This window comes from Lytechinus variegatus, chromosome 15 (genome assembly GCF_018143015.1).
Source record: "Lytechinus variegatus isolate NC3 chromosome 15, Lvar_3.0, whole genome shotgun sequence".
NCBI lineage: Eukaryota > Metazoa > Echinodermata > Echinoidea > Temnopleuroida > Toxopneustidae > Lytechinus > Lytechinus variegatus.
The window spans coordinates 15,564,702-15,619,701 of NC_054754.1; the positions used below are offsets into that span (position 1 = coordinate 15,564,702).

The 55,000-nt window shown below is 36.2% G+C and overlaps 2 protein-coding genes across 2 annotated transcripts in view; one reads left to right on the top strand and one right to left on the bottom strand.

Moving 5' to 3' along the window:
• Positions 1-1,559, bottom strand: part of LOC121429213 (paired mesoderm homeobox protein 1-like) — a 34,666-nt gene extending 33,107 nt beyond the window's left edge. The window contains exon 1 of the mRNA XM_041626173.1: positions 253-1,559. Coding sequence (XP_041482107.1) covers positions 253-673 — 421 coding nt within the window. The 5' untranslated portion in view covers positions 674-1,559. The remainder of the gene's footprint in view (positions 1-252) is intronic.
• A 5,460-nt stretch (positions 1,560-7,019) lies between these two features.
• On the top strand, positions 7,020-44,731 carry LOC121428721 (sulfhydryl oxidase 2-like). Its single transcript, XM_041625530.1, has 11 exons — positions 7,020-7,375; positions 15,746-15,846; positions 16,867-16,921; positions 28,387-28,492; positions 31,114-31,207; positions 32,762-32,907; positions 34,022-34,645; positions 35,627-35,756; positions 37,610-37,729; positions 40,005-40,143; positions 42,838-44,731. The coding sequence occupies exons 1-11, from the start codon at positions 7,108-7,110 to the stop codon at positions 43,482-43,484; spliced, it is 2,430 nt and encodes an 809-aa protein (XP_041481464.1). The 5' UTR covers positions 7,020-7,107; the 3' UTR covers positions 43,485-44,731.
• The last annotated feature ends 10,269 nt before the right edge of the window (positions 44,732-55,000 follow it).

A 55,000-nucleotide genomic window follows, 5' to 3' on the forward strand; every position in this document is an offset into this window, starting at 1 on the left:
AATCGACATTTTATATTACAAAAATCAAATTTTTGTGATAGATTTTAACATACCATTCAGAAACTAAAACATTTCACCCTCTCTCTTTTCTTTTTCTTTCTTTTCTCTTTTCCCTTCTTGGTCGTGAAAAGCCACCCAATCTGTAAGCCTAGTATCCTCACTCGTATAAAATTTTGATTAAATATTGATAAAATACGGTATAATTATGACTTTGGAAAGTGATTAATGTTTAAAAAAAAATGGTAAACATACCATCACCGCACATGATCCCGCTGGGCGAGCCGTCTCTCACCGGCATGCCTCCCGTTCCATCCCCGAGACCGTGATCGCCGAACCCGCTCACATCCTGGAGGTTAAGGAGATGCGACACGGAAAACCCTCGACCACCGTTATGATGAGGGTGATGATGGTGATGATGACCTCCGGCCAGGCCGGTCGCTCCGAGAGCCGCGGCGGCAACGGCATCGGAGTTGGCGAGTCCACTGACGTCCACGCCGCCGGCGTCGGCATGTAAAGAGGCATCGGTCCGCTGGTGGAGCCCGAGCTGCTGATGCGGGTGTATACTGTGATGGTGTGGGTTGTGTTGTGTTACTGCGGACTGATGCGGCTGCGACTGAGAGGTTGAAACCCCGAAACTCTCGGCGCCGCCGTGCATAGTGGTATCCATCATCATTTCGAGTGATGTAATAATTGTCCTTATTAAGTTTTCAAATAATCTATTCAGATGCTGCCAAAAGAGCAGGTTATTTCTCTGATATTATTAAAGTTGGATGGCAATTTTGTGTCAATACAGCATATTTGTCATCATTGATTCTTTTGTTATATTCTTATTAAACATGTTTGGTAGGCTTAGTATTTCTTGTAGCAACAGCGATATACTCTCTACGTATCAATCATCTACTAGCTTTAAAACTTCGATTTTCTACTGACGAGAATTACATTACCAAGAAAGAATTGTTAAACATCATTGAAGTAATTCTTTGTCCTCATTTTCTTTTTCGAGATAAAGAAATCTTGTGAAAATCAACGAGAGCTTAAGTTTGTCTTCCTCTATTCCTGACGCAGTTCACAAACCAAAAAAATCCTGGATGACAGATAAAATATAAACAAAAGTTACATAATTATCACGCAAAGATGTTGTACCGGCGTGCGAATGTCATTTCCTTTGAGACAAAAACCCGGTGATGAACTTGCATTTGTTGATGTCCCCGATCGCTGACCCCGAAAATCAGATGAATATCGTTTTGATTAAATTTGTGCAAATCTGATAAAAGCTATGATCAAATTTCGCCTGGATTGGGATCCGTTCCTTCCGCGACCTCGCGGGGAGAGCAGACCGAATAGACAGACTATAAATGACGAAGCGGAGAATCCGAGGGGGAGACAGAAAGGGAGGTCTCGGCGAAACTTTATGGAAATCAAAATTGCTCCCGAAAAAAAGTATTATGCGTTTAGCCTTAGACGCTTAGCGAAGAATTAAGATGGATCTTCGAACGCAAGCTTTCGTGTCCAACCGGAGATGGTGATGAAGATTTTGACGTGGAAGACGACTAGTCGGCTCTGCCAGCATGAAAAAAGGGACACCTTCATTTGTTTTTGTTTTTTCTCTCTTTTTTTTTCTTGAAGGCTCTTCGTGCGAGACTATCTCGACAGCGCGCGAGCGAGATGAAAGCGGAGTCGCTATCAATCGCCTTGCCCCCGCGAGCGCGCACACACACCATCACATCCAGGCACGGGTGTTAAATTCAAAGTTAAAAAAGTGAAAATATGATTCATGGAAAAATTATAGTGAATAAAATAATGGAGATAACAATGGCACGTAAAAAGTCTTTATTTTTAATTGAATGTAAGCAAATAATTAAAGGTAATTTATAGTGCAGAGTTAGTAACGTACCAATCAAGGCAATATTGCTTGCGAGGTACATTTTTTATTCATCATCTTTAAAGGGCCTGGGTTGTGAGTGCGCATTGGACCGGGATGGGGAGGGGGCGAAGGATGGGGGGCATATTAATATCTCTTTACAATTTTGAATTCAATTTTTTTCCAACGGAAGAAATATAGAGAGTCAAAACATAATTCATTCAATAGCACAACTGATAAATGTACAAGCATATATTTTTTCCATAGAATATTCCATTTCAAAGGAATATTCCATTTCAAATAGAGAACTTTGAATAAAATTATAATTGAGGAAATTACTGATAATACAAACACTGAAGTAGAAAGGGAATGTACTGTTCCTTTTTCATTGCTTCAATGTTTGATCGTGGACCCACTGGGTCCATGGTTTGATATAGTACAAGGAGAACATTCCCTTGAAGATAGTAAACGTCATATTTTAATTCGGCTTCTGGCGATCAGCTATAGCTGTCATTAACACGTCCAGCGCTTCATATCCCCACACCACCCCACCCCCTTTCATCGCAGGGAAAGCGTAATTATCATTGGTTCCCATTTCGATGACGTTACATGACGTCGGGCGATATTCGACCAATCACACGACATTTTTTTTTATTCGCCGATGCACTCGCTGAGCGAGAGGGGGCGGAAGAGCGAGCCAGGACACAGGGAATTGTGGTTTGTGTAAGTATAGCAGAACCATCATGACTGAACTCACTTGGTGCGTTTAAAGGAAACCCAAACCCAAGAAGAAAAGCAATCTTATTGGAAAGAGTAAAATGAGAGGAACAATTAAAAAAAAGTTTCATCAAAATCGGTTACGAAATAAGCAAGTTATGGACGTTTAAAAGGTCTCGTTGTACTTTCTATGGGGATCTTCAAATTCGAACACACGACCCTCTGATTACAAGGCGAGAGTCAGAACCGCTACACCACGGCGCTTCCATAACCATGGCAACACGATTTCCGACACACAAAAACATGTCATGCACATCTTTACATCAATACCCATGTGCAGATCCAGGGGGGGGGGGTACTGCCGGTCCACGCCTCCCCCCATCTTAAGAGGCACAATTAAAATTTGTAAAAATGGCGTTAAAACAGAAATGCGTTCCCCACCCCATTTGAAAGTGAAGACCTTTTATTTTTTTTGGGGGGGGGGTGGCTTGTCAAAATTTTCCTCGGGAAAATGTGCCCCCTCACCTTTCGAAAAATTCAGGATCCACCCCTGCGAGTGTGTGTGCCAAATACCATGGGAATTTGTTAAAAACTGATAAAGTAGTTTAAAGTTTGAGCTGCAAGATTTTTACCTGTTTTTGGCCAAAATATATAATTACCACGACAACACAAATTCCGACACATGCGAAAAATGTGTCTTGCACATCTTCACCCCAACGCCAGTATGATTGTGTTCCAAGTTTCATGACAATTGGTTTTAAACTGAGGAAGTATAGTTCGATGCGCAAGATTTGCAACGGACCGACCGTACGCTGCTTCCATTCAGACCATGATATATTTATTATTTAAATAATTAGATAATATTTCACACTTTTACGAATATCGTCAAGAATTTGGCGAGTTTATGTACAGGTTTATCAGGCTTGAAATCAAATATCATGATTACGGAAGATTAGATAATTGCTACTCGGGGAAGTCTTGGCGAAATCGGAAAGTAAATACCGTTCAGGCAGGCATAATTATAGTGAAATTAAATCAATGCATTTAGAAGAGGATGTAAGTGATTCGTGTGGATTTCGTAACAATTTGTGCGAGAGCCAAATGATAACATAATCATACTTGATTTGGGTATTCATAATTTAGTTCCCAATTAAGAATAATGATTTTCTATCTTCTGATTCCAGAAGAGATCATACAATTCAGAATAAGACTCGATTGGGACTTTAATTTTAGGGACTAAGCTTCTTATAGCGTTGATGTGTGCATGTAAAGGTTTTGAACATTAAAAAATCATTTATTTGATTTGGGAAGCAGAAACTTTGTGTACATTTTACAGTCACGAGTCTCTGAGTCATTTGTACTCGTTCAAGATCGCTACGACGTGTCTTTCAGGGGTCACCAATGGCGATACCCCGGGGGCACTTACATTGACGAGTGGATACCATGCGTGACCAAAAAAAAAAAAAAAAAAAAAACACGTAAAAAGGAGGTCTTTTTCAAGATAGGTCACGTTACGTAAGTACGTAAGGTAATAAGGGTGTCAAAAACACAAAAATAATTAAAAAAGGAATATCTATTTCGATAGGACTAGCTACGTGTTAAGGGTCAAATTTGCGATAAAATAATAAAACTATAAATTATTTTAAGGATGTACTTTTTGCCCCCACAGTCAAAGTGTTTGGAGTCCGATTTGGGCGAGGTGTCTGTATAAACCCAATGATGAAGGTAAAGCCGACGTCCATGACATAATAACAGTTAAAATATCGCTGTTCAGGGGGTTCAATTCAGGTGGAATACTTGCCAAGGGTAAAGCTTTGTTTCCAATACTTGTTAAGGGGTGCATTTTCAGAATATGGAAAACACTAGCTTATATAGGGTGCTTTTCGAGACCCCATGGTCGCGCAGGGTATCCACTCGTCAATGGAAGTCCCCCCCCCGATATATATCTATGTTTGACATCATAATAAGCTCCGTCGATCGTAAAAATGGAATTGAATATGAACGTTACCGCCGAGATGGCGCTATACAAGTGTTGTGTTGTCGCCGGTTCGATATTTGCACTTAACTTTCAACCAGCCTTAAAGGACAAGTCCACCCCAACAAAAACTTGATTTGAATAAAAAGAGAAAAAATCAACAAGCATATCACTGAAAATTTCATCAAAATCAGATGTAAAATAAGAAAGTTATGGCATTTTAAATTTTCGCTTCATTTCACAAAACAGTTATATGCACATCTCGGTCGGTATGCAAATGAGAAACTGATGACATCACTCACTCACTATTTCTTTTGTATTTTATTATATGAAATATGAAATATTTTTATTTTCTCGTCATTGTCATGTGAAATGAAGTTTCATTCTTCCCTGAACACATGGAATTCCATTATTTTAACATTTTGTGCTTCAGGCAAGGAGGTCCTAATCGTCAAATTCGTAAAAATTGAAATATTGTATAATTCAAACAATAAACAAAAGAAATAGTGAGTGAGTGACATCATCGACTCTCTCATTTGGATGTAACTGGCTCGTTCATATAACTATTTTGTTAAAAATAAGCGAAACTTTGAAATGTCATAACTTTCTTATTTTACATCCGATTTTGATGAAATTTTCGGCATTGTGCTTGTCTGATTTTTCTCTATTGATTCAAATCAACATTTTTCTGAGGTGGACTTGACCTTTAAATGAGATGAATCAATGCAAGATGTAAAGTTCATATATATTTATTAAAGATGCCTTAGTAGGTCCAATGGTGACTATACTCTGAAAATGAAGATAATATACATGTATATGCTGCAAACTGATGTAGTCACTGGCGTACCTAGCATTTTCCAAAAGGGAGGCAAAATTTTTGGAGGATATTTTGACAATTAAGCAAAAAAAGGTCTTCAACCACAAATAAAGGATTTCTTACCCCCAAAAAGGCCTTCAGGTTCAAAAGAGGGGCACACATTTGTTTTCATTGCATTTTTACATTATGAATTATTTATTTTGCTTCTCAAAAGAGGGGGGGCACGTCCCCTGGATCCGTTGTGACTCGTCAGGGGGAGGGCAGTCTCCCCCCCCCCAGGTACGCTAGTGGATGTATATTTTTTGTAGCTCTAAACTCCAATCTCTATTCTGCAATCTGATTTGGGTTCAGAAGTGAAGCCCCTTTTATATCGGTCTGCTCAAGACTCTCTACAACCAAACATGTGTTGGTCAACCTTGTGCGCTTGACTCAAACAATCAGATTCTGTACGTCATAACTTTACTCTGAATTGGGGGAGTTGACCTTTTAGGGACAGGGACCGCGGAACGGTTTTCAAAGTGGGGGGGGGGGCTGACCATGCAAAAAACCACAATCATATGGTCATTTTTACGTTTTTTACACGGTTTTTGAAAAAGGTCCCCCCCCCCCCGCTTCCGCGGCTCCTGAGGGAGAACATAGTGAACAAGAAACCCATAAAATGTGCGTGCGTCAGAAGTTTAGCTGGAAGAAGAATGAGTAATACTTTCCTAAAGAAAGTTAAAATTGGTATACTTCCTGTAGAAGTATTGATTTTTATTTGATTATGTATTGATATATTATTAAATATGTGAGATAGGTCTTATCATCACATAACACAGATTTCCACCCACTTTGGTTAAAGCAATTACCTTTTTGAGTGGTGCATATATCAAAACGCTGAAAATTTCTAAATTGTCATATTTGTGCATTTTTGTGTGAATAAGTCATTTAAACGTCAATAAAACCATAAATCTACATATTGATTGGTATCCCAGCAACACAATGGTAGACACTTTAGTGTATAATATTTGTATGGTTACCATGGTAACCAATTAAGTGCATGTGAATAATACGCACAAAAATGGTTTTTGATATACAATGGAAGACAAATGTTTTGGTTCATGAGTGGTGAAGATCCAGCTCATAAGATAGTAAACATTGTTGAGTTTTTTTTGAAAATCACTTTCCCAGTTATCATGGTAACAATTAATTAATCGGATTTCAGGTGCCAGTTAATTAAAAGTAAATCACCATCTATTATTCTACATGTACACATTTTTATCATAATATTTTATGTATTACATAACATGAGTTTCATTTTACAAACAGATTGATATATAGAATATCGACTATTAACGATGTTAACTTATATACTTGCAGATATTTCTTTTGTTCAAGTAAATGAATGATGAAATAACTGTTTTTAATATATACATGTTTATTGAAAAAAAGGGGGGAGCTGAAGTCGCCACCCAGCCCCTCCCTCAGTTGGTCCCTGAGATTGAGAGGAGTCCATGCAAATCACCAAGGCTGCAAGGCCGGGGGAGGGGGCTTTTATATTAACTCCCACTTTCTTAATAATCGTGCATTAATACAAGAAAATTACCATTAAACGGTGAATTCATCTTTTTAGATAATTTTATTGCAATTTCACCCCCCCCCCTTCCCAATTTTGCTGACTTTTCACTTCTCATATTTACATAGCTTTCCATAAAATTTAAATGGCAATGAATATTAATTTTCAGCTTTCCATACATTATGATTGACACGGTGACAAAAATGGCATCATCCGGAGCGAAAATGGGCTCCTCGGCGGCTAAGTTACTGCTGATTTTCAGTCTTTTTCTTGAAGTTAAAGCCAAACTGTATGATCCACCTGGTGATGTTGTTGTGCTCAATCATCAGAATTTTGTCAATAATGTTTTCAACTCGGATAAAATGTGGTTTGTTGAGTTTTTCTCGAGCTGGTGCGGGCATTGTATCCATTTTGAGCCTACGTGGAAGTCTTTTGCGGGGAATCTGCGGGGTGAGTAATTCATTTTGACCGTAGCCATCGGCGCGACCCTGGGCCGCTTTTGCGCATCCAGCCTGAGTCCCTGAATAATGAATTTGGCTGAAACTTGAAGGTTATTTTTTTTTTAATGTTGGAATTTTGTATCTTTTAAAAAATGGCACTGTACATACACCACATCAGACCTGCGAAATATAGTCACAAATTCACACTCACACAGTCCATAGCCTAGACAGGAATAACCGTCGTTTCTGGGGATTTATTCAACAATTTCTGACATGTAATCCCCATTCACCATATGTATGGTGAGTGGAGCCAACGTAGTTCAGCGGAACAACCAAAATACAGAGACTGAAGCTTTTGGTCTATCCATAGCCATGATAGCCATAAGCCTAAATTAGTCAAATTTAAAAAGTAGACTTTTTTTCTTGATAATTTGCCAGTTCCTGACAAGACATGCCAAGATATGATGTGCATGTGTGTGTTAATTAATCTTGTTCTTTCTCTTGAAAATTCTTTCTGTTTCAGCGATGATGAGTTTTATATGGGATGCCATAATTTTATGGCATTCAATTCAATTTTAATTTATTTACACTCTCAATAAAAACATGAAAAAAATATACATAAGGTAAAATACAAAAGTAAAACATTGTGACAACATACAAAAAACATATTTATGAGAATGAGGGGCCAACAAAACAGAGAGCAGATAGCCTTATCGAGCGTTGACCCAACAACTATAGGACAAAATCAATAAATATTACAAAAAAAAAGATGAAATAAATGAATATATTAACACATACATTAAAAAATATAGCGCAGTTATACATGCAAATTAAGAATACAAACTTAAAAGATGTAATTTGTAATAACGTTTAAAAGAATTGAGGGTTCGGCATGTTTTAATAGAATGCAGTAAATTATTCCAAAGAATAGGTCCTTGAAAATAGATTGAGTTATGGGAAACTGAGGTACGTACTTGTGGTAAATGATAATCAAATAAACTGCGGGTATTGTGTTGATGAATCGAAAAATTAAGGCAAAATTTAGACATAATGGAATCGGGAATAAGTGATTTGGAACAAAGATACATAAATATTGCGATGTTAAACTTATTTAAATCAGACAAAGTAAGTAAATGAAGATCATGAAAAAGTGGCAAGGTATGGGCATTATAAGGGCTATTACATTAACACCTTCCTAGATGCGTTTAGCTAGATCACAGACAATTTGATCAGTACATTCGTTGGGAGTTTCCTTCGCTCTAAGGATACGAAGGTCATTCCTACACGAGTACTGTTCAAGATTATCTAATCTTTGCGACACCGATGGGACCTCGTTACTGACCTCTGATGACGCTTTCACAGATTCAAGCTCGCGCATTTTCAAGACTAGAGAAACCTCCAAGTCGTGAAGTATGCTTAGTTTCTGTTCAATCATATCAGATAGCTTGCTTTGCTTTTTTCCAAATTAAGTACCAATTTTATCATTTCCTTTTCAATGACTTTCTCCACTGCAGCTTGGACAACTTGATCAATCCGCTTTAGAAAAGCTGTGCTCTGCAAAATGGCATCGGTCGCATCAGAAGAAGTGGGTGTGGCAGCTGAATCAGCTGATCGGGTTGCCGAAGCGTCCTTTGCTTGTCTTGTACGTAGATCAGGCATCGCGTCGCGATTACGTAATAACCCAGATTGAACAATAAAGTGTTTTAATAGCAAGAATGTAGGCCGATGCGTCTGATTAATAGGAACTGCTTCAACATTTATCCATGTAAACGACTTCATATATGTATACAAACCGTCTCAAAAGATCAGTAAATGGGACTATGTTGAATCAGAATGACAAAATGAGAAATGCTGTCAGTTAGAAAAAAAAGCATATGAAATTACATTTCCTGAGTAGTTTTAGCAAAAGGTACCTCCGGTGGCAAGCTATATGTAGAAATGAATCACATCATATCAAATTGCACAGAGGAAAAAACAGGATCAACCAAGAATTGCGAGCAAAAAATCATCCAAACAGCTATCCTTATTATTATTATTATTATTATAAAGTCTTATTCATCAAGGGTAGCCTCATCAGTGACGTACACTGTTCTCCCAGAGGGCCCTGCTACATTTAAACACATACAAAAGGAAAAAACAAAGGACAACAAATTAGAATGATACAAACAGAATAAAGTTTAGCGAATTGTGTCTTAAAACCAGGAATAAGATCTTCGGTTTCTCCAATAAGATGAAATAAATGATTGCAAGGTTTCCGCCCTTCTTACTGTAGATGGAATATTATTCCACAGAATTGAACCGTGTACTGAAATCCTTTTCTTTCCCTTCTCTGTTTTACACTTTTGTATTATGATCCCATTACTATCAGCATTTCTGGTACGATATGAGTGGGTGTTTGATAATTGGATAAACAAATTTGAAATATATTGTGGGCAACTACCATTTAGGGCATTGTAAACAAGTTTAATTATTTGGAATTTCCATCTCTCTATTGAAACCCAGCCTAACTTCTGCAGCACCTCTACTAGTATCCCGTAATTAGACCCCAAAGTAACCAATCTGGAATAAAATTATTGGAAATGGTTTTTTGACTGATTTGAGTAGGTATGGGTGTCAACATTTACCAAAAAAAAGTTAGGAGGAATACGGGTTGGGGAAAGTGCTTTTTTCAAGGTCAAAGGTCAATGACCTTTTCATATATACTGTATAATGGTATCTCTGAGATGGAAAGGCGCAGGTTGGTGATAATGGTGTCAAAATGCACAAATTCTTACCACAATATCAAATAAAATGAAATTAAGTACCCAGAATGCACATTAAACGAAAACTCTCAAGGTCAAAGCCTTTCAAAGGTCATTGACCTTTTTTACATTCTATACCATATACGATATAATGGTATCTCTGGGATGAAAAGGCGCAGGTTGATGATCTTGGTGTCAAAATGCACGGATTCTTACAAGAAGATCAAATAAAATCTAATCAAGTACATTTAGTGCTCATTCACCAATGAAATTCAAGGTCAAAACCTTTCAAAGGTCAATGACCTTTTTTACATTATATACCATATACGGTATAATGGTATCTCTGAGATGAAAAGGCGCAGGTTAGTGATCTAATGCAGACTTTCTTACAGGAAGATCAAATAAAATGAAAATAAGTACCCAGAGTGCATATTAATCCATAAAGTTCAAGGTCAAAGGTCAATGACCTTTTTTACATAGGTTATATATATCGTATAATGGTATCTCTGAGATAAAACGCTGCATGTTGGTGATTTTGGTGTCAAAAAGCAATTTTTGCAAGAAGATAACAAGGCACAAAATAATATTAAAGAATTATCCTTCACCTTTGATATCCAATGTCAAAGGTCAAAAGTTAATAAATATGATATATTCATTCATGATTCCCCCCAAAAAGAAATTAATCCATTATATTCACATTTTTTGTGAATAATAGAAAGAAAGATAGCTATTTGTAATGAGAACTTGGATGTTTAATAATTTCACTTTGAAATAAGGATAAATAATGGCCATGAAAAATATATTTAGGGGTTAGAGGTCAATGAACTATGTCAAAAACGGCTGGAAATTTAAGTAAATAGGTCGATAACTTGATTGGGGCATGTAAATGTAGGTATATAGTGATTCTGATTGGAAAAAGACTCACCTGTGTGGAAAATGAACAGAAATTTAATAGTTCATTCCTGGACCAATGATGATGTCAAAATACAAGTTCGAGGTGAAATTTAAATCAAATAGCACTCTTTAATATATACTGTAGTAATGCATTCCCAAAAGTGTAAAAAAAATCATGTATGATATAATTTGGATTGGTGAAGTTGTCTAAAGTAGCAGCATTTAGATCTAAATCAAGGTACTAATTTCTCTGTAGCAATATTTCACTAACCTCAAATGCTACAATCAATACTATAACTTAAGCTGTAAATGGAAAAGATAGGCATCATCCAAGAACATTTTCATATAGCCAGGGACAATGATGAAGAATTGAAATTAGGCAATCATTGGAGCTGCAGCTTTTGTCATAGTAAATGCAGTTAAGTGTCTCAATTTTAGCAAAGAGTAATCAAACTCTTGGAAACCTTCTGACATTTTCAGGACTTTGATCTGGCCCATTTAATGAAAGCCTTATGTTCTGTCAAGGGATAACATACCAGGATGTATATTATTATTGATATGTTGCACAGCTTGATCCTCAAGAACCGGAAGTGGTGCTGTAGGAGTGTTGATAGGTCAATGGATGTGTACTTGTAAGCTATTATCGACTTTTGAATTTCATTACTATGCATGATAACAATCAGTTGTTCTGGACCAAATACATGATCCTTGTACAAACTGATACCTAGTAGAAATAGCATCATGGGTGACCTACGGCAGCTAGAGAGCAGATATGAAGTTTTGTCATGCAGCATTAGCATCTCAAGAGATTCTGGCAGCTCGCAATGAGAGGGAATTAATAATAATACGGGAATTCATCTTTGTTAAAGTTGAGATACATGCCCATTTACTATGACAAAAACTGCAGCTCTAATGATGGCCTTCATTTCATGTTCATCGTCATCCCTCTGCTATTTGGAAATGCTCTCAGATGATGCCAGCTGTGACATGAGATTTAGACCTATCCTATCCATTTTCAGAAGATTAAGCTAATGAGATGAATGGACTATCGCTGGAGAGAAAAAGACACGACAACCTTGATTTAGATATTATGATGCATCAAATTTCAAATTGCATAATCCATTTCATTTTTGTTTCATTGTTTTTGGAAATGCATCGCAGTACATGAAGAAGTGTTATTTGGTTATCACCTTTTTTAAACTTAATTTCCACTGATATTTTGGAAAGAGTTCATTGACCACTGACCCCTAAATACATTCTCCATGACCTTACTTCTGACTGAAATTATGAAACCTCCATGTTTTCATTACAAATTGGCCATCTTTATTTACATTATCACAAATATGAACACATAGGATAAATGTTTTATTTTTTATGTCATACAGATTATACACACACACATATATATGTATGTATGTATATATATATATATATATATATATATATATATAGATATATAAAACATTTCATCTGAACTTGGAATTCAAGGGTGAAACAATATTCTGTATACTGATTTTGGTGTTGTTTAATCTACTGGTACAAATCTTTGCATTTTGGCACCAAGATTACGAACCTGTGATGTTTTATCTCAGAGATACCAATATCATTATCTTATGTTAAAAAGGACATTGACCTTTGTCATTGAATTTTAAAGGTGAATGTAAATTATTGATGCTTAATTTTATCTTATTTAATCTTCCTGTAAGAATCTGTGTATTTTGACACCAAGAACACCAACCTCCGCCGTTTTATCTTAGAGATACCATTATATAATATGGTATATAATGTATAAAAGGTCATTGACCTTTGGCATTAAATTGTATGGGTGAATGTGCATTCTAGGCACTTAATTTTATTTCATTTGGTCTTCTGGTCAGAATCTGTGCATTTTGACACCATGATCACCAACCTGTGCCTTTTCATCTCATAGATACCATTATACAGTATGGTAAATATAGTGTAAAAAGGTCATTGACCTTTTAAAACCTTTGACCTTAAATTTCATTGGTGAATGTCAATGCTAAGTACTTGAATTCATTATATTTTATCTTCTTGTAAGAATCTGTACATTTTGACACCATGATCGCCAACCTGTACCTTATTATCTCGGAGATACCATTATGCAGTATGGTATATAATGTAAAAAAGGTCATTGACCTTTGAAAGGCTTTGACCTTGAATTTTATCGGTGAATGTGCATTCTAGGTACTTAATTTAATTTTATTTGATATTCTGGTAAGAATTTGTGCATTTTGACACCATTATCACCAACCTGCACCTTTCCATTTCAGAGATACAATTATACAGTATATATGAAAAGGTCATTGACCTTTGACCTTGAAAAAAAGCACTTTCCCCAACCCGTATTCATCCTAACTTTTTTTTGGTAAATGTTGAGACCTATACCTACTCAAATCAGTCAAAAAACCATTTCCAATAATTTTATTCCAGATTGGCTACTTTGGGGTCTAATTTAGGGATACTAGTAGGATACAGTTGGGGTCCTAGTATCAACTTGTAAGATAATTCGAGCCATTCTTTTTTGTTGTTTGACAATTGCGTCTTTTACATTCAAATTACAATTGGACCAAGCCGGACTATAGTAATCAAAATGTGGCATAATTATTGCATTGGCAAGTACTTTAGAGTAGTAATTAGAGCATGTTTGAGTAAGGAAAGGCCGAAGCCTTCAGAGAAGTGATATTTTAGATCCTATCTTCTTGTTAATGTAATCTAAATGATTATTCCATATGAGGGATTGATCGAGGAATGTACCAAGATATTTATAGGAAGTTACTCTTTCCAGTATAGTGTTTTCTACACTCAGTTCAAAAGATTCGTGAACATTACCCAACTTCTGAGGTGTTCCCATTATCATATATTTAGTTTTAGTTGTGTTCAAAACAAGTCTATTCTCTTTCAACCAGAGATTAACGTGATACAAGTCTTCATTGAGGCATGCTTGGATTTCCATTGCTGATGAACCACTGTAAAGAATCATTGTATCATCAGCATACATCATTACTTTCCCATTCTTTATCGAACTTGGTAAGGTATTCACATAGAGTGAGAACAATTGGGGCCCAAGGATTGAACCCTGTTGTAATCCTAATCGTATATTTCTTGGCTGTGACAATGCATTTCCCAAAGTCGTGCATTGACTACGATCTTGTAAGTAATCGATGAACCATTCCCTTTCAATATCTCTGATTCCATAGCTGGAATCAAGGAGTTGGCTTCAAGGAGTTGTTGTATCCCATTTAGACAGCTGGCAGCCGTCTGTTTCAAGGAGCTTTTTAAAGTTTTTAAATTTTATTTCTCCTAAGTACGGTACTTGGTATGGTGTTCCTCTGAAATGCTCCAAGAAGAGTTTTAACTGGAGGTGTACACAGACGGCTCACAATCATGAGCCAACATTAGTCTTGAGGACTCCATGATGATTTTTGATAAAATATTTTGACATGTATTTCTTCCATCATTGAGTCTTGAACCCCATCCATAAATGTATAAAAGAAACATGTACACAAAGATGGATTTCCCTAGGAAATCCATAGTTAGAGGGTGAAATTGGTTTGTAGGGTCGAATTTTATTTGTCTATGAACCTTCAGGCGCCTAATGTGTATAAAGGGATAAAAATGATTTCACTATATACACTGTAAATGGTAAAAATGAGACATTTCTTACCAGACCCGATCTCCCGTAGATCCCTTGATCCGTTTGTCAACAAAGCAAAGACAATAGACCTGACCCTTGAACCGCTTTGTGATGACGTACATCCGACTAGCGATGCCGTTTTTAAGAACAATTTAGAGATAAAAATTATTATTTCACAAATTAAATACTAAAATTTAATACGTGATTATAATTAATTAGTATATACTACTAATTATTTATAATCATGTATCAAATTTTCTTGCAAAAATATCACAACAAGCTCTAGTTGTATTCAGATTGAAAACTATGATGCTCGATGTCTGCTTCCTCTTGTTTTTCTTCCTCCATTAGCTTTGGAGATCAGCAAAAAAAAAATCCTGCATATTCATACCTATTCACTTAACACATGAATCAGGAATTTGATGAAGAGTTAATGAATTTTTAAGTCATTTTGACTCTGATATATTGTGAATTCATATCTTTCTATGATGTATGTACATGTAGGACAGTTTGTGGTTGCTGTGTGACTTCTTTTTCTTAGAATCATGCAGATTAATCTTGAGACTTTTTGTTGAGTATTTTGATTTAAAAACCTAATTGATTTTTTCAATTTGAAGATGGAAATCTATAAAATGATTGCACACCTTTGAATTCATATGAAAATTCTCAAGTTACATGTTATTTGTACCATGGATAGGTCATGATATACGGATCAATGTTTTTTTTAAATTAGAGTATGTATATAAAATACTGACATTTGATTTGTTATGCAAATTAGGTGTATTTTATTCATTTTTTAAAATTAAGTCAGTGCTTATTAAAATGATGATAACTAGAGCTGCCATCTTTTGATGGAATTATCATCGTTTAGCTTTAATACCAAACTCTTTACACTAGATTTAACTTCTGTTTTTATTACAATCCATTTGACCTTTATACGTAGTGCATATCTTATCTTCAAATCTAGATTTTAGGAGTAACAGTTGCCTACTTGTATATCATATTTTAATCCTAATTTTTTATATGCTGTTGTAGGATTTCGTATTTCAAAAATCCATGTCAAATAATATTATTTATTTTGATATTTTAGATTGGAAGCATGTAGTCATTGTAGCTGCTATAGATTGTGCAGATAAGACAAACACAGAAGTATGCAGAAAACATGATGTCCATGGTTATCCTTCACTAAAGGTGAGTTTCTAAAACATAAATAAAAAATGGGCTTGTTGCATGCATTTAAGGGCGACATGATTTTGTGATGTTCAGAGGGGGGTGTTGGTTGAGAAATCTGTTAGGCAAGGAGAAAAGAGGCACCTAAAAACATTGGGCCCATTGATTAACTTCAGCTCATTATTATAATAATTGATCAATGGGCCTAATTTTTCACTGCTTCTACAACTTCAAAAACTTTGCTCTGCCGTGCTGCAAAATGTATGATGAATATGACCTCGAGTTTGAATAAATGGGAGAGTGGTTAAGAATTTGTCCTCACATACATCTACATGTAGATGCAAAAAATTTGGCTAATTTTTGGTGTTTTTGAAAGCGCATTTGATCCAACAACATTGCTGATACATGTAGTTTGAAAACAAGCTCCAGTCCAGAACCCCTTTTTTAATGTTTATAAACCTCTACGTAGAAAACCTTCCTCAACAACTGTACAAATTTTTGTGAAAATGACATGAATGTAATTTTAAATGTGGAACATCCTTAAGTGTAGTTAGGTTCAGCCAAGCAGATTTTTTATCTATTCAAAACAAAGTGGACATGGATGACGGATTTCTGGATTATATTTTAAACATCTTTTTCAAACACAATTTTCTTTTTGCTAATGAAAAGAAGAAACATGAAACATGTAAATATAAACTAGAAAAAAATACAGAACTTTTTCAAGATGAGAAGAGATTATTCCTGATTATTAAATCACTCTCTAGAAGATTATGCACATTTCAATGTTTTGAAATACATATGATGTGAAAAGAGGCAGCATTTGAAGAAGCAAGTCTTGTTTACAAGACTTCTGTATCTTCTGTTTAAATGGCAAGGAGAATTTCATACAGAATGAGGTTCCATAATAGTTTGACAGTCTTAGGTATGAAGTTGAAAAAAATACATGTATGCTTGGGATGTAGATTCTTCTAAAATGCATAAATTTTATTTTCTTTGTTTTAGTGTTTTTATTAGTGTTGTTTTTTCTTCTTTGACCCTCAGACCTTCCCTCCATATACAAAAGCTGATAATATGACAGGAGCCAAGCTATTTAGAGGTAAGTTTTATGGTAAATTGCCAACTCGTCTACTCATCACATGGTCTAACTTCATTTTTTTTAGGCTAAGCCATACCGTTCAACATTTCGTCAACAACCATTTGGTCCAATCATCTCTTTGTCTAATCACCAGTTCGTCTATGACCATTTCATCTCATAACCAGTTGGTCTAATACAAATTTTATTTTCATTCATTTCGCCCAATAACACTTGGTCTAATTAGACCAAATGGTATATATTGACCAAATGTTTATTGGACCAACTGGTTATTAGAGGAAATGGTTTTTGGACAAAGTGGCAATTAGACCATGTGGATAGCGGACAGACTGATGGTAGACCAAATGATAGTAGACGAGTTGGTAATGGAACGAAATGGCACTAGACCAATTGAAAATAAAACCAATTTCATGTGTTTTTTTATTTAAAGGACAAGTCCACCCCAACAAAAATTTGATATGAAAAAGGAGAAAAATCCATCAAGCAAAACACTGGACATTTCATTAAAATCTGATGTAAAATAAGAAAGTTATGAAAATTTAAAATTTCGCTTATTTTTCACAAAGCAGTGATATATGCACAACTAGGTGAGACAGTCGATGATGTCCATCACTCACTATTTTTTTTTTGTTGAGCCATATAATATTAATGCCATAACTCTTATTTTACATCTGATTTTGATGAAATTTTCAGTGTTATGCTTGTTGGATTTGTCTCTTTTTATTCAAATCAACTTTTTGTTGGGGTGGACTTGCCCTTTAAGGGGAATCCAAACTATAAAGTGAAAAAAACAATAGAAACAAGAAAATTCACTGAAACAGAACAGGTGACAGTTTGAACAAAATTAGACTTGTACACTTCAAGAAAGTTTAATGAAAAGCTATTAAAGGACAAGTCCACCTGAACAAAAAGTTGATTTGAATAAAAAGAGAAAAATCCAACAAGCATAACACTGAAAATTTCATCAAAATCGGATGTAAAATAAGAAAGTTATGACATTTTAAAGTTTCGCTTAATTTCACAAAACAGTTATATGCACATCCTGGTTGGGATGCAAATGAGGAGACTGATGATGTCATCCATTCACTATTTCTTTTGTATTTTGTTATATGAAATATGAAATATTAGAATTTTCTCCTCATTGTCAAGTGATACAGCAATTAATTCCTTCCAGAACATGTGGAATTAGCGTTGCTTAATACTATATGGTTCAGTAAAGTTGGTCCTTATTGTCAAATCTATAAAAAATGAAATATTGTATAATTCAAAAAATGAAAAAACAAAAGAAATAGTGAGTGATGGACATCATTGACTGACTCACCTAGTTGTACATATCACTGTTTTGTGAAAACTAAGCGAAACTTTAAAATGTCATAACTTTCTTATTTTACATCCGAATTTGATGAAACTTTCAGCACTCTGCTAGTTTGATTTTTCTCTATTTATTCAAGGCAGCATTTTCCTGTGGTGGACTTGACCTTTAAAGGGGAATGAAACCTTTGGAACGAATAGGCTTGTGTAGAAACAGAAAAAATCAAAGAATAAGAATAAAGAAAGTTTGAGAAAAATCTGACAAATAATGAGAAAGTTGTGAGCATTTGAATATTTAAATCACTAATGCTATGGAGATCCTCCTATTGGCAATGCGACAAGGATGTGTGATGTCACTGATGAACAACTTTCCCTTTGGTGGACTATAAAATACCCTCAAAATGTCTCTTTTTGCTTTTTCTTATGATGATGCAAACTCTATCCATGATGTATTCTTAAAAAATATGTATTACATGCCCTCATGTAGAAAGAACACATGATCTATGGATAGATGTGATAAAAGAGGCAATTCAAGTGAAATATATACTAAAGTAATGGGGAGAGTTGTTCACAAGTGACATCACACATCTTTGTCGCCAATTTGCTATCTCCATAGCATTAGTGATTGCAATATTCAAATGCTCATAACTTTCTCATTATTTGTCCGATTTTTCTCAAACTTTCGTTAATCTGTTTCTTTGATTTTTCTGTTTTCACACAAGCTATCTTGTCCCAATGGTTTCATTCTCCTTTAAAAGCAATAGTCACTATACCTACCTTTATGGGAGTTAGTTTGGCTACATAGATGGTTTAATTGGCCCATGTTCAGAAGTCCTGTTAAACTTTCGGCCATGGTCTACATGTATTTCTGTGTTCAAATTATGGGAAGCCACATTTTCCATTGTTGCAGTGACAGTAATTATGTTTCCTATTATTTACCTGGCACATTCCTCATGTTTTAAAGATGAAGAGAACTATTTCAGTAATTATTCCCATTGAGTTATGAATGATTTTAGTGTCAAATGAACTGATCAGGCGCAGATCCAGGGGGGGGGCACAGGGGGCATGTGCCCCCCCTTTTGAGAAGCAGAATTAGAATTTGTAATGTAAAATGCCATTAAAAACGAAGGTAAAATATCTTTTATTTTTGGTTGAAAACCTTTTTTTTTTGCATGTCAATTTTTTTTGGGTACAAAATATCCTGTATTTGTGGTTAAATTTTTTTTTTTTGGGGGGGGGGGTTGTCAAAAATTTCCTCCAAAAAAAATTGCCCCCCCCCTTTTGGAAAATCCTGGATTTGCTCCCGGAACTGATAACTCATGTACTGTTGTACTTATATCTGTCACAATTCTTGAAAACTTTTTTCTCCTCCACATTTTATATCATTACATAGGTTGGGTTTCCTTGTCATTGCTCACTGCTTACGAAAACGCAGATTAGTATTGAAAGTTGCCAGGGAAACGCTTGTAAACACAATATACAATGTAACAACTACAACTACCGGTGTGTTGGCTCAGTTGGAGCATCCGTCTCACAACCGGGAGGTCGGGGGTTCAAACCCTGCTGCGTCAGACCAAAAGACGTTAAAAGATGGGAGTTACTGCTACCCTGTTTGGCATTTAACAATTCAAGGGAAAGGGCCTCGTCGATCTGGCGTTGCACAGCAGATGCTGGGCCCACGATCGATTGGGCAGAGCAGATTTTCAGAGTATTTCATTTTCATGTCTATCTCGAAAAATGAAATATGGATCTTTTTTTTTAAAGAAGCAATGAAAAAGTAACCTTTAAAGGCATTATTATATAAAAAAAAATTATGGCTTATTATGCACGAAAGGAGACCTATTGCTGGGAGACTTAAGAGCAAAATTCATGTTTCATGAATTATAACTGCAAAATGGATGACCCAATTAAAAGTATAAGATTTCAAAGCCTACCATATGTCAGAGGATATAATTTCCCTCCAAACCATATTGCATGCCAAGGTTATTTTTTAAAAAGGTTATTTGCATTCATAAGACATGCACACTATACATGCACTGCATAGGCAATTACGCTTTTCCTCTAATTTTTTTTCCTGTGGCAGAGAAGTGATTAATTTTTCTTTCTTATTTAATCTATAAAAGCTCATTTAGACATGTAGGAGCATTGGTTCTTTATTTCCAAAAATGATCTTTTCTGTTTCTGAAACCTGTAATTTAATTTCAAACTTGATTTGGAAACCCCAATTTGTCACAGAAAATGTACACAGCAAAAACACAAATTCTGTTGTGCAAAAGTAAATTCAACAGATTTTCGCATGAAAAGTAAAGAACTAATGGATTTTCCTTTTTTGATTAACCACTGATTTGATAAAAGCACTGTCCCTAAACATGATATGACAAGGGTGGTCATTGGGATATGAAGACAAAACAAACTGTTGCAAATGCAAGCAACACTTGAATACAGTACATGGGAAGACAACACAAATGTGCATACTAATCAGATAAAAAAAACACCTTAAAACGATCTGCCCAGGGTTGCCAGAAATATTCACGACATCATTCAACATGACTCATTACATAATAAAAAACAGGTTGTATGTGCAACTTTTTACCCTTTTTTTTAGACTTGAAGCATACAGCGTGCATTTATAAGCATAATATTGTGATATGACTCACTGTGTATTAAATTACTGTTTGATATACATGTATTGTAATATTCAACATCAAAGGTTGCAGGTCATCAAATAGTGCTGAGCTCTTATGGTGTCAAAATCAATATTAAATTGGCCATGCTGTGTGCATATCAGGAGATATCTAGTTAAAGGTCAAGTCCACCTCAGAAAAATGTTGATTTCAGTCAATAGAGAAAAATCAGTCAAGCATAATGCTGAAAATTTCATCAAAATCGGATGTAAAATAATAAAGTTATAACATTTTAAAGTTTCTCTTATTTTTCACAAAATAGTTATACGCCCAATTTAGTCACATGCAAAGGAGAGAATTGATGATGTCCCTCACTCACAATGTTTTCTTTTGTTTTTATTGTTTGAATCATACAATATTTCAATTTATACAGATTTGATAATAAAGACTCACTTGACTGAAACATAAAATGTTAAACAATGGTACTTCTATATGTTCAGGGCAAAATAAAACTTTGTTTCACAGGACAATGAGGAGAAAATTAGAATGATTCATATAATAAATTACAAAATAAATAGTGTGTGATGTCATCAGTCTCAAATTTTCATACCGACCAGGATGTGAATATAACTATTTTGTGAAATCAAGCGAAACTCAAAATTGTCCTAACTCTCTTATTTTCCATCCGATTTTGATGAAATTTTCAGTGTTGTGCTTGATGGATTTTTCTCTTTATTCAAATCCACTTTTGGTAGGGTTGGACTTGTCCTTTAATTATGTGAAATTCAATGCATTCAAATAAAACCATTCAGTGTTTATATTTTGCAAGTGAATGTCACCATGAAAAGAGATTGGGATTATCTATGACTTTGACCTTCTAATGTTAATCCCATCATCACGTTGGAAAGTGATGGATTAAGAGTATACCCCCATGACCTTTCCTCCTCCAGAACCCATCCCTATTACAGGATTATACCCCTTTCATAAACCTATCCCCCAATTAGCCGCCTAAGAGTAATGCGGATAATTCAATAAAAATTGCGTTCATAAACTCCGAAAATAAGCCGCATTATTTTTACGAGCGCCCGTTCTGAAAAAGGCGGATAATCGCCATGACAACTGGACACGCCCCCTCCGATGCGGTTGTGTTGGAAAAGGGTGACCTTGTGACCGCACCATGGCAATTATCCGCATTATTTGGAAGTGCGTTCATAAACTCAAAATCTTATCCCGATGCCGCTATTATGCGGATAATAGCAGCATCAGAGTAATGCGGATAACTCTTGTCCTCCTCCAATTTTACGACCAAATTATGCTGCTATTAGCCGCCTAATTCATTTTAATTGGGTTTATGAAAGGGGTATTAGGCTTATCCAGGGAGTTGTAATGAATTATGTTCATCTCTCTCTTAATCTCTTTTTCTTTCTTATGTGCACATTTTTATATGTATCGATTATGAATCGCATACATTACTATTATTATTATTATTATTAATATTATTATTCTTAATATTATTATTATCTCTTTTTCTTCAAGAATCTACACTCTGCTTTTCTGGAGGTTGTCAATGGGCAGATAGGAAATACTCTCTATGTCAAAATTGTTTGTATCTAAACAATAAAAATTCATGTTCAAATTTTGCGACAATAAATGGGGAGAAATTACCACATCAGATTAGATTACAAAAAGAACACCTTTATTCAAGAAGGCCTAGGATGAACAAGCCGGCTAATATTTACACAATCATAAGGTTGCTTCAAAGGAACCAAACGCAAACATTGGCGTGATACATTCTTCTTTCTTCCTTCATCTATAAAATGTAAAATATAAAAACATTATGCATCAAACTATGAACGCACAACATTCTAAAATGATCAAACCTGCAGATCACATGATCTGATTCCTAAACCAGCATGTAAATCACTTCAATAAAAATCAGCTTTAAAAACTATAAACAAGTATGTAACGATACAACGTGTACAGCCTTAAATATGATAAACAGCAAAACTACATTACCTTTCCATGACATCAAAAAGGCATACATGCATTGTAACTCAGGTACAACCTAAGGTGCTAGTTACACAATTAAACCATCGTGCAAATTTCAAGACATTTAGGCGGCCATCAATATTGAATAAACAAATACTATGATTAGCAACAAATACATAAAAGTTTTTGCTCATCAACTTCTTATGGAAACCTAAGCAAGTACAAGTATTACAAAATATTCAACAAAAGCTACTGACTGAAATACATTATCACTTCAAACAGTAAGGTAATGCTATATCAACCAACATTTACTCACATTAACGTATGTCATTACATTTAAACAAACCACATGCTAGTCTTTCCATTTGTATAAAGAAAATGATAATCCATAAAAGTACCTATAAATAACCAACAAAACATAATACAAATAAGACATACGTTGTTACTAACTGCGACCTAAATGCAAACCCTTAATTCAACAGGTCATCTAAAACCGTCTCCTTCAACCTCTTCATCTACATTGGACAATCTAATGCACCAATCATAACTTAACCACTGCCATGCACTATGTCCTTCTAAAAAGTAAAAATAAACCAATCATCCTGTTCTGTAACAACTTAAAAAGAAAACCGCTAGTAAACTATAACAGTACAAAAACCTGAAATTGTAACAACAGCAAGTAAGTAGCGAACAAAACCAGTAAAACATAACAAAATTAGGCACAAAAGGGCGGCCGCATCATCAAACCACAAGGCGGGATCAAATTATACATGTATAATTAAAAAACATTGACTACATGTACTTCCCCAAAATCGCAGCATAAAAAAGGAATTTATACGGTCAGTATTGAACAAAAGCATAATAAGTCCCCTATTCAATAAGCACGCCTGGGTAAGCACGCGGTGTAAACATTAGTATTATCCAAAAGGAAATAGCACGAGCATAAGAAATGAATCAAGCAATAAATATTCAGATAAAAAGGCATAACCTCACTGTTCAGTGGGAAGTCCAAAAACCGTCATTATACAAAATTGGCTATTGGTTAAAAAAAAACACAAATGATTATAGAAAACAACCAACTGAAGTAGGTGTACAAAAATTAAACTATGTGTTTACAACTGAGGCCTACCGGACCATCAATAAAAATTAAAACAATACCAGTATAAACAAGGGTAAAACATTCCCAAGAACTGACCATACGGGCAAAACACTGAGGAGACATGATAAAAAAAACAATAAAAGCAATACTATAAATATAAAGACAAATATTACAAATAGACAAGGAATAAATCATCATCAATACAGTCAATAACTGTGAATGTTCAAAGAAAGAGTACAAGGGTCAAGTGAAAGCAGTAAAAATAGTCCAACAGTCCGTGTGGCGTAGAATGCAACATGACCGGCTGCTGCTAACTAGAAACGCTGATGCAGGAGACAGGTTGGGGGCGTGGAGGGGCCAAGGGAGGTGGGGTAGTAACCGGCGCATAGATGGCAAAGCGACCTATGTCTGGGCCTATGTCTGGGCCTATGTCTGGACCTATGTCTGGACAACAGATGGTGTTCCGAACTAGTCCAAGTAGAGTCGAGGGGGTGGCTCGAGGATCATAGATAGCAAGGGACATGGAGAACCAAAGAGGCGAAAGTCCATAGGTGAGTAGTACTGAGGCCATCAAAAGTCCTGTAGAAGGGCCCATCTTGAGGACAATGTCATAACAATCTTGGGTAGATCCACTGGTAGACGAAGTAGAGACATCACAAACATGCTGAACGTCAGGAGGTCGACCAATGGGAGCAGAGTTGGTGGTACCCATTAGAACTGCACCAAGGCTGGCCGGGATCACATCAGATGCATTCTCCCTCCCAGGCTGGTAGATGGAGACCTCATGTTGTCGGTCCAGAGGACAATGGGATTCCTCATCCTGAACAGTGGTTGCTATGACATCAATCACAAAAGAACTGGAGTGAGTAACACCATGCTGGCAAATATGGACATCTGGGGGGCGTCCTTGGGGGACCAGGGCATCATCAAGCTGAAGAGAATGTGGTGGATCCTGACGTAGATCAGGATGGTAATTTGCTCAAAGCAGTCCATGGTGAACTTCCGATCAGCACCTGGATCAATGACTCGAGTTGGGTTATCTGGAGATAACTGAACGTGAGACGCTGGCTCAAGCATGTACAGGTGCAGTTGACGTGTTGTCATGTCAATGGAGGTACTGCTAGCTTGGCTGATAGCGAGATCAAAATCGGCTATTCTATCATTCGCACATGCGAACCGAACAGAGGTATTGTTAGTCTGGCCGATAGCGAGATCGAGAACGGCTAGCCTATCATTCGAATGAATGAATCGAAAACGAGCGCTTGTATGCTGAGAATGGTGCATGCACTGTTCAGGTGTGAGATGAGAGAACAGTGTATCAGAGCGCAAGAGCCTATCAGCCCCGTCAATGCAAGTAGAAGTTGGCATAATCTGGAAACCAGAAGTACTGCCAGGGATAACTGACAAGTCTTTGCATGTTTCATCTCTCTCTGATGAACAAACATAGCGAACACTGCTATCAACATCAGCACAGAAATCGATCCGATCTTTACTCGCACCGAGTGTGCAAGTGCCTGATAAGATATCAAATGAAGGGGGATCACATCCCAGTCCAACAGTGAGTTCATGACCTTGGAAACAATCAGGCCCCGAAGAACACTCATCATCGGGAGGAATACTCAGATTACACATCACATCATTGTGAGACCCATGATCATCACTAGCTAGATGCGTTGCTGACAACTCAGCAGCGCAACCATCAAGACTAACAGACTGCGTTAAAAGGTCGGTTAAATTTAAATCTCCGGACGATTTAGCTCTAGACCCATCTAACTCAACGCTAAACCTCGAAGTATTGTTAGTGTGAACAGGCCTACTCCAATCACCTACACCTGTCACTCCAGTGTTACAACCATAATGAAACATGTCATGACTACTTTTTCCATCTTCTCGCAAAGCAATGTCATCAACTTCACGACTGGAGATACCACTTTCATCCACATGTACGAAGCTCAAATCATTATCCTTGACATTGTATCCATGTTTATTTACATCACTTTCTTCATTACATCTCAACTCACTATCATTGTCTTCATGTTTATTTTCATCAATTCTATCATCACATCTGAACACCTTGACATTGTCTTCATATTTGTTTTCATCACCTCTGTCAATACATCTGAACTCATTATCATTGACATTCTCTTCGTGTTGATCATCATCACTTCCTTCATCACAACTCAACTCATTATCATTGATATTGTCGTCATATCTATTTTCATTACATCCTTCATCAATTCTCAACTCATTACCATTGACACTATTTTTCTCACAACCTGCATCATGTCTTAATTCACTGTCATCCAACTCATCTTCATCTTCACAACAATCAAGACTTTGACTGACATGATATTGATAATTGTCATTGGCTACTATTTGTGTGTCGAAACCAAAATGTATGCAAACAAGATCCCATATGTCGGCAAGTGAAGTGGATTTGTTTACAATAGAACCTCTGGCGATAATCGGGCACGAAGCTGAAATTTGCCCCAGCATGAGTTCCAAAACCACAACTTTCTGAGCGGCTGTCTTACCGCCAGCAACGTCAAAGGGGTCGTCAACAAAACCCCGTAAGGCATTTGCCTTCGACTTCCTTTGCCATGAAACACCCTCAGATAGAAAAGGCGAAAAATCAGTAAAAGAACACAAATTTATCAATAAACTACGCTTCCACTCTAGGAAGGACTCGGGAGTCTCGTACCGACTCAACCTGCGCAACTGTGCGGGCGCTTCCGCTGACTGCGTCATCGTATCGTACTATACGCGAGGCTATCAAAGCGTTACGGTACCTGTGTGTCGCTAACGCTGGTGGAGCGATGAATCATCCAGTTCAAACTGTAAAAATCACTACAGTAAAAGGCTATACTGTCGATGCGTGACCAAGTTTTGGCCTAAAAATTCCTATGTGGCAGGGAACGAACCTAGCGCTGACACCACGACAATAAATGGGGAGAAATTACCACATCAGATTAGATTACAAAAAGAACACCTTTATTCAAGAAGGCCTAGGATGAACAAGCCGGCTAATATTTACACAATCATAAGGTTGCTTCAAAGGAACCAAACACAAACATTGGCGTTGCATTATTATTTTTCTATCTCACATAAATAAGCCTACTCACTGGTTTTACAAATTTTAAGTGCAATTAGGCTGCATATAATTTGATATTCTGTTTTATATGAATGCTAGTTTTTCCTATTTTATTAATAATGAAGTATTTTATTAATAGTAAAAGTAAAGTCCTAATAGTTTCCTGTGTGTATGATTTTGATAGTTTTAACTTATGAAATATTCATAAATAGTATCTAGTTTAAATAAATTAGTATTATTATTATTTTTTTATGTTAAAGGACAAGTCCACCCCAACAAAATCTTGATTTGAATAAAAAGAGAAAAATTCAACAAGCATAACACTGAAAATATCATCAAAATCGGATGTAAAATAAGAAAGTTATGGCATTTTAAAGTTTCGCTTCATTTCACAAACAGTTTAATATGCACATCTCGGTCGGTATGCAAATGAGGAACTGATGACATCACTCACTCACTATTTCTTTTGTATTTTATTATATGAAATATGTAATATTTTTATTTTCTCGTCATTGTCATATGAAATGAAGTTTCATTCCTCCCTGAACACGTGGAATTCCGTTATTTTAACATTTTGTGCTTCAGGCAAGGAGGTCCTAATCGTCAAATTTGTAAAAATTGAAATATTGTATAATTCAAACAATAACAAACAAAAGAAATAGTGAGTGAGTGACATCATCGACTCTCTCATTTGGATGTAATTGGCTCGTTCATATAACTATTTTGTGAAAAATAAGCGAAACTTTGAAATGTCATAACTTTCTTATTTTACCTCCGATTTTGATGAAATTTTCAGCATTGTGCTTGTCTGATTTTTCTCCATTGATTCAAATCAAAATTTTTCTGAGGTGGACTTGGCTTTTAAGTAGTTACAGGGTCATTTTCGTGGTGCACTTTGGATAATTTTATTCAAAGTTAATTTTCTAAAGGTACCCCTTTTGGGTTGCCTGGATACATGTACATTACCTAGTTTTCTGTTTGTGTTTCTCCTTACTGAAATTAAGTGCACTGCGAGAATGACCCTATAATTTAAATTCCCATGTTAATACTAATGTTTATTGTCTTGTAATTCTTTTTATCTGTAATTCATGTTCATTTCTGTTTGTACTGCGAGACATGATTTTTAAAAAAATAAAATCCATTTATCTATCTATCTATCTATCTATCTAGTTGATGGAATGTGACAGACTGACAGTCATTGAGATTTATGCTGCTTTCACTCAACTGGAGTCAACGACAAAATTACATAGTTGAACTGATGATCCAGTGAATGTGAATGTCTCTGTTATTGAGAGCACAACATTTTTTTGTTGTTTCTGCCTAATTATGTATTCCATTTGTATTTTTGTCGAAGGTGCAAGGGATATTCGGAATATGAGGGAGTATATTGCTGCAGAGATCGAGGAGGAAGCCAAGAAACCACATCGACTCAAGCCCTGGCCTGATCTTCAACCCGCAGAGTAGGTTTCAATGTTAAGCCCATTGCATACTCGATCAATTGCGATATGAATTTCGAAGAAGTCGTAATAACATTTGATATTTATGAATAATTATATAGGGTATTTATATTGCGCACATATCCACCTTGTTAGGTGCTCAAGGCGCTCCAATATTACCCGGCTAAGCTAGGCGTTCACAGCGCACACAGCTTCTTCAGGAATTACTTCCTACCGGTACCAATTTACCTCACCTGAGTTGAGTGCAGCACATTGTGGATCAGTTTCTTGATGAAGGAAATTACGAAATTATGAACATTCCAACGAAAAAATCTTAGTGTTCAGAGTTCAGAATAGTGGTGAAGACTAACTGAAATCAAAATTCAAGTTCGAGCCTCCTTGTAGTAATAAGAGTAAATTCAATTTCAAGTTGTAATGACATCGTTATCGGCTGTGACTTGAAGCCGATTTGGACATTACTCCAGCCACAGGGCTTGCCGCAAAGTAAAATTTTGATTTTATTATTCCTAACATAAGGCCCAATTCTAAATAAAATGATTTTTCTTCTTGGAACTAAATGTGATTTATCAAAGGGTAATGGTACCTTTGGAACAAGTAGGCTTCTGTCAAAACAGAAAAACAGAAAGAATTAGAACAAAGAAAGTTTGAGAAAAATCGGACAAATAATGAGAAAGTTATGAGCATTTGAATATAGCAATCACTAATGCTATGGAGATCCTCCCATTGGCAATGCGACAAGAATGTGTGATGTCACATGTGAACAACTTTCCGTTTGATGGACTATGAAACACCCTCAAAATGTCTCTTTTTGCTTTTTCTTATGGTGATACAAAAAAATTTGTATGTCCTCCTATAGAAAGAACATGTGATCTACTGATAGATGTGATTAAAGAAGCAGTTTAAGTGAAATATATACTTAAGTAATGGGGAGAGTTGTTCACAAGTGACATCACACATATTTGTCAAATTGCCAATGTGAGGATCTCCATAGCATTAGTGATCACAATATTCAAATGCTCATAACCTTTTCAGTATTTGCCTGATTTTTCCCAAACTTTCGTTGATCAGTTTCTTTGATTTTTCTGTTTTCACACAAGCTATCTTGTTCCAAAGGTTTCATTCTCCTTTAAAACATTGCGTCGTATCGGATCGCATAGTGTGCACTTGGCTTTAATCAACAGAAGAGGCTTTTGCATGATGGATCCAGGTGGGGGCGCAAAGGACACACATCCTTCTGTGTGCTGAGAATCGCCCATCGAACATTCAAATGAAAGAAAATTAATCTATGCCCCTTTTTCAGATTTGTTCTTGCCCCGCTTTCTATTTTGGAATCCCTGGATCCTCCGTTGCTGTTTTTTATACAGACCAGTACGTTGTGGGCGTATTTAGTACGTTTTCTAAAATATATTAGTACGTTTTCTAAAATATATGTTTTTTTTACAAAATCATAATTAAGAAAAATCATCTCTGTCTCTATTTCAATACACAAATATGGTTATTAGATCAATGTAATTTCAGGTAACTTGTTTTTTTTCAATCATTTTGTTAAACCCAGGGTGAGATATATATATACACATGTTTCAATGTGGTTTTTTTTTCATCTGCAAGAGCAGTGCGTATTTTAGCTTGCATGCAGCTTGTGCGCCGCGATGAGTGAGTGCAAGCATGGTTTACAATACATGTTCAAACGAGTGTGCAAGACTGTATACATTTTTTTTCTCAAATCCAATGTTTTTATTCATTATTTTGTTTGGGGTAAGTTGGAACATGTTCCAAATAGCCCCTTCAATTTTGTTCCAACTATTAAACCTCAGAGGCCCATGTGATGTTAACGCTTACAGCACAAAAAGGGACCTCACCATGGCATATTAATAACCTTATTTTGTAGCTTGGTACAACTTAATCTATAAACTTCTTTGAGGTAATAAAACATTTCTGAAAAGAGAAACAAATTACTCAATTACGCAGTTGACAATGGCAATAAATTGGGGGCAGAATTGCATAAATTTATTTAAAGGCGTTAAAGGAAATTACAGTGTTTCAACTTACTCCGCGTTAGCCCCAATCTCACCTACTGTATTCAAAATGTGTTTAACCAGGGCAATGTGCTAGCACAACAATTGTGCTAACAGATGCAGTGTGAAACGAAACTGGGCTATGAAAGGAAAAGTGGGGCTAAGCAATAGCCAATCACAGAAGTTTAAATTGCACGTTAATCACGCTATGTATGGTAATATTATCAATATTCATGAGCTGTGGGATAGTCCGGGGTTAAGGCATTAACCCCGGCTAAGCAGATACATGTAGTACAGGGTTAAGAAAGACAGTGTGAAAAAAAAGATAGGGGAGACCAGGGTTAGTTGGAACATTTATGCAATACTGCCCTCAATTTATTGCTATTGATAATACAACAGTGTGCCCTGTTGAATTATTATTGCAATAAATTGAGGGCAGTATTGCATAAATTTATTTTACAGGCGTTAAAGAAAATTACAATGTTTCAACTTACCCCATGTTCCAACTAACCCTGGTCTCCCCTACATGTAGCATGGGGTTAAGGAAATGCAATGTGAAAAGCATATAAGGCATTCTCAGAAAACTACATGAATATTGTTGTTTTGCAGGGCACCGTGGGTGAGTGACTTCTTTATACATCATCCAACCCATCAGTTCTTGGTTGTCATCTTTCAAGGAAATGATAACTTCATGGGAAAAGAGGTAAGACTGATGAATTTTACGGTTACATGTACACTTCGTAATTCCGAAGGTTCTTTATTCCGAAGGTTCATCATTCTGAAACATGTAAATTGCCTATACCTCGATGTTCATTAATCTGAAAACGTAAAAGCGTTCGTTAATCAGAACATTTGTGGCGTTATTCCGAAGGTTCGATAATGTGAAAACAAAATAAGGTTTGATGTTCCGAAGGTTCGTTAATCCGAAAACGAAATAAGGTTCGTTGTTCCGAAAACGTAATAAGGTTCGTTAGTCCGAAAACGAAATGAGGTTCGCTAATCATTTCGTTTTCGGATCAACGAACCTTTGGAATTACGAACCTCACTTCTTTTTCAGACTAATGAATCTTCGGAATTACGAACCTCATTTCGTTTTCGGACTAACGAACCTCCGGAATAACGAACCTTTGGAATATCCGAAGCTTCGGAATAACGAAGCCTCGGAATTACGAATGTATGCAGAATTTTACACCAAATGTCAAGGATTTTAGTTTGTGCATCAGGCGGGCATTTCGTAAAGCTGGACATTCGTAATTTACTTTTACTTTTCAATGACTTGTGATCCTTTCTTAGGTGCTAAATCAACATCATTGGAAATTTGGTGTGCAAAATGTACCACAAGAAAGGGTCATCAGTCGCTGTAAAGTTGCTTTGTGAAACACCCACCAAGATTCAAATGAACTGTTTTCTACTCAAGTATTTCAGAGTTGTTTTGCCCAGGTCTTCATTTCATATGAAGTTCATTCCCATTTCTTCAGTGGGGTAACTGTGGTTCCTCGTGTGATATGATTGCCCAGTATCGTTATCTTCTCTAGTTCTACCACCTCCAGGCCTTTGTCCTCCTTCAGTTTGGTCTTTCTCTGCATCTTCATCCTTATTTGATTTAATAGTAAAGATGGTAGAAGAAATCTTTTCCTCATCGAAGCAGCGGCCAGCCAGTTTCATTCTTCTCTATCTTATTTTGTTGGAGATTTTTGGCAGATTGTATTATACATGTAGCTGTGTATTGCTTTCATGATGTTCAGAATCTACCTTGACATCTTGTGCAAAGGATCGTAATGACCTTCAGATTTCCTTGCCGCTCTTTTGGCATCGTCCATGTTTCTTGACCATACGGTAGTGAGAAAAATGATATTTTGAATACTAGTATCTTTTGTTGCTGTTGATTTTGATTTAGACATTTGTAAAATCTGCCATCATCATTGTCATTCAAACTGTTGATCTTTTTGTCATATTTGAATATTTTGGTGTTGAATTTTTTTTTACCCAATTACTACAAATGCTTGTAAGCATTGCTTGTGAGCAATTGTACAATACTACAATGCTTGTAAGCAAGCAACCAGAGGACTGACAGCTTAAGGTCCTCTCCGAGGGACCTGGTAAAGAGGATTAACGCCTTACCAAAGGGCACTGGCGTACCAAGTGGGAACCGAACCCGGGTCACCAAAATCCGAAACCCCCGCTCTCTACCAACATCTCATACATTCGTTAAAACTCATATTTTTGGGTGTGTTTCCATGTTTTTCTCTCTTTCTAGATTATCTTGGATGTTTCAAACCATGAGAGAGTCAAGGCAAGATGGATGAGAAAGGCAGATAACCCTCTTATTACAAAATGGGGTGTGGATACGTTCCCCTCTGCGTACATCATTGATCGTACAGGGATACCTACAAAAATCGTTGGGTAAGCACTCAAGGGTTTTTCATTCCAATATAGGCTGTGTTTATGCTTCCACTTTTCAGGCCAGAATCAGCGTTTCCATACATGATTAGTCCAAAACATGGTTGCATCCATGCTTACTTTCATTTAAACAATGTTTCAAAACGCCGATCGTAAACTCACAAAAAGGTGTGTTTGTAAACGTCGTTTGACCAGAATCAGGCTTTCTGGGGAAGTATAAACAGAACCACAATCGTAAACGTGTTTAAATGACGTCATTTGGTACATGCTTCCGGTGAGATGAAAATCTGCGGGCAAATACAGTCGAATTGCTCCATATGGTCGCATGTTATCTCCACATAATAACAACACTCGGAAAAAAACTTTCGAAAAAAGGCGCGCACAATTTGACCTCGCTTTCCTGCTCAATAAAAAATTACGATGCGAAGCCAGCTGGAGATTGTGATTTCGCCTCTGAAAAGTTAAGCTTAAACAGCACACCCAGAATCACGTTTATGATCGACGTTTTGAATCGACGTTTTGAATCGACGTTTGAAAAGCTGATTCTGTCCTCGCAAAAAGCATAAACACACCCATAGACTGTCCCAAGAATATGAGGCATATGTTCTGTGATTTAAAAAAAATTAAGACAATGATATGATTCAATTTGATACATGTAGATGTAGGTATTATGGACCGAAAGTTTGTTCAGGATAAATATCACGTATGCAGAGATGAGAATGCTTTTCACCGCATAGCAATGTTTGTTTGCAAAAGGTAAATTCTAATTTTGTTTTGTTCTTATTTATTTAGAAAAAGGTCTGAAACCATCTCTGTTCCACATACGACTTCACAGCTCAATGTACCTTTGGAAATTTGTTGATGTGGCTTCATATGACATGAAAAGAAAACAGTAAAAATTAAAATGTTTCAATCTAAAGTGTTTTTTTAATGTGTCTTAGGAGGATGATATCATGTGATAATGTAGATTATGTACTTTTAAGTAGAACTGAACAAACCAATCTAGTCCACAGTTAGCCCAGAGCTTCAAGGCAGCCAAGGGACATCATTTGGAACGAGTCGGAACCCTGCCCATAACTACAGTATATTCCTTGTGTTCTTTGATTGTTCTCTGTAGATCTGATAGGGCCAGTTTCAGTGCAGCCATCAACAAACACATCAAAGACCATGCAGATGAACTACCCCCTGTTGAACAACTCCCGGATGATACCAACCATCTCAATGGCGATGAGATGCTGGATAAGGGTCATCTCTTAGGACCGGAAGAAGGGGATGGGAAAGCAAACAGGAGCGAGAGAGACGACATCGATAGCGATTTTGATGGGAGGGATGTGGATGAGGATGGAAACCTGGAGGTGAAGGAGAAGGAGGAGAAAGGGAAGGAGCTGGGACTTAGCCTACTCTTGAGACCAGGAGACAAGGGGTTTGTGGAGATGAACAAAGGAGGAGAAAAGGATGGAGGGGACGCTGGAGAGGAGGAAGAAGGAGGAGGTGGAGCTGAAGCAAGAAGAGAGAAGGAAGCGGAAGGGGTGGGGATACTCCAAGAGGAGGTTGGAGGGGCTGGTGTAGGTCTTGACGACGTCGGAATGGATGATGGACCGGTAGGAGATGAAGAAAGAGTTGGTGAAGAAGGAGGAGGAGAGCAGAAGATGATGTGGGATAGAGTGCTGGAGAAGAACAAAGAAAAGGCATTGCAGAAGAAAACCAACAACAGATTGACTGATCAGAGACCTAGTGAATGGTTGGTAAAACACGAGTTTCAAGTATCCTCTCCATGAATATATTTATATTATATTGGATGGCTCAGAATGGAATACCAGAAATATTCCAAGAGCTTGGGCAAATATTTCTGTTATTCCATTCTGAGCCATCCAATATAAATATTATCATCTATCCCAACCCCCAAAAAACAAATTTGATTTAAAAGTTATATCACTTATCACATTATGGCATCATCACTTCATTCAGATCAATTTTTTGTTGACATGCTACTTACGTGTAGTGAGTGTCATTGTGCTGCATGTTGCGCATCGCATTGCTTTCATTGTTGTACGCGTTATTTCACGCATTCGCGCATGCGCACTAGACTGTTGGATACGGTCTCATATTCAATGGCAAATTTTGTACAGGAGCCTATGGGATATCGGTCGGATTTGGCCCTTTTTAGGGACACACTCTGATACTGCACAGGCAATATTGATGAAGACGGAAATACACATTTTTAATGCATCGCTAAAACGGTCTATACAGATGATAATTTGGAATATTTTATCAAAGTAATCCATGCAAAATGATCTTTGAATAGTCGTCTTTGAAAGGTGGAAGCATGTTAATAAAAAAAGTAAGTTTCATTTCATTTGATGTGATTATGGTTAGGTCAAACAGGTTTTTGTTGTTATTGGTAATTTGAAACGAATGATGCAAACTTTTTTCATATGGTTATGAAATACAGGAAAATGATAAATCATCACAATCAGTTGACTGAAATGAAACGAAATGTGATAGTTTTTCTCATTAGCCTTGCTGGTAAACAAATTTATTATCTTAAAGGTCATACTTTGTTGAAATTGTATCCACATGCTTATTATCAAATCCTTCAATGTGGCATTTGAAAAAAAATGGCAAGAGAATTCTCTTGGAATTAACATCAAAGATAATGATATTTTATTATTGGTATTCCTGACTTAAGATAGAATTCATTGCCATTTCTTTATTATTCCAGGCCCAAAGTCTACATGCTTGATCTAGAGTCGGCCATCCAGTACTCCCTCAGGCAGGAGGTATCTCTTAGAAGTCACATCAGTGGAGATGATCTTCAGGCACTCACAGACTATGTTGATGTTCTCAGGAAGGTTAGTGTCCTACAGAAATTAACTACAGTAATGACTGGGGCGGCAATACAGGAATGGTAGGGGAAGAAATTTATCCACATTGTGCTGCACTCAACCCAGGTGAGGTGAATGGGTACCTGGCAGGAATTTATTTTTTGAAATGCGTGTGCGCTGTAATCTTAGTAATTACGGCTGCCAAGCTACAGCTGGGGTAATAATATCCAAGTCCTTTGGAAGCGCATAGAGACATTATTCATAATTGTGATATGCCGTATACAAGAACTGTATATTATCATTATTATTAGGGGTATTGACACCTGTGATTTTTTTTGCCCAGTGTATTTTTTCGTCAGAAAGTCTGAAAAGAGAATAAAAGAAGAAAAAATGAAAGAAATTTAAATGACTTTGCCATATCACTTCAGAATACCCTTATTCTTTGTTTATGAATAGATCATCTTGCATCCCATGGAGTGCATGTATCCAGGTTTCGTCCCCGATTGATAATATTACTAGACAGTAGTAATATGTAACAATCACCGAACATGTCACACCAATATTACCCAGTTATGCTCGGCTTCAACTTTCAGCACTAACAGCAATAAAGCTAAATGAAAGTAGTTGCAGTAAAACACTGATTTCGTGAGAAAGTCTGTAAAACCAAGGTTAAGTATGACTATATCATCATGGATCTAGATCTGGTACAGTTACATAAACTGAACTTTGTAAAATCATAAAATCTAAGCTGAAAAACGATCACACTGAAGATCGCCAACACAGATAGGCACACGTGGGACAGTGTATTATTGTTGCTGGAATAAAGACCCGACGGAAGTGCCCGAATCAGCACTTATTTTGCTCATTTCTCAGCAATTACACAATTTCTTCCAGAATCCTTTGGCGCATATTTTTTATTCATACAAACAGACACTTGGGTGGTCATTATCTTATAATGTATTAATTACCCTATTTATATCCATGTTGAATAATATCAATTTCCTATGTATGTTCAAATAATTATATATTCATTGTATTCCAAACACCAGATGAACGAAACAATGGCCAATTTTACCAATTATGACTTTATCCTATTTTGTAACAATGCCCCATCTATTTTGAAACTTAAATAATAATTTGCTGAAAGATAGTTTTTCCCCCCCCTCTTCCATATATCATTATTCCCATTATGTTGAACCTTTTCGATTTTGTGTTCAGCAGGACCGTTTTTTCCTCTTTATGTTCTACTTGTAAACGCTTCCTTACACACGCACTCAAATTATCATTTCTCTTATTTTTGAATCATTATTGTTCAGTGAAATAATTATGGTTAATCGAAATTAGTATTGCAATTAGAATCATTATTTTTGAAATTTGAATTATCACTGTATATTTGAATTATTATGGCTATATTGAATTAAGATTATTATTGTAATTGAGATTTTATCATGTTTATGTGCAATTTATATGTTTTTATTGTAAATTCAATGTCAATTCAGCCTTCGTAGCTGCTAAAATTGAATAAAACATATCTTGAATATGAATAAATTATATTGGATTCTGAAAAAAGTCATTTTGAGATGGTTACCACAACTGGCATTTATCTTTAAAGGAATTTCTTTTTCTACAGAAAAAAGTGCTGTAGGTGAAGGTACTGAAGGTGAAAACAACGATTTTATGTGACGAACAAAAGATATCCTGAACTTCCATATTTGTTTTTTTGGTGGTGGAGCATATGCATATATATGATTGGGAAGTCATTATCATTTACACACAAACTCATTTAGTCTGCACCATTCAAGTTTATAGTAAATTTAGGAAGAATGTGAAGTCTGTGTTAATTAGGCATAACTGACGGGACTGAAATTCTTTTCTTTTAGTATTTTCCTGGAAGACCTGAAGTGATGTCATTCCTGACCGATGTACATCAGTGGCTGCTGATAAAGGAGGGTACCAGTGTACCCATAGAAGAATGGTTGACCCTTGTTGATCCAGCCAAGGTAAGTTGGTAAATTACACCCAATCCTATCATTTGTTTGCTCTTATCCCACTTTGTTTAACCCGTTGACTACTGAATTTTGTATTTCCCATACGCATTGTACAGGTACGATCCGGTTCCAGTTTGCAGTGGGTTAATATACAAATGATGCATGCACATTAGGCGATCTATCCTCACGCGAGTTGAGGCTCTGTTCAATCCATTTCACAAAGCTGTTAGGCTGAGTGCAATGGGTGAAAACGGCCTCAACGTGAGTGGATAGGTTGCAAAATGGACGAATGAAGACATGCATCAATATACAACGACTCTTCTAGATCGCATTATTAGACAAAAGAGAAGGAAAAAACGCAGATGGAATTGAAATGTATTTGCCTTTTCTGGCAACTCATTTTCTCTGATATCATGATTATTTTGCCCTTTTGTGTGAAAGCAGTTAATTGCTTTCATTCTTTTGTGACGCACTTTGATTCGTGAATCTAAGGGCGCACAGTCTACATTGTTGATGCGCTTACTTCGATGCGTGCAAACACATACACATTCAAAATGTACGTACACACACATGTTCCATGGTACACACCAAGGGAGAAAGCTCAACTGTACAATAGAAATCAAATATTGAATGGCTTTCAACCACAACCAATCATATCGTCGCACGCACCACGAACCGTCCTCTCTGCGCAGATACAGTGCGCTATCGCGCCTTGCGATTTCACCACGGACCGTCCTCTCTGTTACGATGCCCGCTGTGGCGTAAATAATTCACTTCAAGAAAATATAAAGATACGGGATGAAACTTTGGAACCTGAACTATCGAACAAAGAAATCCGTAAATAATTTGCTCTCCTAGTAGGTGCACTTATTGCTGGTTTAAAAAACCTGTTTTTTAAATGCGTTCTCTGTAAAACTAACTTGCACATCAAAGTGCGCAGAGAGGACGGTTCGTGCGACGATATGACAAGATGCTTTTAATGAGTTGTATAATCCTACTTCATGTACAACCGCTTTGTCGACAAACCACATGGTCTCATTGCCACATATCCTTTACCATTTATGTCTACTTTCATGTTAGTATCTACCCATTACTTCAAATATCCACCAGGTCTAACACCACTTACTCTACGTGGTAAAGCGAACTGTTCATAGAACAGAATGTGAAAAAAAATACATAAAGTGGAAATGAGCCATTTTGGCATTTAGCTATACAACAACTAGACTAAGTGAGTATTAGACCAAGTGGAGTATTGACTAAATAGCAATTAGATCAAATCAAAGACTATGTGGGTTTAGCCTATGTTGTATCTAAGAAGTAGACCAAAGTCATCATGTCCATCCCATGAAGCAATGTGTTGAGGTTTGTCTAGGGTAGGAGAAGGAGAGGGGGGGGGGGCGTTATAAGGGAATAAAGGGGTGAGGAGTTAAAATGGAGAGGGGTGCAGGGTCACAGTAACTAGTTAATTTACAATTTGCCTTTTTCCCCCCCCTCATTCTCCTCTCTGTATATTTTGTGTAATCCACTATGGTATTGGAGCCCAGCCTATGAAAGGCCAATGGACTAATAGCTCCCCATATTCTTTGTATTTATACATATGTCATCTATTGTATGTTGATTGTATTTAAATGTTTTTACGAGAATTGGTAATAAATAAAATAAAAATAAAATAAAAATATGCTGCTTCCTTGGGATTGGTCATTGGTTCTAGTCCTAGTATCATGTGTGAGTTATCTAAAAACAAAAACCAGGCTTACTGAAACATTTGGATGTTTCAACCCTGTACCAGCCTTGCTGCAAAATATACATTTCAACTGTATCTAGGGAAGATCTGCTGTAGACACATCTGGATATGAATACTTGTAAACCTTGAATGAATGATTCCTTCTGCCTCGTACATGTATTTTGGTAAATCCTTTGCTGTCGGCTATTTAACACTCTTCAGCAGGGCCCCGTCTTACAAAGAGTTATGACTGATCCGATCAACCACAACTATGGAAAGCCATCAACATCTAAAATGAGGTTTTTTCAAAATATTTTCTAGATACATGTATGATGTATATATTCATACATTCATCATTCTCTTGAAAATTCAGTGTGTTTCTCTTTGTTTACTATAAAGGAGATGGTGAAAATTCCCTGTATAAAAAATTATGGTATGGATGGATTTCCGTACTGTTGAGATTAATTGGATCAATCTGCAGCTGTGCAGCACATTTATTTTGCGCTTATCAATCTCCTTTTCCTTTATACCTTTATTTGCTTCCTACAAATGTTTGTGGTCCAGGAGCCAGGACTAGGGCTCCCTGATCAAGTCGAATGGATTGGATGTCGTGGCAGCCAGCCTCATTTCCGTGGTTACCCGTGCGGTCTCTGGACGCTGTTCCACACACTGACCGTCTCCCAGGCCTCGCTGATCAGGAGATGTAAGTACAGAATGGCCTAACTCTTAAAGGACAAGTCCACCCCAACAAAAACTTGATTTGAATAAAAAGAAAAAAATCAACAAGCATAACACTGAAAATTTCATCAAAATCGGATGTAAAATAAGAAAGTTATGATATTTTAAAGTTTCGCTTCATTGCACAAAACAGCACATCTCGGTCGGTATGCAATGAGGGAACTGATGACATCACCCACTATTCTTTTGTATTTTATTATATGAAATATTTTGATTTTCTCATCAGTGTCATGTGAAATGAAGTTTCATTCCTCCCTGAACACGTGGAATTCCATTATTTTAACATTTGTGCTTCAGGCAAGGAGGTCCTAATCATCAAATTCGTAAAAATTGTAATATTGTATAATTCAAACAATAAAAAACAAAAGAAATAGTGAGTGAGTGACATCATCGACTCTCTCATTTGGATGTAACTGGCTCGTTCATATTACTATTTTGTTTGAAATAAGCGAAACTTTGAAATGTCATAACTTTACATCTTATTTTACATCCGATTTTGATGAAATTTTCAGCATTGTGCTTGTCTGATTTTTCTCTATTGATTCAAATCAACATTTTTCTGAGGTGGACTTGACCTTTTTAAGGACAGATTTTATTTCCGGTGGCCAAGTGGCTGAATAAATGCATAGAAATGTGAGGAACATATTATGGTAGTAATAGGTCTTTCTTTAGAAACCACCTGTATACATGAACCGCTTCTCTATGAAGACCACCACTGTTGTTCCTGTGTAATTAAATATCCAACTGATGCTTATTTTAGAGCATCGCTTCTCAAACGGTGGGCAGCGAAGCTCTCCCAGGTTGGCCACGAGAAGCTGAAGAGGAAGAAAAAAATGGGGGGGGGGATTATAGTATGTTTCACAGACCTGGACCTGTCCGACAGCCCAAATATGTTATGTTTGATCTGTCTACGTGGGTCAAACAACTTAGGTAAAGCATGTTTTATGCATGTTGCAATATGCATACAGAATATGATGGTTTCAATCTAACTTTGATGTGAACCTTATGTATGCATATTGTGTAGAATTTTTTTGATTGTCGTCCATTTACTGGACCTTTGCGAATGCAGTTAGTTCTTGAACTGTTTGTTTGGAACGTGCTTCAGGGCTTTGTGTTCAAATTTCATGAAAACATAATTTCACACAAATTGGAAAGTCTATGAATGTAACTGTAAGAAAATATGACCCTGAATACATTAAATTTGGATTCATCATGACTGGCAGTGATGCAAATCATAAGCAATGTGTTTTGAATGTTGAAGGTATTCAGCCTTCTAGTTGTTAAGTTGTTATGTTTTCATTGTTGTGTATGTTTGGAGGAGGGGCTCAAAGGCTGGCCTGCTGAAAGTTACACACACTAATATACTCATTACAATCATTGTCTATCTTTGAGTCGTGACGAGTAGTCATATTGCTTTCTTAAAATTTTGGTAGATGGGCTTCGAAAAAAGTTTGAGAGTCAAAGTGGTCCTCGGGTAAAAAAAGGTTGAGAAGCGCTGTTTTAGAGGAACCACCTCACAAAGACTTCTTTTTGTCATCTCCTTTGGTGGTCTTTATATTTCAGCTTTCAATGTAATATATTTTGTGTATATCACTACCATTGCTATGCACTTCCAAATAGACTGCGTAAAACAGAATGACAGAGTTTTGATGTAGTAATATAAAATAATATTAAAATACAGCATTTATTGTGCGCCATCTATCTAGTAAACTATTCCGAGATTGACCAGCCCCTGTTATGTCATCTACTAAAATGTGTGTCCCACAAATTGTAATTTTCATGAAATAATTCATGAAAATTTGATATTTCAATTCTCATTGAAGCATGTGCAAAGTAATTTGTCGGATTAAGGCCTGGTCCCACTGGCCGATGGACTCAAAACATATTCATAACGTATACAGCGGACAAGCATATTTCAGGGTGGCTCCATCTGTTTTCATCTGCTCCAGACAATGGATAAAATGGGCGAACAATAAAAGCACAGTGGACGGATGCTTGATTCTTTGTTAAGGCCTGGTCCCACTGGCCGACTGACTCAAAACATATTTATAACGGATACAGTGGACAAGCGAATTTCAGGGTGGCTCCATCCGTTTTCATCCGCTCCAGACAATGGATAAAATGGGCGAACAATGAAATCACATTAGACGGATGCTCGATGGATAAAGAGCATATGAAACACGTATGCAAGAGTACACAACAGAAACATAACATTTTCCAACTGATGGCAAGATTCTTCCTCTCTGTATCCGTAAGTCTAGTGGGACAACCCTTTAAAGGCACTGGTAAATGCATTTCGATTTTCATTTTTCTGCATCCAACCTAGCTGAGGTGAATAGGTACTGGGTAGGATTAATTCCTTGAATGCACAAAGCTTAGGAAGCACTAGCTTGGGCTAATGCTGTGCTAATGAGAATAGTCTGCCTTAGACAGATGGTGTTATATAAATCCATATTTTCATTATTATTGTTACAGTGTCAGCAGATTTTATTTTATTTTGTTATTGATTGGTAGATTATGTTGTGATAGTATTGTTCGTAGTACTGTCACATCAAAAGGATCTTTTTTTTGTTGCCATCTGTTTGCACAATTCTGCTTAGGACTATTAAAGAGATAATTGAAACATTTATAATTGTCTTGCATTATTATTTTTCATCAGATGATAATGTCAGCTACATGGAGGTCCTTCACGCCATGAGAGGCTACATTCTAGCCTTCTTCAGCTGCCAGAACTGCAGAGAGAACTTTCGTCATGAAGTAGCTGACCTGGATGACTCCGTCACTTCTCTGGACAGCGCCATCTTGTGGCTTTGGCAGACTCACAATCGGGTAAATAAGCGTCTTCGCGGGGACCTTTCAGAGGATCCGGACCACCCAAAGCAGCCCTTTCCCCCACGGACAATATGCGCTTCCTGTTACGCCAGCACCAACGTGGAACTGTGGGAGGAGAGACGGATACTCGGATTCTTGAAAGACTACTACAGCTTGCGGAATTTTGCGTTCACCGGTCTCCATGCCTCGAATGGAGTCATCTTAGATGAAGTAGACTTGGGATCCCGTGTCACCCTGAATCCGGAGGGCGTGAAGGTCGACGTTCTGAATCATTTGCGGCAGCGGGAGATGGATTTTCGGTTGGCGGTCGAGACGAAAAAAGGCGGATACTTTGGACTCGGGATCAACGGGTTGGACCTCAGCATGTGCATGGTCCTGAACATCAGTTGTGTGATGCTCATAGTGTGTGTTTACTTTGTCCTGGTATGGAGGAGACGGAGAAGAACTCGATTGTCGCGGCTTCTGCCTCGATGATGAATCTTTCAAGTGTGCTATTGAAGTCAGAGACATGATGAAGATGATTTTGCTATTTATTTTACATGTAAAGAGATTCTGTGGTGATATGAAGCGAGACCAAAGTTGGATGAAGGTTGTGCTCTTATACAAGTCAGAATTATGGTGCAATTTTTAAGTATCCTTTGCTTATTATTTTTGGTCAGTGTGTATTTTTTCTGTATATTCTAATAATACGTGTGATGTGCTCCTCAAGGCCAGCCTTGATGACAATCATATGGCCTTGACCTTGGCCCTTGTCCTTGGCCTCCGGGTACATGTCTTTGGATGAGACCAGGAAGAAATATTTCAAAAGTAAGAAGGTAACAATATGTCAATAGATCTATATTTAAAATGTAAAATCACTTCTAGTGGTGAGATCCCCATGGCTACCCATGGCCTTGAAGACATTATGCTCTTGGTCTTGTACGTACCTTCAGACATCTAAACCCTAGACCATGGATTTCTGGCCTTGTGCACAACACTGTCTAATACAACTGACGTTGCTGGCCATCCATAGTTGCGATTGATCGGATCAATCGCAACTCTTAGTAAGACAGGCCCCGGCTGTGTCATGACTAATGAATGGGGAAAATAAAAACTGGCATTCTGTAGTCTTTCTCTGACAAATTTTCAGATTACAGCTGCCAATAGACGCCAGGGGTGCGTTTTTGAAAACCATGAACAAGTTTATTAATCTTTATCCGACAACCATGATTGTGTATACGGGGCACCACTTTGTTTTTTCAATGTTGAATGATCTTCTATTTCTGATTAACTACTTAAATGCTCATATCAATTGTACAAGTTATTATTTTTAGCATAGTATTCCCAAATATCATGAGAATGGCCATGTACAATTAATTGAACATAAAACTGTCTTATTTGAACTACTTATCAATTTGATTTTAAATTGACATTTAACTTATTTTCCTTAATTACTTCTGACTGCTGAACAATGCTCATAGATATATTCATTTAAGTGTCATCAGTATCTACTTATGTGTTGAAATCATTTCATTGTTGATTACTTGACTGTAGGTTCAGTCATAAGTATGATATGTCTTTATTGTGCTGCACTCAACCCAGGTGAGGTGAATGGTTACTTGGCAGGAATTTTTTTCCTTGAAATGCATGTACGCTGTAATCTGAGTAATTACGGCTGCCAAGCTATAGTCTACAAATGTAGACCCACATCTGCAGTGTGTGTATCACAGCTAATTCAACGAGTCTGCATAGCAGACTAGGTCTACTGAGGCTGAAATGGCTCGCTTCGCTTGCCCTTTCAGGCTGGTTTGCTTCGCAAACCAGCAGATCCCACCTCACGAGCCATTCAGAGTCTGCATAGCAGACTAGCCAAGCTACAGCTGGGGTAATAATATCCAAGTCCTTTGGAAGCGCATAGAGACATTATTCATAATGTCATATGCACTATACAAGAACTGTATATTATTATCATTATCATTTATCAATCAATAATCATTGTGCTAAAATTGGAGATGGCGTTCTGGTCATGTTCCAATTATTATGTAGGTTGAATGATATTTCAGAAAATTTGAAAATGCAGACTGAAAAGAAAAGAAAAACTTTCCTGTTTATGTGTATCTGGTGTAACAAGATAAAAAATATAAGAAAAAGACTAGAAAGTTTAATCACAAAAGCAAAGGTGTTGAGAGTTGGAAGGGGTCTGATTTTAGAACTCGTCACAGGTGACAATGTTCCTAACTGCCACTGATTTCAAAATTTCAGAAAACCCCCTTGTTTTTGTTGCAATGACAGTAATAATCTGTCTAAATCTTAGCTTATCTAAAATGAAAGATAGCAAATGAAGCCACTTTACATATTGCCCATTAAAGAATACAAGGGGCCCGTTGCATAAAACTTTTTACCTGAGAAAACTCGGGTTGTTTTTACCGGAGTTTTTGCCCTGTGATGGAGTCAATGGCAGAAATCAGACTAACCTTAGTTTTCAGTTTTTACCAGAGTTTTCACAGAAAAAATGTTTTATGCAACGGGCCCAAGGTGAACCTTGAGGTGTATACATTGATTCGTTCATCGCCATGGAAACCTTCAGAAAATGAAAGATAAAAATGAAGCCAATTAACATATTGCCCATGAAAGAATACATGGTGAACTATGATGTGTATACATCGATTCATTCATTGCCATGGAAACCTTCAGAGAATCAACATTAGTTGCTAGAGGCTATTACATGTATGCCATTCCAAGGCGGAGTCTATCACATGGCATGCTATGGATGATTTCAAGTACGGTGTTTTTATCTGGTGTTGGTGTTATGGCAACACTGAAACCAGTCACAACAAAATTCTTAAAGTGAAGTGTTGCGCACTGGTGTCATCAACTGAGCACTTTAGCACCATTTTTCATTCATACATGTCGCTGCATTTTTTAACTTTTCAAAGTTTTTAAAGACTTAAGTGAATGTGAACTGACAAATGTACCAAGTAGTAATGATGTCAATTTTATCAGGATATCATTGTCCATAGGTTGTACTTAACATGGTCTGCATATTTGATTCTCTTTTCCTGTCTATGTTTTAGTGGAGTTTTGGTCAAAACCACACAATGGGACCCTTTATCATGAATGGGGTAGCTTATAACTCAAAATCAGATTGATTTGAATATGAAAAGGGATTGAGTTTCGTCCACTTCCATTGAAAGGATCTGGGTGTTCTCAATTTTGTAGTTTTTTTCCAAATAATTCTCGGGGTTGAAGTCACAATTCAATTTACCGCCCTTTCACACGCTTCAGAGCTACCAAGTCTCACACATTATGCGTGAGACTCAAGCATTTTGGACTCTTGTTCATCCCCTCAAATCTCTGTCTCACGCAAGTATCACAGCCTATCCCCATATTGTACACAATGTCTGTGATCTCACTAGATTCACAGAAAATCTCACGCATAGCTGGTCTTTGAACTTGGCATCTCTGACGGTTAACAAATCGTAATTTGAATAATGATTCCAGTGAAAAACAAGGCTAATGACGAATATTTAGCACGTGTGAAACCAAACAAAAACATGATTAGAATCACGAATAGTAATCACAGTCACGATTGCAATAGCAATCATCATTACAATGATGATTCAAGATTCATGTGTGAAAAGGCCCTTACTAATATTTGAAAGTCACAAATCAATTCCAGCATTCAAAAGTCACAATTAAATTCCCCAGAAGTTTAAAGTCAAATTTCAATTCTGTAGGCCCTATAGTCCATGTATGTAAATTGCTTGCATTTTACAACCTCTAAAACTACATGATGATAATGATCATTCTAGATTTGATTTGTCTTGTGGCAAAGCCGCTCTGTAGAGTACTCAAGGAACAAATAAACTTTGAATTTGGATTTTTTTCCACTCGTGAATTGTTATGGGTCATGGTAGTGGGTTGGTCACTAAACTGCCTGCTTCTCCTGAATATAAAATGCAACTGTGAGCATTGCCTTTTGTCTTAAATAAGTGCTTGTGCCAAAATACATGTATTGTATCAAAATTTTATTTAGGCAAGTTAATTAATATATCAGACCATAGAGCTATTATCAGACGATCTGGGGCCCGTTGCAGAAAGAGTTGCTTTTAAACGCAAGTCAAAAAATCAATCGCAAGTCCCAAATGCGCGCTGTTGATTGGTTGAAAATCAAGTTGCGCATGATTTTTTGAGTTGCGATTGATTGCAACTCTTTCTGCAACGGGCCCCAGTTCTATCTAATCATGTAATTTTCTTTTAGTATACTTATATTTCCCAATGTTAAAGTTCATGTACATCTCCATGAATTGAATGTGAAGCTAAGTATTTGTATGTGTCAGCATACAGTTTACTTAACAGTGTTTAGGATTAAAATATTGTCGAAAGGAGAAATGGGTAAACCTATGTGCTCCGTTCTTGTAATGCATGTAAACATACCAGATTTGGGGTACCTTTGTGCCATATCACTGTTGAATTCATATGCCGCTCTAAAATTTATTTCAAAATGCTCAAATTGATGATTATTGTATCAGTTTAATGTATTTATTTTCTTTATTCATTTACTTTTTTGGGGGGAATCATATATATATATATGTTTTGCATACATCCTACGAAAGGGCGAAGTCTGAATGGGTTTAATCCGTCATAATACATATAGATGTTAAGTCAAAGGTAGAGGGCATTAAAGGGGAAGTTCACCCTGACAAAAACTTTATTGTAAAAATAGCAGAAAAATAATAAAAAATATTGCCGAAAGTTTGAGAAAAATTCATCAAATAATTAAAAAGTTATTAGAATTTAAATTATTTGATTTGTGACGTCATATGCGAGCAGCATTCCTACATAGCGAATGGTAAAAAATCAATGAAATGTCATTTTCTAAGAAAATTGAAAATGGTTTTCACTGTACCTTTTGTATATCAATAGACAAATCATTTCACACCCAATCGTAAATAGAAAACAAAATTAAGTCATCAGGAACCATTCAAAATTTGAAATTCATGCATTTTATATTACATAACACATGGGGCAGCTGCTCGTTTATGACGTCACAAATCCAAAACTTTGAACTCTAATAACTTTCTTACTCTTTAACGGATTTTCCTCAAACCTTCACCAATATTTTTTACTATTTTTTCTGCTATTTTTGCAACAAAGTTTTCTTCAGGGTGAACTTCCCCTTTAAGTTTAGGCGCATTGCGAACATTGAAAAAAGACAAAGAAATTTGCCTTAAATGCGATGTAGGAAGATATATATATATATATAAAATGTGCATTGAATTAACTTCTTTTCTTTCTTTGTTGCATTGATTAAGAGATTTAAAGAAATGCATGAGAACACTCCTTTGTATTCATTATATTTTGTCGTTTTTTTTTTCAATATTCTATTCTTAACACTTTTAGAATAAGATTTTTTGTGCCATCATTTGTTAGAAATAGCGCCACCACAAGTTAGATGTGAAACAGTTCTCCTTATCCAGAATTTTCATTTAGTCCTGTATGTAATTTTGTAGTCACGCAATCTATAGCCTTCTTCTTTTCTCATAGCCATTAAATTAGTCAACTTGTTTCCTTTTACAATTTTCATTTACCACCCCCTTCTTCACTTACATTTGCATTTAAGAACATTATAAATTTGAATTTATGCACCACTGTTATAAGTAAATATGCATGTACATGCATGGTAAATTCTATAAATGTATCAACCATTTTTCATTCAACCTATTTTTCCCCTTTCACTTTTTCAACTGCTAAAACCATGTTATTTTGAGAGCATTACACACTTTCATTGGAACTTAAAAAAGGAGACAAATCATTTAATGATGGATTCACAGGTATAGGGAGTTGGATGTACATACTTGATATATAGAATTGTTTGCATGGTGCTATGTTAACCATTAATAACTAAACTCCTCAAATTTTTTGGGTAATCTGAGTTTGGCCATTAATTTATCCCAACTCCCAATTTTACACAATGCATATTTGATATCATGCAAAAGATCATTTAATTCTCTTTAACATGATACCCTACATGATATGATTATGGTTCACATGGAGGTGTAGCGCCTTGAAATGTTGGGCAAGGTCAAAATTTAAGACTTGCAAAATGACACAATATTGAAAGTTACTGTTCTTTTTTTCCTTGTTGATGAGTGAATTTTGACCTTGCCCCACATTTCAAGGCATTGCACCTCTATGTGAACCATAATCATATCATGTAGGGTATCATTTTAAAGAGAATTAAATGATCTATTGATTGGTATCAATCACACATTAATATTCACTAAAAGTGAGGAGGGATTATCACTCAAAGTCAGATTTCCAAACTTTTTTTAGGGGGATAGCTTTAGTTTTCAACCCTTTGACTTGAGGAATTCTCTGAGAAAATTTCTTACTATGGTGTTTCTACTTAATAATTATGATATTTGTATATACCATGACATCATTTTCTTTCACTTGTTCAAATCAAATTTGGCAGGAAAATTATATGTTTGCATTATATTAATTGATCAAATCTCATAAATTGTATAAATCCAAATGTCTTTTTTCTTATCTTATTGTCTCTATATAATTTCATCAGAATTGATCAAATTTCAATATTTTATTTTTCTGGTCTCCTTACCCCCCCCCCCTCTTAATTATTATTATTGGTTTTCTCTCTCTTATTCTGTCTTGACTATTTAGGACCAGTCTCCCGTTTCTCACTTTACCTCTCTGATTTCTTTTTTTTTCTATCTTTATCCTCTTTTTAATACATCTCTAACTACTAGTGTGTCCATCCCTCTCTTCCTCTCACTTTCTCTCCCTCTCTGTCTTCTTATCTCCCTCTTTTGTCTCCTATTCTCTCTATCTGTCTGACAGTGTCTCCCCTTTCATGTCTTCCCCTCTCATTACTTTTCTTTCTCTCTAGAAATATGGTATGGCATTTATTAAATCACGAATCACAGTTAGAAAGGCCATGGACCTACTACATGCAAAGACTTAATATATTAAAAGGTGTACAGTTTTATAACAGTGGAATTATTTATATAGGAAGTTTATATCTGGATCAAAACAACAATAATATTTTGCAAGGCAATTGGTATTTTTATTTAAGTTTGTCAAACTTTTCAGGAGATATTGAACTATGATATTAAGTAATATTTTCTTCAGGTTTTGATGTGATTTATGCACAATCATTATGTATGCAAATCAGGATATCAAGCAATCTTTATTAATTTCATCATCATAATCATGATCGCAAACAAATGACAACTTAACAGTATTTGAATCAATCTTTATTTTCTTCATATTTAAAATGATATTATGCATTCATAAGAAGATGTTCATTGATTGTAATTGAACACTTTATTACAATTTCCACACATTTTGTTCTAACGTTTGGCTCAACAACTTGACAATCCACATTATTTATTATTTCAATATTTTCTTGAAATTTTAGTTGTATTATGTAAACATAAAAAAATATTGAAGGATAGATACATATTTCTTCAACATTATGTTTTTATGTGCTGTCGTTATTTAGGGGTATAATAATTGTCATTGACTTAAATACTTTACTATGGATTGAAACACTGTTGGACCAATCATTGATTAGTTTTGTATTTTTTTGTATATTTCTTGAAATGCACCAACCATTTTCTTGCCCAGCTTAAACCAATGAATATGCAGACCTTTCATTGATTTTGAATATGGAGGAAAAATATGAATTTTGAGCAATCAGCACTCTTGTTCTGGTATGATTTTCTTATTTTTCTTTATAACTCTATAATATATATGAAATAATGTTTATTCCCTATTTTTAGTACACTCATTCCTATTTTTCAGTTTTTTTGAGATCTGAATATGTTAATATTATTTAACCAAAGTATTTTAAGGCAAAATAGAGAGCTATGGTATATTTGGTTATTTACAAAAAGATACTAACCATATGTGATGGTTTGGTTGGAGTATTTCACCTCTTGTTTAGGTATATTTTTAATAACTTAATCCATTTGATTGAAGTGGATTTTTAAGTTACAATATGGAACCTTTGTATCGTTCAACCACTCTTTAACATCTTTTGTATTCCATTTACAGCTTTTGTTCTGGTATCCTGAATAATGAAAGGATTCATCATTATTTTCCCATTTTCTTTCTTTATGACCTTGCAAAAGTAAGAAATTCTTTTGCAATTTTTAGTCTATATTTTCCTTGTGCAGAACCAACTGAAATTCAGTCATGCTTTTTTTCAATTAGTCTTGAAATATTTTTTTTCAGCAATATTCTTAGTTTGTCTATTTGTTTTTTTTTCTTTTAGATTGTATAAAGTTCCAATTGTTTCAAGTTTCCAAGAAGATTGTGTAGACTATAGTTGAGAACTTTTTTGCACATTGTGTATATTCGTGTATGAAAAAGAGAAAGACAGTTATCCAATCCAATGAATATAAAGACATCACAACAACAGCATTTAACATTGCTATCTTGTTTTGTTTGACAGTTGTCATGGTATCTATTTTTTTCAAATCCTTGGACACAAAAAAGATGTTCTTGTGATGTAATTTCATGAGATGTAACTCTGTATGATAAGAAGAGGGATGAACAACATCTTATCAGTTTCTTTAAATATTCTCTTTATTTCTGTCATGTTTAAACGTCTTTTGTCTAATTTGTGTTTGTCTTGCTTAAAGTCAAAGAAATTATGAGAAATAATGAAATCTTAGCAATTCTATGAGTTTATTTCCGACTCTGTTATTGACCACATGTGGTGTATGTTTCTGTAAGTTCCTCTGTTTTTTTAAATGGAAGTAATTATGTCCATCATTCATATTCAGCTTATTTTGTTTTGAGGTTATCTTACAAAGTTGTCGTACACAGTATTATATATTTTTATTTCATGCACCAATGAGAATGTCTGTGCACTCGATTTTTTAAAATAAACTTGATATAAACTATTGATTTATATTCAGGAAAACTAGATTGCAGTGTGACTTTCTGAATGGTTTCGATTAACGAGGACGAAGGCAAAATTCAAGAGACAGAGTTAAGAGAAAAATGAGATGAAGTAAAAATCAAATAATAGGAAGAGAGGAAGGAGAAAGGGAGGAAAAGAAGAATGAGATGAAGGAAGAAAAAGAAGGGGATGAAGAGAAGAAAAACAAATTGCGACGATTGTTTTGAAGATGCTCGTTTATGGCCGTGTGCAAGGGAGGGCAGGGGGTAATGGCCCCCAGAAATTTTGAAAACTTACATTTTTGTAGTTCTTCACTAAAATCCGCCAAAAGTGTGCATCAGATCCTTCAATATCACTTCGCTCCCTCGCTTTTGAGTTTTCTTCGAAAATTCTGCATACTTTCGTGTACTAGTTTTCAATGGCGTACCTAGGATTTTTCACAGGGGGGGGGCTAATTCGAAAAAAAAGGTCTTCAATGAAAAAGGTTTTTAATCGTACCAGAAAAATTTGACCAGCAAAAAAAAAAAGAAAGAAGAAGTAGAAAAAAAGGTCATCAAGCTCGTCAGGGGAGGCAAAATAGGTATTCAAGCTCATCAGGGTGGGCAAAATAGGTATTCAAGCTCGTCGGGGGGGGGGGGGCAAAAAGGTTTTCAAGCTCGTCAGGGGGGCAGGGATACGTCCATTGCATGAGTTGTGACTCGTCAGGGGGTGAGACTGCCCCCCCCCCCTTAGGTACGCTAGTTCTAGTTTTAATTGCTCTCTTAATACACACATTTCCATTTGATTTTCTAAGAAACCTTCCCATTATTCTTTCATATATTTTCTCTATCTCTAATTCCAACTATGCTTTTCTTCCTCCCCTCCATTGTCCTACCTACACAGTACCCCATCGCTATTCATTCTATCTTTCCCATTTTATACTCTCTTCTCTCTCTCTCTCTTTCCGTAATTATCTCTCACATTCCCTCTCTCCGGACCCCCTCCCCCCTCTATCCCTCCCTAGTCCACGAAAATGATTGAAGAGAGCGGAAGGATTGGATTAAGTCAGCGTCCTTCGTCCACTTATTTCACCTCTTTAATTCAACCCCCTTTCTTTGCTCCTAAATAATACTTATAGATGGGGCGTTTAATGCCAAAGAGTTGGGCTCTTTCTCTCCTCACTCTCCCGCAGAGCTACCCGGAAGATGAGCGTTGAGACTCCGCTGATGAGAGATTCCCTCGTGGGGGAGAAACTCCAACAATCCTTCGCAATTCACTTTAAAGAAAGGGTTTATCACTGCATTGGCCTAAAAACTATTGAAATTTAGAAATGTCCAAAAATCTGACAAAAAATCAGGTCAAAAACTAATATTTCTAGAAAATCGGTTTAATCATCAACTATATGCCTAGGCAGATTGTGAAGCCTCCTTGTAGGTCTACTAATTGTGCATAAAAATGCAAGAACTTCCATACATGTATGGTACAAGTATGATAACTATGAACTGAGAGTATGATAAAAAAGAAACAAACCAAATTTTTCTTGCTTTACGCGATGTTTTAAGAATGTATACACCTTATTCGTGTTTCCTCAAACATGTAAAAATGGGAGTCCGAAAACAAATTCCTGCGATATCGCACTGCTACAACCAAATGTTGATTTTCTCTTTAAAGTTTTGTTTAATATCGGAGCGGTGAAAATTGTGGTAGTACCACCCGCGTGAGGGATCCCTGGATCATCGGGTGATGATGGGGTGGACTTGAGCTTCAATCAATCTACACCTGTGTTTTCCCCCACTTGTTTTTATCTCAAGTCTTCGCGCGTGCCTCTCATTCTCTGTACAAGGGATGCAGGGGGGTTTGACGGACCTGTGTTTCGGCTGACAGATCCATCACTTTGACTTTATTCATTCTTCTCCATAACCTCTATTATCGTCATCATCATCACCACCGTCGTCATAATCACCAGTATTATTTTCACCATCATCCCTGTCATCTCATCATCATCAACATCGTTGCGATCTTCATTATCATCATCATCGTCATCATCATTGCCATCATCTTCATCATTATCATCATTATCATCATCTCATCATCATCAACATCGTTGCGATCTTCATTATCATCATCATCATTATCACCACCACCGACACCATCATCATCGCCTCAACGTCATCAGTAAAGAGGCACTCCTGAGAATACTTGTATGAAATGAAAGACTAAACTTCAAAAAGCAAAATGCTGAAAATATCATCAAAACCTGATCACAAATAACAAAGTTATTGAATTTTAAAGTTTAGTAACATTTAGTGAAAACGTCCTCATGAATATTCATCAGTTGGACTGATGATGTCATGTCGTTACTTTGCCTTTTCTTACGTTATTACACGAAATCATAATTATTTCATATTTTCATACATGTGTGTATGATAATAACCTTACGATAAAATAAGTTGCATATCTAATGCGTTAAATCAGTTGTCAATCTTATATTTGTAATTCTTGGAGGAAAATATTTGAATTATAATTTTATATTATAAAACACATAAGAAAAAGTTGGGATATGACCGTCATCCATTTGCCCACTTAATATTAATGAAGACATGCATAGAACTGTCACTGAAATGATTCAAATTTTTAAAATGTCATAACTTTGTTATTTCTTGTCCCATTTTTGATGTAATATTTAGTGTTTTGTTTGTCTGATTTGTCTAATACGTTAACAGCATCATCACCGTCATACACTGTTAAAAAACAACCGATTTTACAGAAAAAAAATCAGAAAGCAATAACAGAATCATTATGTAAATTCATAAAACAGGCATTTTTCTGCAATTTAAAAGAGCAGGTCTGTTTCAAAAGGGGAAAAGGGTGTTTTATTAAAGGAAATTTGTAAGGGTTCCATACACCAAATACAAATTTCCTGTAATTTTACATTATATAATGTAAGTGTACGCAATCTGGCAAGATTACAGGTGTCCTCGAGACTCTGCTGCAGGAACTTCTTTTGTTTTAAGGATACATTTTCTAACAGTGTATAGGCCCTAATCAAGAGGCGCTCATGTAGCGCTTGCCCCTCATACAAAACTGCTGTAAATTGACA

What these genes read in the sequence shown, in the direction of transcription:
- LOC121428721 (XM_041625530.1), top strand. Translation starts at nt 7,108, where the DNA reads ATGATTGACACGGTGACAAAAATGGCATCATCCGGAGCGAAAATGGGC. An exon ending in CCTGATCTTCAACCCGCAGA is followed by an intron (nt 28,493 to 31,113) that starts GTAGGTTTCAAT and finishes GTTGTTTTGCAG; the next exon opens with GGCACCGTGGGTGAGTGACT. An exon ending in CCCTTGTTGATCCAGCCAAG is followed by an intron (nt 37,730 to 40,004) that starts GTAAGTTGGTAA and finishes TTTGTGGTCCAG; the next exon opens with GAGCCAGGACTAGGGCTCCC.